The sequence below is a fragment of the Cibotium barometz genome, chromosome 9, assembly GCF_041138505.1.
Source record: "Cibotium barometz isolate CiBa-2024 chromosome 9, ASM4113850v1, whole genome shotgun sequence".
In the NCBI taxonomy this organism is placed as follows: Eukaryota; Viridiplantae; Streptophyta; class Polypodiopsida; order Cyatheales; family Cibotiaceae; genus Cibotium; species Cibotium barometz.
The window spans coordinates 25,411,280-25,483,368 of record NC_141054.1 but is presented as its reverse complement, the minus strand read 5'-3'; the positions used below and the strand labels follow the sequence as shown (position 1 = coordinate 25,483,368).

The 72,089-nt window shown below is 40.5% G+C and overlaps 2 protein-coding genes across 6 annotated transcripts; one reads left to right on the top strand and one right to left on the bottom strand.

Moving 5' to 3' along the window:
• The first annotated feature begins 23,865 nt into the window (after window positions 1-23,865).
• Window positions 23,866-51,993, top strand: LOC147635377 (uncharacterized). 5 transcript variants are annotated; one of them, XM_086802648.1, is made up of 11 exons: window positions 23,867-24,549; window positions 24,662-24,844; window positions 47,781-47,918; window positions 48,006-48,089; window positions 48,649-48,728; window positions 49,337-49,403; window positions 49,830-49,898; window positions 50,005-50,112; window positions 50,211-50,273; window positions 50,372-50,446; window positions 50,610-51,993. In XM_086802648.1, the coding sequence occupies exons 3-11, from the start codon at window positions 47,781-47,783 to the stop codon at window positions 51,801-51,803; spliced, it is 1,878 nt and encodes a 625-aa protein (XP_086658774.1). In that variant the 5' UTR covers window positions 23,867-24,549; window positions 24,662-24,844; the 3' UTR covers window positions 51,804-51,993. The 5 variants fall into 5 exon arrangements, with proteins under 5 accessions (XP_086658775.1, XP_086658776.1, XP_086658774.1 ...); XM_086802649.1 differs by having other exon boundaries at window positions 23,866-24,844; window positions 47,733-47,918; XM_086802650.1 differs by having other exon boundaries at window positions 23,866-24,844; window positions 47,719-47,918.
• A 17,305-nt stretch (window positions 51,994-69,298) lies between these two features.
• Window positions 69,299-71,793, bottom strand: LOC147635376 (ATP-dependent 6-phosphofructokinase 2-like). The gene is given in 3 exon segments (XM_086802647.1): window positions 69,299-70,028; window positions 70,031-70,347; window positions 70,638-71,793. Coding segments are annotated over 3 exon segments (1,773 nt in total). The 5' UTR covers window positions 71,687-71,793; the 3' UTR covers window positions 69,299-69,621.
• Between the last annotated feature and the right edge of the window lie 296 nt (window positions 71,794-72,089).

Sequence of the window (72,089 nt, the reverse complement as noted above, 5' to 3'; positions counted from 1 at the left end):
TTGTAATCGTATAAAGAAGCAAAACTATGAAGAAGACATACCATGGTACACACGATTCATTACACAAAGAGGTGCGCTAATTCTATTCCTAGGGATAAAGCGGCTAAGAAGTCTAAAAAATAGGCATGAAGTTCTGAAGTTCCTGGGTGAATGATCACAGAGTTGAACATGCTGAACAAGCCCTAGTCTTATCAGAATCATGGCCAAGGAAATATTTTGCCTGAGCCTCTGACACTGACTGGTACTGATGTTAATACACCGTCCTCCATTGAACCACATATATCGACGTCGCTCAAGAGGATCAAGAAAGTAAAGACTCTCAAAATGGCGAGCAGTCTCACTCTGCTCATTCGGGTCGTAGTAGAGTTGATGAGGTGCTCAAATGCAAAAGCTATCATATCCTGACTCTGAGAGAGTCCAGGAATTCCAGATAGGTTCGGGGTGTCCATCTATAAAAATTCAATTTATAAGTTCTCAATTTTTGAAGTTCATTCACATAGTATTAATAAGTGAAAAACATTTCTTTCCCAGATTTCTATTAAAAATTTAGGCAATTTCTACTGATGTTACTTAAATTTACAATAGCGCTCTGATACCAACTGTGGGATCCCTCTGCCCCCTCCGCGCACCGGAACTCCCGGTAGTAGTTGACAGTGGAAGCAGCCCCCTCATGCGTAGGGCAGGGTTTCTCACTCGTCGGGGCCTCATCCACGAATGTCCGGGTATGAGACTAGGCTGGTGGTCACTCCGAAAACCAAAACCGAGAAAATTTTCCATGCCCAGAAAGCAGGGACGATTCCACCTTTTTGAATTTTCTTAACAAATTTTTCTAACGAGATCAAATCTAAACTATCCTTCACCTGAATAAACCAGATAGAAGGAAACTATCACTGATATAATTTGACCATCTGAGCGATTTCAACGCTTTTGCCCTAATCAAGATCAGGCAAGCACAGCCGTTGATCCACTCAATTGAGAAAATTATCAGGGAATTAACTAACTACTCGAATCCTAGCGTAATCCTAAGATTTTTCAATTTGATTATTAAAACTCCACTGATTCTAGAGCCTACCCCATCAAGCCCATGGGTTAGCCACCACCCTGCCCACTGGAATCGGTAGAACCAAACAAGTACTCACCCACCCATAATTGAAATGCCTTTCTTAACTTTAGCTTTAGAAAACAGATACGCACACACTCCTCTTTAAAACTTTAATATAAAAAAAATCCATTGACAAAACAGATATGATCACAGATTTCATAATTCAAAATTTTCATTTAATCCCTTGTTTCACAAAAACAGTACCACTTTGGACTCTCCGTTGGGACCAGTTGGTCAGCACAACGAGATCCAGTAACAGATTACAATAATCATTTCGTCAACATACATATATATATCTTTCTCGACATACGTATGGGTGTCCTAAGCACCGCGAGCCCGTGCATCGCCTGGTCAGAATCCTCCAGGATCCTCCTTAGGTGTCCTGGTACTTCACTCAGGGACCGCTTCGTTGGCCCTCGCCCATCGTACCGAAAGCACACCATTTTTCACTATACCCAGGCTGGTCAAGACCTAGGCAGGTTTTTGCCGCGTGAGTTGTCCCTTGAACACTCCCCGCCAACTATTGCAACCGAACTTCCCTTAGATAAACATTTATGCCAAATGCTCCCTCCAGCATTCTGGCGTAAGACAGTCCTTTAAGAAAACAGGGTTTCTATGCAAGTTTTCAGTTTTGATTTTGTTTGAATACCATGAATAAATCTTAAATCCGTATCCCAATACTTCTAGATCCAGGTCTGAATTCCAAACAAAATTGCTCGAATTCTATTAACTTGATCCTCACATCAAAATCAAGTCTTAACTTAGTTTCAGATTTGGTGGGGGATTTGAGTGCATTTTTCCTGAACTAGGCACATCGTCATTGATTGAAACTAATGAAGGAATTAGGTCTTGGTCAATAGTCTGAATCAGAGTTTGGGTCTGGAAAGGTTCTTCCTAAACTTTCTCGAAAGGTAATATTTCAATTTCTCTTTTTCTAAATTTTATTCGTCAAATATTTGCTTACAAATTTCTAAACTAAACATGAATTTTCTATGTGAGGAATAAAATAATCATTTATCTCGATCTCCGACTTCGATAGTTTAATTGAATTTTCTCATTACCATCTTAGTGGATATGAAATGGTAGCATTTCTTCTCACAAATTATCTACTTATTTGTTTTTCTAATTTTTGTAGAAATTAAACAGAGGATTAAGAGAACCCTTATTTAAATATATAAATTCTATATGCATCTATTTATGCATAAAATCTAATTCTGATGAAAGTCACACTTTTATCATCATAAAAATCATTTATGATGAAAATCACTCTTTTAATATGAAAGAATTTCTTTTATGCATCTATTTATGCATAAAATCTAATTCTGATGAAAGTCACATTTTTATCATCATAAAAATCATTTATGATCACTCTTTTAATATGAAAGAATTTCTTTTACGCATCCATTTATGCATAAAAATCATTTATGATGAAAATCACATTTTTAATATTAAAAAATATCTTTTATGCATATGTTTATGCATACAAATCATTTATGATGAAAATCACTCTTTTAATATAAAAGAATTTATTTTATGCATTCATTTATGCATAAAAATCATTTATGATGAAAATCACACTTTTAATATAAAAAAATATCTTTTATGCATATGTTTATGCATACAAATCATTTATGATGAAAATCACTCTTTTAATATAAAAGAATTTCTTCTATGCATAAAAATCATTTATGATGAAAATCACACTTTCAATATAAAAAATATATATCTTTTATGCATATGTTTATGCATACAAATCATTTATGATGAAAATCACACTTTTAATATAAAAGAATTTCTTTTATGCATCCATTTATGCATAAAAATCATTTATGATGAAAATCACACTTTTAATATAAAAAAATATCTTTTATGCATATGTTTATGCATACAAATCATTTATGATGAAAATCACACTTGTAATATAAAAGAATTTCTTTTATGCATCCATTTATGCATAAAAATCATTTATGATGAAAATCACACTTTTAATATTAAAAAAATATCTTTTATGCATACAAATCATTTATGATGAAAATCACACTTTTAATATAAAATAATTTCTTTTATGCATCTATTTATGCATAAAAATCATTTATGATGAAAATCACACTTTTAATATAAAAAAATATCTTTTATGCGTACAAATCATTTATGATAAAAATCACACTTTTAATATAAAAGAATTTCTATTATGCATCCATTTATGCATAAAAATCATTTATGATAAAAATCACATTTTTAATATTAAAAAAATATCTTTTATGCATATGTTTATGCATACAAATCATTTATGATGAAAATCACATTTTTATAATCAAAATAAAAATTTCAATATACTTCCTTCTATACATAGAATTTAATTCTAAAGAAAGTAATATTTTTTTAAATAAAATATTTTTAGTATGCATTTTTCTATACCTACCATTGTGCTCTACAAGGTTTTTTATGTCCAAACACCCAAAATTGAAGGGGCAAGACATACTTGCTACACCACCTTAGACCCATAATGTGGTGTTCATGCTTTTCTTCTACTATTTTTGCATTGCTTCACCCCATTGCTACTATGTTGAGACCTTCAAGGTTCCAAATCCTATAGGCCTAGGGTTCAAGTTCCGAACCCTTTAGCTCTTTCCATAACTATCTCTCTTACTCATAAAAGCACAAAGGGACACAAAACCAAAGCGTATATATTTTTCTTCCAAAAAACCTATTCACAATAATAATGATGAAAAAGACTCCTTATTGCAACCAACAACCTCCCTCATGTAGGTAGAATATGGCTAAGCTTTTAAAAGCTCTCCTTCCTAAGCTAAAAAAAAAAGAAGGTACTCCTTCTATTAATATTATGCTAAAACTATATTAGGGAGTTTGGAAAAATCCCATTACTTTGGGATTTTTCTTTTCAATCTAATTTTTAGTGTATCTTAAGCATACCAATTTCAAAGTTGTCGACGAATGTGGAGTTAGAACAACTCTTCAAGAGATTTCCTACAACATGTCACATGAGGGGGTTTTAACAAAATCTCAAAAGGGTTTTCCGTGCCCCCCATTTTTTTATCTTGCAAAATGGGAATTGGGATTTTCCCAAACTTCCTAATATGGTCTTTGCTCCTAAATAATGAATTTCTACCATTTGACTCAAGCAACCAAGATTATATGGAACTGGGCATGAACAACTATAGATCATACATCCTTCAATGATAAAATTCTTAATAAAAAGATATGAATCAATGGCTATAAAATATAAAAAGGTTAAAAAAGATAACTTAATATTATTTTAAGTAAAATTATATATAAATAACCTAATATTTAGCAATATCTGCTTTAGAACACTCTCTAACCTCGATCTCTTCGTCCACCACTTATATTGAGTTACACATGAGATAGAATGGCTCATTGAAGCCAAAAAATATTTTTTAAACTCTTGAGCCACAGATTTAAGAACTAGCAAGAAATCTTGATGAGAATGGTTAATGAATACCTTTCTCTTTATAGCATCATATATTCTATAACTTTTATAGTAATGACCATTGAATATAATATGTACATGGTGAAAGCCTACAATTTTTTGAGCTTGCAAAAAGGGAAACAAATAACTATCAATGCAACTTGCACTACAATAATTAGGCCCAACTTTCAACACATATTTCACACTTATATAAGCACTAATATGGGTGCTTTGTGTGACGCATTATAGTGTGAGCTCTATATTTGAGCACTTATATCGACGTTTACCCAAAACTGGTATAAGAGCCACACCTACAACACTTAGAAAACTTTTTAAAAAAATATGTAGATTTGTGAAAATACTAATATCTATCCCAAACCTAAATGAAGTGTCAAATTCATAATTGGGACATAATGTCATCCTTTATTACAAAATAGCAAAAAGGCAAGTATAAAAATGGCCATCTAGCCTAATACACAAACTCAATTAAGCAAAATCCACCATATATGTACAATAATTCCGTAGCCTATGTGAAGAAAAGGAAGATGCTACAACCAACCTAGTCTTCTTCTTCCTCACCTTCATCACCTTATTGGGATCACCTTGCTGGGACCCTTGCTCCCATTCCACATGCTCATTATCATCATTGGCTCCCTTAATTTAAAGAATAAATCAATACCATAGCAACTAGATGCCTAAGCTAGCTATTACCATAACCATATATGTTTGTGTGTATGCATGCATCAATGGCATTATAGTTAATGGGGATTCCTTGTTGGAGATGCAAGCTATTTGAAGGTATGGGAGATCATGTGAGCATACCCATAATACTCCTCTCAAGTTGGCAAGCATCGAGAAATTGTTTCTACACAATTTTCAAGATTACCAAAGATTAAGAAGCATATAAAAAGAAAAAGCATGAAAAAAAAATATAGAAGCTGTAGAAGACATAATTGAATATATGTTAAATACAGAAGCTGTAGAATACATAATTGAACATGTTAAATAGGTGAGCATTTTTTAGGTTTTTAAAAGTGGCAAGATTTTAAAAGTCTCTCTCTCTCTCTCTAGATATATGTGTACACACACACACATATGTATATGTGTGTGTGTGTGTGTATATATATATATATACACACACACACACATATATATATATACACACACATATGTATATGTATATATGTATATATACATATGTATATATATACACACACATATGTATATGTATATATATATACATACATATATACATATACATACATACATACATATATATGTATGTATGTATGTATGTATGTATGTATGTATGTATATGTATGTATGTATGTATGTATGTATGTATGTATACACATATTAATCTAGAAAGACATACACTCTATATAAAGATATAAAAGGAAAACTATATTTTAAATTTATATAGGTATTTATTAATGTATATAAATATATACATATATATTATATTATATTATATATATATATACATTCTTCTCAAATTATATATAGTAAGAGTCCAATTACATACACTAATCAATAACAATGTGCATACTCATTTAAATGTTGCCAATTTATTAAAATGATAAAAATAATTTAAATCATTAAAATGATCCAAAAAGTGTAAAAATATGGCATGCCACATAGGATGCAATACCACCGTGTGGATAAAATTATATTCCAATGTTGACGTGATCATCTCACGAGCGCACAAATGTCTTTCCTAGGATTTACAATCTCTACTCTATGTTGAGGTGGACGAGACAAGGCCTACGGTGAGCCATTGGATCTTTTCATTTCTCCCTCTTCTAGTTATCACCTAGAAGTTCTAGAACCAAATTAACTAGGGTGAGGATAACACCACAAACCTAGTTACTCCCTACCTACTCCTACTATTCTCCTTCTCACTCCTATCCTACCTACACTAATTGTGATCGTTTTACATTCCATCCACTTGGAGTCTTTTGAAGAAAGTGCTCACTACCGAAGGATGAATCCATCATCAATCCATGATCCCAAGCTTTGTAGACTACTTTTGCAACTTAGTGAATAAGTGTGCACAAGTGAGGGTGTAAGTGTAAGGTGGGTGTAAGCACGAGTGTGGGAGTGCGAGTGTGGGAGGTGATTACATATACAAGGTGGTTGCAAGCATGCATGAAATGGAAAGTGCAAGTGGCAAGGTGGTTGTGAGTGCGAGTGCAAGGTGGTTGTGAGTGAGAGTGCAAGAACAAGGTAAAATTGTTTGTGTAGTGATGTTATGTTTATTCAAACTTGGGGAGCCAAGTCTTCTCTATGCCACTCTACGTCTTCCTTCTCCTTTAAGGGCTATGCCTCCTTTTGCCTTATCCTTATCCAAACTTGTTGGGGAACCAAGTCTTCTCTACTCCGCTCTACTCCTTCCTTCTCCCTCCTTATGCCTGTTCCTTCTCCACACAAGGTAAGATGAAATAAAGCACAAGGTGAAATGGTTTACATAGTGATGTTATGTTTATACAAGCTTTGGGGGCCAAGTCTACTCCACTCTACACCTTCCTTCCCCCTCAAGGGTTATTCCTCCTTGTGCCTACTCCTTATCCAATGTTGGAGAGCCAAGACTTATCTACTCCACTCTACTCCTTCCTTCTCCCTAAAGGGCTAGGTCTCCTTCCTTCTCCCTAAAGGGCTAGGTCTCCTTGTGCCTTCTCCTTCTCCACACAAGGTAAGATACAATAAAGATTTGTCTACTATTGAGCTTTCATAAGCCTTTCTATAATCTCACTCTTCACAAGCCCTCTCTTCACACTTTGCAACCACCTTAAATTCACTCTTGCAAGGTAGTTACAAGTGTTAGTGCAAGGGTGAGGGTGAGTGTGAGTGTGAGTGTGAGGATAAGATGGTTGTAAGCACAAGTGTGAGTGTGAGAGTGAGGTGGTAGCATGAGTGCAAGGGTGAGTGTGAGTATGAGGGCACGTGCGAGGTGAAATGGTGTGTGTGTCTAGTGTGATTTCAATTACCTTGCACTAAAGCTTACAGGTGGTTTCAAGCATGAGCATAAAGGTGATCACGAGTGTGAGCACAAGGTGATTGCAAGCATGACTATGAGTGGAAGTGAGCATAAGGTGAAATGGTGTGCCTAGTGAATGTTGTGTTTATTCATCCAAGCTTGGGGAAACTAGTCTTCTTTACTCTATTCTCCTCCTTCCTTCTCCCTCAAAAGGGATATGCTTCCTTGTGTCTACTCCTGCTCCAAACAATGCCAAGCTTTTCTACAAGTCCACTCTCTTTAGCCCCTCACTTTCTATAAGTCCACACTTCACAAGCCTTTCTATAAGCTCACTCTTCAGCCCCACACTTTCTACAAGTCCACTCTTCAAGCCCCACACTTCCTCTTGCTACCTTCTCTTATGCTTTCATACACATCTCATTCTCATCTTCCAATCTCTAATCCCTTCCCCCCATACCATCCTTTTACTCCACCCTAGTTTTGCGATTTTACTCCAAGGTTTTCTCCTTCACTTAAGAGAAGTCAATGCAAGCTTCTCCTACTCACGCACACATCAACAAAGGGAGAAGTCAATGTGCCAGCTTATCCTACTCACACACATGTCAAACCTTAAGCAAATCTATAAACTTAAGCTAAAACTAGGAAGATCATATCTTATATATGAGAGCTGGAATAATCATGAGTATTCATACAAGACCTTGAACACACAAGTTCTCATACAAGATCTAGAACACTCACAAGTACTCATATTAAAACCACTAAGAAAAGAGCTCATATGAGAGTTAGAACCTCACGAGTACTCTTCACTTAAGCGAAGTCAATGTGCAAGTTTCTCCTACTCACACACACCTCAAATCTCAAGCAAATCCACTAACTTAAGCTAAAACTAACAAGCTAACACCTCATATAAGAGCTAGAACACTCACAAGTACCATAAAATCTAGAAATTCCAAGAACGCATCATACATTAAGAGAACAACCACTTAGGAGGGAAAGAGGTCGAGGACATCCCAAATCATGTGAAAGTGTATTAAGATTTGAGATTGTGAGCAACAACCATTCTCAAGAGGGAAAGAGGGTGGGGAGCTCCCAAAGTATGTGAAAGTGCATTGAGATTTGATATTGTTACTTATATATAACTTAATTTATGGTTGTTCTCACAATTGTCCATTCTCTAAAACTCACTTATTTCATAGTCTAGTCTCTAGCTCCTTATTCTCCTAGCTTCTAATTCAACAAGATGGCCTAGGCACATACTTGGTCATACCCTGATTCCATAATGGGTGCCTAATAGTGCATTTAGTCATTGTAATGAATCTCCAAGCTAATAATAATTTTTTATATTATTCAATTGGGTTCAAGTCTTTTAGCATTGGGGAAACTACCTTTAGTCAATGTAGCCATCAATCCATCTCTAATCACCATATTAGGCCTTCATATTTGCATCTTTCACCATGTGTTCGAGCATGCCTTAGGTTCACTTGTGAGTTTAATCCTTTTGATAAGACTTTCATCTTGCACACATCCATCCCTTAGCTAGTCCTTACATCCATGGTATATCCGCTCCTTTTGTTAGCACTTAACTTTGTTATCCCCCCTCATTGACTCAATCAACTCATTGATTGGATTAACATAAAATTTTGTTTAGCCGATCGTTGTGGGTATAAAAATGTCCTTGCTGTGCCAAGGTTTATAGTCACTAGATACATGGATGACTACTCTATTGAGGTGGAGTAGACAAGGTCCAAGATGACCCATTAAATGTTTCTTTCTCTTCTTACTATCACCACCTAGAAGAGCTAGTGGTATACTAGCTAAGGTGGTGACAACACCATGAACTGACCTACACCAGATCCAATTATTCTCCTCCTCGCTCCTAATTGTACCTATGCTTACTAACGCCTAATCCATCAACTTGGAGTCTTGTCAAAGCATGTTCTCCCTATTCGAGGATGAATCAAGGATCTAAGTCCATGCAATAACTTGCCTTTACTTGTAACTTGATTGAGCAAATGTGTGAGCACAAGTGGAAGGTAGGGCATAAGGACAAGTGTGAACATAAGTGCAACATGGTCATGAGTGAGCACATGAGGTGGTTACAAGTGTAAGTGCAAGTAACAGTGCAAGTGGGAGTGCAAACATGAGCTGAAATGGTGTGTAGTGAATGTTGTGTTTGCTTAGCCAAGCTTGGGGAGCCAAGTTTCTCTACTTTGCTTAATGCCTCCTTGTGCCTAATCCTCCTCTAAGAAACATAAGGAAAATGCAATGGAGATTTCTCTACCATTGGACTCTCACCAGCATTTATATAGGTTCACCCTTCATCATCCCACACTTCCTCTTACTATCTTCTCTTCCTCTTCTCTATGCACATCTCCCTCTTATCTCCCTAGATCCATTACCTTCCCATGTTCACGCTTCTCTCCACCCTAATCTTATGATTTCAGCATAAGATTTACTCCACTCAAGCGACATCAATGCAAGCTTCTCCTAATAGCACACACCTTAAATCTCAAGCAAATCCATATGAAAATTAGCAAGATAAGAGCTCACATGAGAGCTAGAACTCTCACAAGTACCATGAAATCTAGAAATGGAAAGTACCACATAGAGAATAATGACAAACACCGAGAAAGAGGATTTTTGAGCTACCAAAGTCAAAATGTAAAAGTGCATTAAGATTTAAAATTTTGACTTATATACAACTTAAGTTATGGGCTTTCACACTTGATCGTTGCCCAAAACTCACTTATTCCATAGTCCAGTCTCTAGCATCTTATTTTCTTAACTAATTTAACAATATGGCCTAGGAGCATCCTTAGGCATACCCTAATTCCATCAAGGGCACCGCATAGTACATTTACCCATTTTAATGAAACTCTAACCCAAAAATGGTTTTTCATCATGCCATTTGGGTGCTAAAAACATACCTTTGGTCGATGTAGACCATTAATCCATCTCTAATAGTATTTGGCCCTAGTTTTTTCCACTATATTGACTGTCAAGTTTCCAGATGTTGACTAGACATTGATTAGTGTGCCTTGAATAAAATTTAGCTAGCCCTTGCATCCTTGGGATCACTCACATCCACTTCCTTTTTGTTGACAATGTTTTTCAATGCTATTAAGAAATGTAAATTGAAATATACAATGCTAACTTACCAGTAATTGGCAAGCTAACATGGCATCCCAAATACATATCATCATATGTTTATAAATTTTTTGATATTTTTATCTTTTTAATTATTTAATCAATTTTCATGTTCTATACAAATTAAAATAACACTAAGCTCATGAATATGCAAAATACTAAGCTTAAACGATGCCACTTTTTAACATAGAGGTAAAAACTTAAAAGGAAATAGGAAGCAACTCTACTAAGGGTACAAGGAGCTCACAATTTCCATAGCAAAAAAAAGGTCAAATTCCTTATGTGAAATAAATCTTTGTGTCAAGATTAGATCAGAGAAAAACATTCTTAAAAGGTGTTACACATAAACAGTGTAGTCCCCAAGTAACACCAAGAACAAGGAAAGTCTTGCTTTTAACACTAAATTGACAACTCTTTAAAGATAAGAAATGATCATATCTTGATATCCTTGATAAGACCTAGAGGAAATTGAAATAAGGCTAAGGTTACAAATCCTTAGAATGAAAAAAACTTCAAAGGAAAGGGTTAATATAAAAAGGTGCCCTTGGCATAGCTCAAGGGTGCACATTTTGTTGTTGCAAGCAGCAGCGCAAGGGTGCACATTTTTGTAAAACTAACAGCTTGCAAAGGTCATAACTCTTTATACAAGCATCAAATTAACCCACTGTAAAAAAGAACAATTATAGCTCTTAATGTTATCTACAACTTCTCTTTAAATCTCATATGCAAATTTTTCTTATTTTGAGCACTATATATCTTCAACAAGCAATAGAGAGGTCACTATGCCCTCTCTTACATTTTTCACTTATGGACTATTCAAAAACATACACTTGAATGAGCACTTTCCTCTCTCCCAAATGGGCTTCCACAAGCATGCTCTGCCTTTTAATTCATATTCTCTTTTTTTTTTGAGGAGTTGGGAACCCTTCTGACTCGAAATACAACAAACCAAAATGGGAAAAAGTGCAAATAGTACTATGAAAAGGATCATGACACCAAAAATTGTCAATTCCATATTTGTGGGTATTTCTTGTACCAAGGCCACCACACCAAGTATTGTCTGTTTGTCTGACTTGGAAAGAGGATAAGTTTAGTGATATTTCAAAGGTGATATTACTCAAGTGTGGTAATTGTGCACGTGGTAAGATGATAAAATTCATTAAGTCATTGTATAAAGCTCGTGATTGGTATCAAAATCATGATAGAAGGGATCACATGTCTCTTGAAAATGTGCATCGTTTGGAAATATTAATATCAAAAATACATAGATAATCAATGTAATAGAAATAAAAATGATGGAGGAAATGGAACATGATGATCACTCAGAATCTAACAAGGAAGTATTAAATAAACTTTGAGGTTGAGGTAGCATGGGAAGACAAGGAAGGCCAAGAGAGCCTAGTGGAGTCTTCCAATGCACCTAACTAATCTGACATGCAGTGATTTCAGATTTGTGTATCTCTGGCTTATATGGTAATATTTTGCAAGTTGAGACTAATGATGCCTATAATGCCATGTTCCTCATGAAAAGTATGTTTCATGCAATATGTTGATTATGGATCCAATGCATATAGTCATACAGTTAATGATGCCACCTTGTGTTATGATGATGCTATAGTATATGATGCCCATATGGATGATAGCATGCCTTAGTCGGATAGATAATCCAGGTTTGGTGCCCATATGAATAATAGCATGCCACAGTTGGATGTTTCAACTAATGATCCAGGTTTGGAGACTCCCATTGATAAGCATCCACTACTCTTATCAAGATGCTATGTATGATGATGCTAATAACAATATGGTTACTCATATGAGAGTGCTCTATGTGATGATGATTTGGAAAATGCATTAACCATGGATGATAGTTCCATATGTGATAATGGCATTGCCCACGACATTGATCTTGCTTATGAGGATGAAACAGTTGTGCACATTCATGGTCAGATTTGTGATGACTTGCCACTTGATTCTATTTCATTAAATCCGACTATGTTGCATGATCCAGACAATTCGACTATAGATGATCTTATGATTTATGATCAAGTTTCATGCATTTCTATAAAAGCTATGAAACATGATTTTGGTTTTGACGATGATATGGACCCTACTAATGATCCAACAATCCATCCCCACCATCTACCAACATTTGGTTTGATAGCTGACATCCAAGATTATCCAACATTAGACTTTCATCTAACATTTGGCTATCCATCGACATACGATTAGGCGACATCCGACATCTAACTATCCAATATTCCAACCATCCAAGCATCTGATAGTCTAACAATGTGGCACCGACCATGTGACTTTTGCATTGTAGTAGTTCTTAATGTTGTTTTACCCCTACCACTGGAGAGCCAGAACTTTTACATGATTGTCCTTTGGTGGTGGATCATGCCCTTCACTTTGATTATTTTTAAATCACCCTTCATGATAATCTAGATATATATGCTTACATGTAGTAGTTATTTTACTATTAGGAGACTTATACACATGATTTTTTTTTATGGACCCAACGGCATGCTCATCGCCTTTTCTGCTATATGATGCATTCCATGGCACTTACCTCAGCATCAAATTTTCAAGTAAAGTCAGACCTTCCTCACAGAGATTCCCAGGTTGGCGGATACTTTTTCCACACTGATACTTTAGAGACTTTGGAGTCCATCTCTCATTGAGAGCAATGGTTTTTTCATGGTTATCTTGTATGATTTGCATTGGTATAGCTTATACTCGTAGGAGTATTGTTTTACTATCACGTGCGTTCGAATGAATTCACATCATCCTATTCTCTCAGGCATGCTAAGTTTTGCCTTGGTATTTGTCTACCCATAGCCTATGGTCATATTTCTCTAAGGTTAACACATAGATTACTTGCATAACAAAGCATGGGATTCTGTCATTAGCCATAGGAGTCACAGATGTCATATCAAGAAGTAGCTAGGAGTTACACACATGGGAGTTACATGAGAGTGAGATGTAGGGCAAGAAGCGGTTATGGAAGCTAAAAGGTTACATGGACGTGGCTATTTAAACCACCTTTATATGGAATGTAATGAGAGAGAGAGAGAGAGAGAGAGAGAGAATAGAATGAACACAATATAACTAGGGGGAGAGAGAGAGAGAGAAAGAGAAGAGAGAATGGAATATAATGCTTTTGCTATTACCCCTACATGTGTGTTTTGCAAAGAGAGTTCCTTCATTATGTGTTAAGAATAATAAAATTGACTATTTATCTTGGGTGACCCAAGTGTGATTAAAGAATTAATTGTAAGAGTGTATCTGATGAATTCTTGAGAGAGTGACCCAAGTGTGGTATAAGAATTAAGAGCGAATCTGATTAATTATTTAGAGGGTGACCCAAGTTGGTTGTGAGTGAATCCAACCAGCTGCCCTGTGACATGTGTGACATATGTAAGGAATGTATGAGTTTGATTATGAGTGAATCTGATCACCTCTGCGATACGTGCAATGTGTATGAAGACATTGTGACTGAATCCAATGTGAGTGAATCCAATTAATTATGTGTGATGCATGGTTTATGTGTGAAGCATTGTAGTAAATTTAGATAATGATTTCCACTTGTCAGTATTATTTTTGTAAGTGATTCCAAAGTAATTGTGGACTATTTTTTAGTATAGATCATAAGTTTGGGACAACAAAGGTGGACATTGGACGGCTTTATCTAGTTGTGCACATGTGTGCAAAATTAATTAATTTTGTATGGTTTGGCCCATTGTACATATGTTGGGCAAGGTTTATTTTTTATGAGATACTTTAAAAGTATTGAACTATGGTTCAATTTTGTAAAAGCCCAATTTTGGAAAAAGCTATGCTATTTATAGCTCCAAGGGCTAAATGTATGAAATATGATTTAAATATCGTGTGTTGGAGTGAAGCCACACATGTCGGGGGAGGGGGGGGAAGATTGCACCCAATCTTGCGTTCTCTAATTTTTTTCTCTTGAGTTATGCTATGGTGTTTATGGTTTATTTTCTCTATTGTTCAATTTGTGGAATATTCAAATCTCCATGCACCTTGGTCCTACAATAGTGGTATCAGAGTGCAGCAAATTCAAGTATTGAATTTGGGTGATGGAGACTTGAAGAAAAATCAAGAAATTGATTTTTTCTCAAAGGTTATTGGCTTGGAGAAAATTTGGAGACTTTCAAACAAATTCAAAATACTTGCACGAGAAGAGGAGAATCTCCAAAAAGCTTACAAAGCAAGGGTACAAGGACTTTGCAAAACAAGGGTACAAGGGCTTTGGACAAAGACAGAGATTCATTCAAAAATCCAAAGGGCAAATGAGGCAAAAGCAAAGAGACCTTTGGGCAAATATTCAATGGTTTATGGAAAATTTTTGGGTCGTCCAATCAAGATTTAGATCAAGGGTTAAGGTCTAAAGCCACCTTCATGTATAAAACCACTTTTCTTAAAGTGAAACCGCCCTTATTCTCCCAAAACCACCTTCCTCAACTCTAATCCTCTCCATAATCCATCTGTATAGATGAAATCGGTTCATTGAGGTGATATTTAATCTAACTTCAAAATTGCTAACCTTACACTCATCTCAATTTGTATAAAGGAGGGCTCATATTAATCCTACAAATCAAGGATTTTCTAATTATCCTCAAGGGAAGAAAAACGAACTGCACCAATTTCAAGAGAGGGAGAAGAGTAAAGTTTTAGACTTTCTTTTTTTTAAGGCAATAAATATAAATTTTCTCTCCTCTCCCTCCAATTGGACCCGACGGTGGCCAGAATTCACGCTATGCGCTTGGTAGGTTTTCTTCAACACGTAGTCTACAAGCAGCAGGCCGTGGTGGGCGATTTCCTTTTAAAGCTTTTTACAAAGCTTAGTAAATCTTTAATTAAAGCTTAGACTTAAAAGCTTTAAAACTTAAAGCTTTAATCGTTTTAAAAAGCTTAACATTAGAAAGCTTATAATATTGATAAGCTTATATAAGCTTAATTTCAAAGGTTTTCAAGTATTTCAAAGGAGAAAGGGCCCCACAACTCAAGGAAATTTCAGATTTTCCAACCTTGAAGAAAATCTACATAAAAATTCTAGAAAAGATTTTATCTCTCTTTCGAAAAATTAGAAGGCTTCTTCAACCAAAAAAAAGGGCATCAAAGTGCTTTAAAAATTCAAATTTTCCTTGGTCAAAGAAGGAGATAGAGGGAGTTTCCATGCCATAAAATTTTCTTCATCCTCGAATCTCCAATTTTTGAATTTTGGTACAAAAACAAGTGTTCTAGGCTTCTTTTCGAATTGTCGACATCAAGGCAATAATTGGATTATTATTTTGATTTTTCGTTGGGGGACACCATCGACTTCGAGCACTTCAATAAGTCGTCTTTCAAAATACACGGGAGTCAAATAAGCTTGTTACTTTTTCTATTTTATTTATGCACTTCCATATTATTTTGCTTGGTTCTTCTACAATGGCAACCTGTCCTCTACCACCAACTATCCAAGATCAATTAAATGCACTTCAACCTCAACTTGTCAGTGAGAATGAGTGTAATCAAAGAGAAGAACTTGAGATAATAGTTTCATACAAGAAAAGAAGGTCATCTTCCGAATCCAATTCTTTAGATTCTGAGCGGGTTTGCATATACAAGACAATATAGGATACTCTTCAAGCACAAGAAACGAAGAAGGGAAGCAAGATCAATAGACAAGCTTTTACTTTTCAGGATAATGATGGCAAAAAGGATGCACATGTCATAATCGCATGGTTGAGCCAGCTTGATGATTATTTTTCTGGAGATAAATTTTCTAAGAAAGATAAGGTTAAATGTGCTACTAATAATTTGGTAGGTAGTGCAGCTCTTTGGTGGAATGTTATTAGATAGGGCAAACGCAAACCAAAGTCATGGAAAGAATTCTATAAGCTAATCAAGAAACCTCCGTCATATAAGAGTAAAGCTGGACAACAATGGGATATTTTTAGACATGTCATCTTATCTTGACATATTTTGGCAAACTTTATTACAACTTCAAGATATAGAGAAAGTGCGTGAAAAAAGGGAAAAGGAGAAAGTTCATAGCTAGATTAAAGTCATTCATTAGAGCAGAAGTGAACATGTTCTATCCTCATTCTCTTAGCAATGCCATCTCTCTAGCCTTAAACTGTGAGAAGAAAAATGGATATTTCAGAGACACTATAGTAGCGGATTCCCACATTCCTCTGTTTCCTCGATCTAACCATCTTTCCAAACCTTTTGAGAAATTTCAACATAAAGGTGAAGCAACGAAGGACAATGGAGACGAAGGCAACGGTGACCAACCAAATCAACAGGGTACTCCAAATCATGACTTCTACGACTAACAAGGTAAGCCTAAAACTCGTTCTTATACATTGTTCAATATATATATATATATAATAGAGTCCATAAGTGACCTTTTTGCCAAGCAAGAGGGGAATAATTATTATGGATATGTTTATTGATTTTCTAAATAGAGACAAAGAATAGTGCTTAGTTAAATTCAAATTATTAGTCATAATAGCCTCAATGATTGATATGTACTTTTTAAATGCGGAAGAAAATACATATTAGATCATTCATTATTAAGACTTCAATGAAATAACAATGATACACATATGTTTTTCGATTGATCCCCGAGGGATATATGTTACTTATTGTCATTTTACAATGAACCCATAGACCTTAATATATGTATAAATATATTTCAACTCCACAAGTTATTTTCTTTTTAATTTCAAAAGAAGGTTGATGAGTTGTCTGTGAGTGACAAATACTTAGTGATATTTATTTGTGATGGATAACAATCAAGTGTTGAGAGGGATTCTATATGCTCAATATTCTATCCTGACTCTTTTCACTTGCTAATTAAATATTCTATCCTGACTCTTTTCACTTGCTAATTAAATATGCAACTGAGGTCAGTGCAACCTAAGCAGTGCAACCTAAGCAAGAGGGAATGTTATGAATAATAAAATTGACTATTTATCTTGGGTGACCCAAGTGTGATTAAAGAATTAATTGTAAGAGTGAATCTGATGAATTATTGAGAGGGTGAACCAAGTGTGGTATAAGAATTAAGAGCGAATCTAATTAATTCTTTAGAGGATGACCGAAAAGTGGTTGTGAGTGAATCCAACCAGCTGTGACATGTGTGACCCATGTAAGGAATGTGTGAGTTTGATTATGAGTGAGTCTAATCAACTCTGCTACGTGTGCAATGCGTGTGAAGACATTGTGAGTGAATCCAATGTGAGACTGAATCCAATTAATTATGTGTGATGCATGGTTTATGTGTGAAGCATTGTAGTAAATTTAGATAATGATTTCCACTTGTTAGTATTATTTTTGTGAGTGATTCCAAAGTAATTGTGATCAAACATTGTGGACTATTTTTTAGTATAGATCATAAGTTCAGGACAACAAAGGTGGAAATTGGATATATTTATCTAGTTGTGCACATGTGTGCAAAATTAATTAATTTTGTATGGTTTGGCCCATTGTACATATGTTGGGCAAGGTTTATTTTTTATGAGATACTTTAAAAACATTGGACTATGGTTCAATTTTGTAAAAGCCCAATTTTGGAAAAAGCTATGCTATTTATGGCTCCAAGGGCTAAATTTATGAAATATGATTTAAATACCATGTGGTGGGAGTGGAGTCACACCCGTCGAGGGAGGGGGGGAAGATTGCACCCAATCTTGTGTTCTCTGATTTTTTGCTCTTGAGTTATGCTATGGTGTTTGTGGTTTATTTCCTATATTATTCAATTTGTGGAATATTCAAATCTCCATGTACCTTGGTCCTATAACATTGTGTTTCATTTAGCTCTTTAGCACCTTGTTTATGGGATTAGACAGTAAGCCATAAACAGATGCCATGAATAAAGAGATGGCTATATCATATACCAATGAGATATGGGATTTGGTGTCTTTACCTAAGGAAATGAAGGTAGTTAGATGTAAGTGCGTCTACAAAAAGTGAACCATGATTCAGATTTTTATGTTAGTAGGTACAAGGCACGAAGGGATATCCATAGACATTTGGCATTACCTATGAGGAGACATTCAGGCCGGTTCCTAGGATGGAAATAGTGAGAATATGACTATAACTCAAGTATGGTCTTTATATCGGTGGATGTAGAGAATACATTTTTATATGGTGACCTATAGGAGGAAGTTTACATGGTGTAACTCCACCAAGATATGAGGACCATGCACACACAGATTTTGTTTACAAGTTGCACAAAGGCTTGTACGGCTTGAAGGAGAACAAGATAGGGGAGTACCTTATCACTATTGGATTTCAGATATCCAATGTTGATTTCTCAATTTATTTGAGAAAGACTGACAAGGGGATTATGGCAGTGGTCATCTATATTGATGATAACATTCAAAAGGTGAAGATGTTTCTTACAAAGAAGTTTAAAATGAAAGATTTCAGTGAGCTACAATACTTCCTAGGTATAAAGGTGATTAGATCACGTGATTAGATCACGTGTGGTTTAGCTTTTATAGAGGTAGTACACTTTGGACATGTTGTCCAAGTATGAGATGACAGGATGTAAGTTGATCTCCGTGCCATTGGAGAGGAAAACATGAGGTTATCTATACAAATAAGTGTGATCTCTTGGAGGAATCTACTGCGTAGAGGTGCATAGTAAGTAGTTTGATTTGCATAACTATCACACTTAAGTATTTGCCTTCCATAAATATTTCTTACACTGCTCCACTTCCTTATTGGAAAGGTTACATAAAAAGACTAAAGAAGACTGAGTAGAGAATGTGGCAAGATAACCCATATATTTAAGGCTCCAAATTGTGGTCAACCTTGCTCACATCCATTTTAACATGTCGAGGAGAAAGCAAAGGGAAACAGGTAGCAAAGCCTTTAAGCTCTTTAATATCCAACACTTTAGGAGGTTAGATATATAAGAGAATTGGGAAAAAACTCCAAATAGCTTTTTTCCTAAGGAGCCAAGAGGTTGAGATCAATGAAACTGTGAATTGAGTCATTGCTAGGAGCTAAGCTGGGATAGCCAAAGATCTAACATTATTAAAGAATTAAAATGTTATTTAATAGACTAGGCAATAAGGACATGAAGTCATTAAAGGTTGATCTATAAAAGGACTCAATTGCCATGAGATTAGTAGAAACTCTATTATAAGTATAGACAACCCATCAAAGCTATTAGACTTTGAGAATTTCCATAACTTGACCCAATCATTAAAGGATAAGGTTTTAAGGAGAAGAGGAGAGGCCTTAAAATCATGAGATAAAATGAAGGTATGGAAGTCCGAGTTTAAAATGCAAGCTAATACTACTTGGGAGGCCACCGAGGAGAGGAAGGGTGAGCTTTTTAGAACCCAAATCCCAAGTAAGAGTTTGTTCGAAGGTAAAGTTTGAGAATAAATGAGGTCACAAAATATTATATCTAAGAGAGAGGTAGGCCACCCATATACACATAAAAGTATATATAGGAGAGAGGTAGGCCACCCATATACACATAAAAGTATATATAGGAGAGAGGTAGGCCACCCATAATTGGTGTTGAATAGTGATGATTAGATGAAGAATGTGGAACATAGGTGGAAAGTATGGCATACATTAGGAGAGGTTAAATGGTGTGATTTAGGAAGTTGGTACATTAGTGGGAAGTTTTAAGTAAAGGTAACATTTAAGGAAAGGACCTATAAACCTCAGAGAATAAATTATAGAACCTTAGCAAACTTATGACAAAAGTTCCTAAGGTTTCTTAAGCCATATAAAAATGAAAAAGAAACCTAATTGAAGAAAAAACACACAACACTGAGAATAATAATGAAATGGTATACAAAGAAGGGGCAAGAGAGAGAATTAGTCATCCATGATGTTTAAAAAAAAAACCTAACAAGGGAAGAGACTATGGTTGAAATAGCAATGGCAAGCACTTGCATGTGTGTGTGTGTGTGTGTGTGTGTGTGTGTGTGTGTGTGTGTGTGTGTGTGTGTGTGTACCAATCCTTTAGGTTAAGAGAGAGTTATAAACACCATATGAACTTAAAAAATGAAGGGATAATAAAAAAATAGCCAAACAAGGGGGTTGTTTGTTTGTTTGTTTGTGTGTGTGTGTGTGTGTGTGTGCACGCATGCACACATGTGTGTGTGCTTGTGCATATGTGCATGTGCATGTGTGTGTGTGCATGCATCTGTGCACGTGTCATTTTGTGGAGGTAATAGAGAAGAGTTTTTCCAAGCGATGGGTGCTTATGATTGTGCATATTGGGAAGCCATGATTACTTTATGAAAATATCAACAAATGGGAAAGTAGAGATTGTACAAGATGATAGCCAAGGTCAAAGTGGGTGTATTACAAGAAGCAAGATGTTATATTATAGCCTAGTTTTTGTTCACAAAATCAAGAGTCTAATTGTACCTACAAAGAAAGACTAAGAGCATTGCATTAAAAAAACACAAAATAATTGAGGAGACTAAGAGCATTGCATTAAAAAAACACAAAATAATTGAGGAGCGATAACTGCAATCACACTTTATATTTGAACTTGGGACCTCCCCCCTTCCTCCTCCCGAACACAAACCTACACCAATAGGCTACAGTTATCACTCCTCAATTATTTTGTGTTTTTTTAATGCAATGCTCTTAGTCTTTCACAAAATCAAGAGTCTAATTGTACCTACAAAGAAAGACTAAGAGCATTGCATTAAAAGAACACAAAATAATTGAGGAGCGATAATTGCAATCACACTTTATATTTGAACTTGGGACCTCCCCCCTTCCCGAACACAAACCTACACCAATAGGCTACACACCCCATTTACAAAAAAGAAGTGCCACTATTTTTAACATATCATATACATGATAAGGCAATATAAAGGGCAATAAATCGTAAATAGAATATTAGCAGTTTGATTTGATGATGATGATTATCCATTAGTTTGACACCATAGCGGGTCATTGTAATGTCACAATAGTGGTATGTTATAAAGCTTAAGGTAGTGGTGTAGCATTAAAATATCATTGATTACACAAGTGTGTGTGTGTGTGTGTGTGTGTGTGTGTGTGTGTGAGAGAGAGAGAGAGAGAGAGAGAGAGAGAGAGAGAGAGAAGATGTACTACGAGTTGGAGAAGTTGATGATGATAAGCAATAAACTTTCTTTACAAACTAAGGGAAAGATTATACATGCCACTATGCCAAAAATACTATACATACCACTAACCAAAAATAACACAAGAGAAATTTAAACTATTTAAGGGGGGAAGGTAAGGGTCGCCACCTCATCCCCACATGCTGTAAATTGTTTAAGGGGAAGGTAAGTGTCAGCACCTCATCCCCACATGCTAAAGAATTCAAAACCAAAGAATCATAAAACAAATTCTTGTCACTCAACCAACTTTTCTTATTAATAGTCTTGATTCTAAGGGGTGTAATATCCTAAAAGTTGATGTGAAAGGTAAGTAAAAAGAAGACATGTTGAAATGACTAAGCTAAAAAGAAGACATTTTGAAAGCACATAATGACTAAGCTAAAAATTTATTAAAATAATTGATTATGATGATTAATGCAATAAGTCTAAGTTGGTTACGAAAAGAAGTGGCAACAATATCATATGCTCAAGTTTAGCAAAATTGGCCAAGCATATGCAAACAAGCTATTGTAACTTTGGCAACAAATGGCTTTGAAGAGAGAATAATAACCACGTGGGAAGGCATACACTATACACACCACATAATTTTAGAGAAACAAGTTTATCTTGTTGTGTTCGGATTAAGGAAATTTGAAATTTCTCTTTGTTGGCATTTCTTTCTCTAGTTCCGTACTTTAGGTGATTTATACAGTCAACCTGATGGTTTACGGATGGACATATGTGACTCATCGAGATGTTAATGACTCTCTATGTTGATATGGGTAACTCGGGATGCCGATAATTCCATGAGCAGATGTGGGTACATCGGGTCGCCAATGGATACCTGGTTCCTGCTATTATAATGCCATGTTTTCCTACTTTATTCCGAATGGTTTATAATAACGAGGAAATTACTTTGAGTATAAATTCCTCTGATCATTCGCTGTCTAATGGGCAAACAGAGCGTATGAATCAGATTGTAGAGGATATGCTTCGTGCATATGACTCTGGAAAATCATCAAATTGGGAAAAATATCTTCCAATGATAGAATTTGCCTATAATAGTTTTAAACATATGGCTATTGGTTTTAGTCCGTTCATGCTTATGTATGGGTATTAACCCAAGGCACCTATTGATGTCGGTCTTAAGGACATCGAGCTTGATACATCAAGGGATTTGTTACGTGATATGCAGGAAATGCTGATCGAAGCTCAAGATTCTATCAGGAGTGCTCAGGATAGGGCATAGTTCTATGCTGATAGAGGACGCTTAACTTGGTCTTTTGAACCAGGAGCGTTGGTTTATTTAAATGTTATTTAAGGGCTTAGGCTATGGTCTCTTGATGTTATCTTGAGGCTAGGTTATGTTATGTTCTCTTGTGTAGATGATCATAATTACTCACCTACCATTTCATACTATAGCTACATGTTGATAGATTGGAGTTATACCTCTTGATGGTATGGGACATTAAGGTAAAGGTATGATGTACTTCATTATAATTTATGTGTGCATTCCTTGGGCTCGGGGGTGGCCGGGTGGATGAGTTTATGCCTGATTTATGCATGTTTATGCATAACAATTATCTAGAGAGATCTTAGGATTTTAACATGAGGGGAGAGAGAGAGAGAGAGAGAGAGAGAGAGGTTCTTACCATTGTACTCTTTGCGCATTAGAAACGAGTACGTGGTAGGTGACGTTTCATCGGTCTCATAATTTTAGATTAAAGTTTAACCTTAATAGAATAAGGTTTAGATTAAAGTTCGTCCTTAATAGGGACCCAAAGTTTGCGCAAAAGAAAAATCAATTAATTAATTAGTTGATGGTGACCTGGTATTAAGGTTTAAAACCTTAGAAAAGTGAGAATTAATAAAATGGAACCACTTCGCATTGCAGTGTCGTTTCATGACGTCTCTTCTGATGAATGCCTGTATGTTGCATGCCTCTTCAATGCCCATCAATGCCCACGTCTCCTCTCTCTCACTCGACATAGAAAGAAGCTCGCTCTGTCCCCGCCAACTCACCTTGCTGCTACACTTGGGCTTGGGCTTGGGCAAGCTTGCACAGTCTCAATCTCTCAGACTCTTTGCCGAGCAGGAGGCATTCTTGCCTATAGTGCACGTCGGGCTTGCTTGTACTCCTCTCTCTCTCTCTATCTTGAGGGTATACCATGCTGGCTAGTGCCCATCTCTCTCTGTCTGGGCTCCCTAGTGTATGTGATGGATAGGGTGCACTGGTCATTACCTTGTTACCATCTATGTGCGTACCAGACCTTATGATGGAGGGAGATGAAAGGGGTGCATGCAAGGTGTTGAGAGAGGTGGTAGTGGGCTGTAGGTTGATTGTAGGCAGAGGAAGGAGGGTGAAGGGCAGCAGAGGCTCGCTGAGAGGGCACGACAAGCTGAGATGAGGAGGGTGCATGGCACGAGGATAAGCCTTTGGTTGGAGCAAGGGAGATGCACCTCACGCTATACAAATAAGGTTTTACACGATGTCTCTTGCTTGGTTAATTAACCACACACAATTTTTGAATCCCCAAGCGGAGCCCAACTCCATAGTTTTTGAAATGGCATCGAACGGTTACTGTGGTCTTTTGCAAAACACTCTTCGTCTCACAACAATCTCTCTCTTCGTCTTGCAACGACGATCTCTCTCTAAGGGTTGTCCCTGCAGCCGCCACGCCTACGCCCTCCGCTTGCCCCAGGTCCCTGAAGCCGCGTACGCCCAACGCAGGCTGATTTCTTCTGAGAGGAGGCACGCCTCTTGAATTGAGATTTTCCAAATAAATTTTGACATTAACTCACTGGTATCCAAATGGGGGTACAGCGCCATGTCCCCTCACGCCTACGCCCTCCTCTTGCTGCAGGTCCTTGAAGCCGCCTCCTCCCTCCCGCCTACGCCCAACGCCGCCTGATTCTTTCTGAGAATCTTGAATTGACATTAACTGGCATCCAAATGGGGGTACAGTCGGCTTCGCAGATGTACGTTGCTCCCCCTTTTGAACCCACAAAGACAACTTTCTCCACACGTTCTCGTCTACACATTGCTGGTACGTATTTTCTCTTCTTTTAGGGCATGTCAGTTACCTTTTAGTCAAAGTACCCCGTTAATTATTCTTATTTGTGAGAGGAAGCATGGAATATAAAACAATCCACTGCATCATTGAAAATTTTGGAATTTTTCATATATAAAATCGTTCAGAGTCAAAATTTTGTTCTTTTTGAAAACTATTCAATCTAGAGCATCTGAGCCTTAATTTCCTTTATCCCAAGCTACACATGAGAATACCAGAACAGGCACCATGCTTCACTACCCTATTATAGACTTCACAGATTTGGACCACCCCCCGAGCATGGGAGAGTCATTAGATTAGGTGAAACACCTGAGTATAAGTCCTCCAGAGCATTGGCTCATCGGTGACTTACTAGATGCATCCCATAGCAAACTTGCCAACCACCATGGGGTTGGCAGTCCACTATCCACCTCAAGGATTATACTGGATCCAGACCCATACACTTTTGGTTCAACACTACACTCACTAAATTAAATAGGCTTGAGGTGCAGTCATGTGCTATTATTATCCCAGCTTTTATGGGATTCCCGATATAGGCTATTGCTAACCCATGCTACGCCTTGCATGACCTATGGAGTAATAGCCGCATCCATGCAAGAGTGTAACATTAGGGACCTGGGGGAGTTGGAGGAGTCTAGATAGTTGATGACATCCAAAGAATAAGTATGCGTGCAATGCAAGTTGAGGTGCCTTTTAAATATGACGGTTAATCCAAATTAGGTTTTGCAAGCTCATCCTCAGGTCACAACCCAACCATAGATCCAGTACATTGGATCTGCCCCGAGCATAGGGGTCAAGGCTCTTGTCCATACAGACTCACACTAGTTAGCCTTGGTGTCCCATACCACCAAGACTTGCCCAGAGGGGCCATCACATTACTATGGACTGGCAAAAGTGGATTAGGATTCATGGCCCAGCTACCAACAATCATAGCACAAGGCTACTCCTCTTTTTTTTAAGTATTGGATAATCCCCCATTCTCATTTGCTTTGACTTATACATTGGTCCAAACACAAGTACCAATAACCATGGATTGATCCCATAAAATCCTACTAGAAGACCATAACCATGGAGCTTATGTTATACCTGGTGACAGAGTATATCTTGGATGTGGAATTGACGAGAGGATGGCATGGATCTTGAAGGGTAGGGTGTCTCACTTTTTGAAAGGAGTGAGAAGCTAGTGAGTCTTAGGTCCAGGGCATTGGGCTCCATGTGAACAACCGTCATACCCCATGGACAGCCATGCATAGAGTGGGCAAGGCCTAGTTCAGCCAAGTGGTACACATGCTTCTGATGCCTTGGGTAATAGGCATAATACATATGCATACAGGTTATGTGGAGGAGCAAACACATGTGGGACAGCACTCTAAAAGCCAATAGTGGATGCATGAAAATGACCCAACTTTGTTGAAGGCGGAGATGGAACATCTAAAGAGGCAGTTGAATGCCAAGGAGGAAGAGCTGAAGGTGTTTCATGAGAACCCACAAGTTCAAAAGCTTATGTAGGCCACAAAGGCTGAGTTTATGATTGCACATACTATGGACTCTATGGCTAGAGAATTGGGTGTGAACCCTTGTGAGGTAGCTCTCAACTACCTTATGCGCTTGGGAATTTGGTGAAGGGCCAAACAAGTGAACTTTGTGTCAAAGAATCCCTGTGTGTGGAGACAGGTAATGCTATGTCTTGAAGGATAAAGTCTTATGTGCACAAGGACGAGGCTTCAATGACTTCCAAGCAAGCCTCCACCCTGCATGGTCGGGAAAGGAAAGAGATGTACATGGCAAAGAGAGTGGCAAACAGGATGTAAATGTATACGTGATGCATGATTCCCGTGGGGAAAGTGTCGGGCGTGTTAGCTGCTGTACTTTACCTATGGAATTGGCCAGAGAAGAGCTCCATCATGGGCTGAAAATTATGCATAATGTGGGGACAGCCAAAGCTGATCACGTGTCACCCGCTACTCATGCCACGAGTATGCCCATGGAGATCGACCCCGTCATGGGCTGAAAATTATGCATAATGTGGGGACAGCCAAAGCTGATTATGTGTCACCCGCTACTCATGCCGCGAGTTTCATGCAAGGATCCTTTTGTGCGTGTAAGTGCCGGTAGGCTACCTTTGCACCATCTTTGCATAGGGCAGATGCCTCCATGTTGTATGTTTCTCACCATGGTCATGTGCATGCCCTTACTGCTGCCCTGTTGGATAAGGGGAACAGGAAGAATGATAAGGTGGGTCACCATGCCAAGAGACTTAAAGAATTCAAGGTAGGTGATAAATTTGTAAAGTTGGAAACTTATCATGGTGATTATGATGCGAGTAAGGCAATGGTTTTCATAGCCCAGTTTGATATTGCCTTCAGTGACGAGTTGTTCTCCGAGAAGTCGAAGATTCGCCATGCGAGCATATTTCTGAAGGGATCGGCTGCCCATTGGTGGATCATTGAAAAGATTTCTAGGAGCCCAATTCAAACATGGGAGGTCTTCAGAGAGAGGTTTTATGCACAATTCTTGCCTCTCAATGCAATGGAGAAGATCATGAGCAAGTGGAACAAGATAGAGCAGAAAGATAATGAGTCTATGCAAACATATGTGAACAAATTTGGAATATCTATTTGGAGGTCTCTCCATTTTTGTTCATGGGAGAACTTGAGAAGAAGAGGAAGTTCAAGTCTGGAATTCAACCGGTTTACAAATCCAGTCTTGATACGCATCACAGTGCTACTTTATAGGACTACATAGCAGATTGCTCTTGCCACTGAGCAATTGGAGCATAAATTGCAGCGTTTTGTCAAAGGAGACCATGCTTTCAAGGGCAAAGAGAGGGCTGGTCATACATGCAAAAGGGTGGACAACATTCTAAACCCTTTGTCAAAGATGTAAAGAGTGGAGGGAAGGCTGAAAATACGCAGCCCAAGAACGCCTCTCAGAAAAAAGCACAAATTTAGCCTAACCCATGAGCAAAGGGAGCAATATGCTAAAGAGGGGAAATGCTTCTCATGTGGCAGCTAAGAGCACATGTTTCGTGAATGTCCTAAACGGAAGGATAATGACAATAAGAAGCAACAAAAAGCAAATGTGCATGCCATTCCTAATGTGCAAGGGAATACATGAAATAATGACAAAGAGAGGATGGTTTGCAAAGCTTGGGGACAGCTCAAGGATCAGCCTGCACTCTTTATGTTTGATGATTGTGCCACAAATAACTTCATTTCTGTGGAGATGGCATTCGCATTGAACAAGACATGGCGACAAGACATGGCGGGATGGATGTATAAGATGCGGAAGCTTCATGATCGAATCAGTAATTGTCATGGCCCTGTGAAAATGGAGCAGGACAAGTGTGGGCATGGTGGTTGCAGAGTCAGAATATTTTATGATTCACATGGGGGGTGCCCGGACAGAGTTTAAGATGTGTGGACATCCCTAGGTGTGAAGGGGGGAACTAGAAACATTAAGTTTTAATGTTTATTGGAGTTTGCCCCTAGGCCTTAGTGGCCCTAGGAACTTATTAAAGTTTGGGGCCCTAGGGATTAATTTGGGGAGGAGTTTTCTCTCTCTTCTCTCTCTCTCTCTCTTCCCTTTTTGGGAGTCGTGGAGTAAAAGAGGAGGAGTTTCTTCATGCGCATGATACACAAGCGTGGAAAAGCTGAGGAAGCTCTAGGCGGCTGCAAAAGACTGGTCTAGCTGCTGTTTTTCTGTGAACTGTGTGTAGAAGAAGCTGTACAACAGCCGTACAGTACTGTACGACTGCAGGGATTGCTGTGGACAGAGAAGCGCAGGTCTGAGGGGCTGGTACAGGCGCCTGCAACTGCAGGATACAGGCTGTACAGTGCTGTACGACTGCAAGTACAGCCCTGTACTTTCTGCAGGTACACTGTACGGCCAGTTCTAGGGCAAGTACAGGTGCTGGACAGTGCTGTAGCAGGACGGCGCAGGCAACCAGTAGCAGAATCCAGCAGGCGGCTACCTCTGATTCTCTGCAGAAAGACCGTACCGTCAAGTACAGGCAAGTACAATCAAGTACAATCAAGTACAGTGCTGATTTTCAGATCTGTACTTTCAAGGACAGCATAAGAGTGAACATCAGGAGGAGGATACAGGCAAGAATAAGCACATGTGTGAAGCAGGGTTGTGGATACAAGTGCCTGCAAGTACAGATTGGTGCTGTTGCTTCCTCCAGTGTTGTTTCACGAGCTGAACTTGGTAAGCTCTGTTTCTGTTCATCTATCTCTCTTTCTACTGCTTGATGTCTGTTGCAGATATGTGTTATCTGGCCCCTTGTGAGAGGAGGGGTATGGCAGATTGACAAGGGTTGAGACAGAGACTGGACAGCACATGTATGTTTGAGCTGAGAAGATGTATCATGCACTTGAGTTATGCCAGATGTATGCCCATGGCTGGCCTGCTTAGTGATCTTGGTTGATCAGAGGGAGACACAGTGTGTTGTTTGAAGACACAGATCTGTGTGCATAGATCCTCTGTGCTGAGAAGGATTTGTGGGCCGTCAGATTGGACTTACAGGTGTAAACTCTTGGCTGGTCTTTGTGTACTCAGCCATTCATTTTATTATAATTGAATAAAGAAATACCGCAAGGGGCGCCAAGCTTTGGGGCCAACAGGTGTCGTTGTGTTTTCAGATTTGGGCACTTTAGCTCCAATCTGTGTTTTGTTTCTCATCTAGACTACAAGTGGACGGGTGATTGCTTCTACCGCACTCTGGTTTTCTATCAGAGGCCGGTTTCAGTAATGCTCAGAATTCAGCAATCTTTCACGACGAATATAACGCACAAAACTGAAGTAGATGTGCAAAGAGAGAGAGAGAGAGAGAGAGAGAGAGAGAGAGAGAGAGAGAGAGAGGGAGGGAGCGAGAAGAGGACATAGTTTTGGGTGCCAAATACCCTCTGTAGAGCCCCTACCATGAATGGTGTATTTGCTTTATTAGAATGATGTAAATCAGATTGACAAGGGTTGAGACAGAGACTGGACAGCACATGTATGTTTGAGCTGAGAAGATGTATCATGCACTTGAGTTATGCCAGATGTATGCCCATGGCTGGCCTGCTTAGTGATCTTGGTTGATCAGAGGGAGGCACAGTGTGTTGTTTGAAGACACAGATCTGTGTGCATAGATCCTCTGTGCTGAGAAGGATTTGTGGGCCGTCAGATTGGACTTACAGGTGTAAACTCTTGGCTGGTCTTTGTGTTGTACTCAGCCATTCATTTTATTATAATTGAATAAAGAAATACCGCAAGGGGCTCAATTTGTTGTGATATCTCACTTATTAAGGCTATGTTACGGAAGCACCGTGACCTTGAATCCAAAGCTTTGGGGCCAACAGGTGTCGTTGTGTTTTCAGATTTGGGCACTTTAGCTCCAATCTGTGTTTTGTTTCTCATCTAGACTACAAGTGGACGGGTGATTGCTTCTACCGCACTCTGGTTTTCTATCAGAGGCCGGTTTCAAGGTTCCGTTGCCGGGACCAATCATCAACTTTTTGAAGGGGGTGAGCTCGTGGTTGCTTTGAAGAAAGCCATCGCTGAAAATTCAGCAATCATGTCTGATACAGAGGAAGAGTACTTCTATCATGAAGAAGAAGAGCAAGAGACTTCTCCTGAAAGAGATGTATCTGAGGATATTTTTGCAGGAGAACAGGCTGCAGATGTTGAGCCTTATGAGGATGTAACACAGCCAGAAGATGTGCATGGTAAAGAGGATGATGATGCTGGGTTCAAAGATCGCTTGGCTAGTGTTATGGATACTTTTATGCAGCTCACTCAAAGTGAGAGATTTGCTGAATTTTTGAGATCTCGCACAGAGCCCCGCACAGAGTCCCAGAAAAAGAAGAAGAAGGTTCGTTCGAAGAATCTTCCTCAGGGTCATAGTGGTGCCATCCCACAGGAACCATCTTTTGGCCAGTTTCCGAATATGCAGCATGCTTATGGAGCAAACTCTCAGAGTTCCTTCTATGGACAGCCACCTATTCCTCAACAGAATATGCATCCAGGTTATTTTGGTGGTGGCTCGGTATTCCAATCCATGACTGGGGGTTATCCTCAGGGAGGCATGGGTATGTATGGGTCTTTTGGAGCCAATTTTCAGCCTGGCATGCAAGGGAATATGTATGGTGGTATGCAGTCCGGTATGGCTGGAAATATGTTTGCAGGCATGCAACCTGGGATGCAAGGCAATATGTTTGGTGGCATGCAGCCAGGTATGCATAGTGGAATGTATGGAAACATGGCTGGAATGTATGGTATGCCTGGCATGGGAATGGGAAATGTTGACCCAATGATGGGTATGAATGTTGGGGGCAGCAATCTCACGAAACCACTTCCATATGATAATCTAACGCTTATGGAAAAGGCGAAGGATTACAAGGAAGGGGGAGCTGCAGTGAAGTTTGACACTTTCAGTGGGGCCAAGGATAAATTGAAGGCACTTACCTTTTTACAGCAGTTTGATGCTGCTTTTTCTGGTGGGAATTACACAGAGTCCTCTAAGGTGAGGAAAGCTGCCACTTTTCTCAAGGGCAATGCTTTGTAGTGGTGGTCTACTCTTCTTTTGCAGGGCATAGCACCCACCACATGGGTCCAATTCAAACAGGTTTTCTCTTCCGTATGGCTCACATCTACATTTGAGGTGGATGTTATGAGTCATGACCGCATGGCACAAATTGGATGCTTCAAAGTGTGATAGTTTGGAGGATTATAACAAGAAGTTTTAGGAAGCTTTACTCCCAGTGACTTCTTATCGTGCCGTGCCATTATCTGAGCAGGTTGAGAAGTATTGTTGTGGGCTGCCCAAGGAGGTACGAGATTATTGTATAAAGACAAGAGTAACGAACATGTCACAGATGATTGAAAATGCTATGACAGCTAATGCGTTACTCATAGGTGGTTCATCTGGGTTTAAAGGCAGTAAGAAATTGGGCAAGAAAGCTGAAAAATTTGGGCATGCTTCTCGTGATGCTAAAGGGTCTATAGAGACAAAGTATAAGAAGTTGCCAATGCCCAAAAGGACTTCTGAGGAAAGACAGGCTTTGAGAGATGCTCAAAAGTGTTTTTACTGTACTGAAGAGGGGCATATGTCATTCAATTGTCCCAAGAGAACGTCCAAAAAGGATCCTGACAATAAAGGAGAGCCCAAGCCAAAGAAACCAAAGCCTTCTGCAGGCTTAGTTCCTGATCTTGTGGGGGAGCAGCTAGGTGGTGAAGCTACAGAGTTGTGCAGGGCATGGGGCAAAGTGAGAGATCAGAATGCTTTGATCTTCTTTGACACAGGTGCTAGAGCCAACTTCATTTCACCAGATTTGGCTAGCCGATTGGGGATTCGCGCAGAGGAGATGGGGCCGTTACATGAGACAAATATGGCTTGTCCAGGGTATGCAGAACCCGTTACTCCTATCATTGGGAAGCTTCGGCTTCATTTGCAGGGTTGTGTGGACAGCGAGGAGTTCTTCATCATGCCTTTGGATGGATGCGATGTTTTGTTGGGGATGCCATGGTGCCACAGGGTACATGCGGTGGTGGATACTTACAATAGGAAAATTACTCTGACTCATAGAGGGAAAGAGCATGTATTGGATGTAAAACTCAAAGGGGAATCTGTTCCTATTGTATCCGCTTCGGCGATTTCATCAGTAATGAAAAAGCATCTTTCCGCGTACTTGATTTATGTAAAGGATGCACAGGATGATGAGTCTAAGTCTAATTTGTCAATGTTAGATAAGGACAGGGCTGATTTCTTAAGTGGGTTTCAAGATTGTTTTTCCGAGTCATTGCCAGGAGAATTACCTCCTGAGAGGCCAGAAGATCATGCCATAGATCTGATTCCTGGTAGTACTCCACCGAATAGACCGCCGTATCGTGTTAGTGCAGCCCAACAAGAAGAGATTATGAGTCAGGTGCAGGAGCTTTTGAATAAAGGGTTGATTCAGCCTAGCTCATCACCCTTTTGCTCACCTGTGCTCTTGTTGCAGAAGAAGGATGGTTCTTGGCGCATGTGTATTGATTACAGGGCGCTGAATAAGAATACCATCAAGAATCGATTCCCCATACCGAGGATCGATGACATATTGGACCGCTTACAGGGCTCCACAGTTTTTAGTCGTATTGACTTGAAAAGCGGGTATCATCAGATACGCATTAGACCCGAGGATGTGCATAAGACAGCATTCCGAACCACGTTTGGATTGTATGAGTTCTTGGTTATGCCCTTTGGTTTGACGAATGCGCCTGCCACATTTAACAGAATGATGGACAGGATTTTCAGGTCTCATAGAGAGTTTCTGGGCACATTCTTTGATGATATGATTGTGCATTCACGAACTGAGGAAGAGCATAGAAGGCATTTGGCCATTGTGTTTGCAGAACTCAGAAACCATAGATTGGTGGTTAATGGCAAGAAGAGTGAGTTTTTCTTGCAGAAGATACATTTCTTGGGGCATATTGTGTCTGGTCATGGAGTCCGTATGGATCCAGCAAAGGTGGAAGCAATACTTAATTGGCCAGCTTTGAGGACCGTGCATGATGTACGCAGTTTTCTAGGATTGTGTTCCTATTACAGGCGTTACATACGGCACTTTGCTGAAATTGCTTCGCCTCTTCATGCTTTGACGAAGAAAGCAACTCCGTTTAGATGGGCTGATCGGGAAATTACAGCATTCAAAAAGCTCAAGGAAAAGCTTACTTCGGACCCAGTATTGGTGTTACCGGACCTCCGAAAGGCTTTTGTTGTCCAGTGTGATGCATGTGGAAGTAGCATTGGTGCAGTTCTCATGCAAGAGGGACATGTTATAGCCTATGAGAGTAGAGTTTTGCAAGATGCTGAGAAGCATTTACAGGTGTATGAGAAAGAGATGTTGGCTGTAATTCACGCTCTTTCTACATGGAAACACTACTTGCTTGGGGCTGATTTCACTGTGCAGACAGATCATCAGACCTTGCGTTATTTCCTCACGCAGACTAAGCTTTCAGAGAAGCATATGCGTTGGGCAAACTTTTTGTCAATGTTTCACTTCCAGATTGTGCATGTGGAAGGCAAAAAGAATGTAGTGGCAGATGCTTTGTCACGCAAGCCACAGGTCTCTGCAGTTTCACTTGCTTATCATCATGAGCTTGATGAAATGAAAGAGCAGTATGCCCATGATGAGGATTTTGAAAGGTTGTATGATCAGATGTCTGAGGGTCAGCGGCATGAGCATTACACTCTCAGAGATGGGTTTTTATTGATGCATGGCAGACTGTGTGTTACCAGGCCATTGCGACTCAAGGTTATGATTGAAAGTCATGCTCCACCGTATGCAGGTCATAGAGGTATTGACGCCACGGTCAAAGCAGTGGAGACTTTCTTTTATTGGCCAACCTTGAGAAGAGATGTTGATGCCTTTGTGAGGCAATGCATCGTATGTCAGAAGGTAAAGTTTGACCGTCAGAAGACACCAGGGTTATTACAGCCTTTACCTATTCCGGATAGACCTTGGGAGAGCATTGCCATGGATTTTGTATTTGATCTTCCACGGACACAAACGGGAAATGATGGCATCCATAGTAACCAGAAACGGCGTTTCCGCCCCCTGGAAACGGTTCGGCCGTTTCCGGAAATGGCAGACCGGCGGAAACGCCGTTTCCGTACTTTTTTTTTTTTTTTTTTTTTTTTTTTGCAGGCTAATTGTTCACCCTCTTCTGTGAACCCTGCGCCTATCACCACAAGGGCCCAAGGCTCAAGGCCAAGGCCCTAAGGCTCAAGCCTTTGCCCCCACAAGGCCCCAAGGCTTGTACTCTGCAGCAGCCTGCTCTCCAGTCTCACAGGTGGCTGCCGGGCAGCCCATTCTTCAAGGCTTCAAGGCTCAAGCCCAAGCCTCCAAGGGCAAGTGTTCTCGAGGGCAAGTGCTTTCAAGTCTCACTATGCCTACAGATCCCTATTGGCAGTATGCAACAAAAGGGGATGGATATGTCGGAGGTGGGGGTTCCCGCAAGTGGAAATGTTTTTTGCATCTCTATGCATGTTTTTTTGCATCTCTTGACATAAGTTTATTTAATAGGATGTCTCTATGCATGTTTTTTACATGTCTAAAATAAATTCAAAAGAAACTCCGTTTCTTGCCGTTTCCGACCTAGCGGAAACTCGGAAACACCGTTTCCAACCCGGTCCGAACCGACCGTTTCTGCCGGTCCAGGTTACTATGATGGCATCTGGACTATCATATGCAGGTTCAGTAAGCAGGCACATTTCATTCCCGTGAGGAAGACAATTAAAGTGGATCATATGGTGAAGTTGTTCATGGCGAACATCTTCAAGTATCATGGCTTGCCTACGTCTATCATTAGTGATCGTGATCCATGGATGACGAGTTTGTTTTGGAGAGGGTTGTTTGACAACATGGGTACAACTCTCAAGTTTTCATCGTCATTTCATCCACAGACAGATGGTCAGTCAGAAGAGGCTAACTCTACAGTGTTGAATCTTCTCAAGTGTTATGTGTCAGAGCACAAGCAACAATGGGAAAAGTATCTTCCTTTGGTGGAGTTTGCATATAACAACACTGTACATAGCTCGACAGGCAAGGCGCTTTTTGAGATTGTAGAAGGAGGGAAGAAGGTTCCACCCATTTTGCATACAAAGGATAAGATCTTTGAGGTTGATCAGTATGTGGAGAGCTTGGATGAAGCTTATCGGAGCGTTAAGTTGGCTCTCCAGAAAACTCAGCAGAAGCAAAAGAAAGCCGCAGACCGTCACAGACGTGATTTACAGTTTGCATTGGGTGATTGGGTTCTTTTGCGCTTTGAAAAGGCTAGACTCAAGAAGATGAAGGGTAAAGAGCGCTTATTCCCTAAGTTGAGCATGCGATATTATGGGCCTTTTCAGGTTTTGGAAAAGATTGGTGAGGTAACCTATCGTTTGAAGTTACCAGATCACTGGAGGATTCACAATGCTTTTCACGTGAGTCTTCTTAGACCTTTCCGTGGGGATGTGCCTGAGGATGTATCAGATGAGGCTCAGCCGGAAGTTGAGGAACTTGATGAGGTTCTGATTCCAGAGCAGATACTGGCACATAAAGAAAGGAAGGTACGAGGTAAAGTTTCCCGTCGCTATCTTGTGAAGTTCAAGAACTATTCACCGATGGATGCGAAGTGGATGGAGGAAGGTGACTTAACAGATTCACCTCAGGTTTTGCAGCTTTATCTCGATGCCTTTGAGTTAGAGCCGACTCTTATTGTGGCTCATTCAGGTTCAGCAGAGCATGGGTCTGGAGCATTACCTGATGCTCAAGAGGGGGGGTAGCACCTCCACTCCCTTGATACAGACAGGCTCAGATGACATCTAGAGGTCGCTTGGTGCAGATCTTATCTCACCCGAAGGTACTGAGGCTGACAGTACATCTGTTTATGGGACTTCTATGATATATGTGTACTAGTCACATGGAGATTTTTGTGGATATGTATGGTTCACAGTGGTATACAACTTGGACTAATACTATGCCATTGGTTTGCAGTGAATATTGATACATGTGTATGGCTCAGAGAGATTGGGACGCTGATCTTGCCATATTGTATATTTCACTTTGGATATTTTGATGCATCACCAGAATGCAATCGAGGACGCTTGCCATTTTTCAAGAGGGGGGTATGTCATGGCCCTGTGAAAATGGAGCAGGACAAGTGTGGGCATGGTGGTTGCAGAGTCAGAATATTTTATGATTCACATGGGGGGTGCCCGGACAGAGTTTAAGATGTGTGGACATCCCTAGGTGTGAAGGGGGGAACTAGAAACATTAAGTTTTAATGTTTATTGGAGTTTGCCCCTAGGCCTTAGTGGCCCTAGGAACTTATTAAAGTTTGGGGCCCTAGGGATTAATTTGGGGAGGAGTTTTCTCTCTCTTCTCTCTCTCTCTCTTCCCTTTTTGGGAGTCGTGGAGTAAAAGAGGAGGAGTTTCTTCATGCGCATGATACACAAGCGTGGAAAAGCTGAGGAAGCTCTAGGCGGTTGCAAAAGACTGGTCTAGCTGCTGTTTTTCTGTGAACTGTGTGTAGAAGAAGCTGTACAACAGCCGTACAGTACTGTACGACTACAAGGATTGCTGTGGACAGAGAAGCGCAGGTCTGAGGGGCTGGTACAGGCGCCTGCAACTGCAGGATACAGGCTGTACAGTGCTGTACGACTGCAAGTACAGCCCTGTACTTTCTGCAGGTACACTGTACGGCCAGTTCTAGGGCAAGTACAGGTGCTGGACAGTGCTGTAGCAGGACGGCGCAGGCAACCAGTAGCAGAATCCAGCAGGCGGCTACCTCTGATTCTCTGCAGAAAGACCGTACCGTCAAGTACAGGCAAGTACAGTCAAGTACAATCAAGTACAGTGCTGATTTTCAGATCTGTACTTTCAAGGACAGCATAAGAGTGAACATCAGGAGGAGGATACAGGCAAGAATAAGCACATGTGTGAAGCAGGGTTGTGGATACAAGTGCCTGCAAGTACAGATTGGTGCTGTTGCTTCCTCCAGTGTTGTTTCACGAGGTGAACTTGGTAAGCTCTGTTTCTGTTCATCTATCTCTCTTTCTACTGCTTGATGTCTGTTGCAGATATGTGTTATCTGGCCCCTTGTGAGAGGAGGGGTATGGCAGATTGACAAGGGTTGAGACAGAGACTGGACAGCACATGTATGTTTGAGCTGAGAAGATGTATCATGCACTTGAGTTATGCCAGATGTATGCCCATGGCTGGCCTGCTTAGTGATCTTGGTTGATCAGAGGGAGACACAGTGTGTTGTTTGAAGACACAGATCTGTGTGCATAGATCCTCTGTGCTGAGAAGGATTTGTGGGCCGTCAGATTGGACTTACAGGTGTAAACTCTTGGCTGGTCTTTGTGTACTCAGCCATTCATTTTATTATAATTGAATAAAGAAATACCGCAAGGGGCGCCAAGCTTTGGGGCCAACAGGTGTCGTTGTGTTTTCAGATTTGGGCACTTTAGCTCCAATCTGTGTTTTGTTTCTCATCTAGACTACAAGTGGACGGGTGATTGCTTCTACCGCACTCTGGTTTTCTATCAGAGGCCGGTTTCAGTAATGCTCAGAATTCAGCAATCTTTCACGACGAATATAACGCACAAAACTGAAGTAGATGTGCAAAAAGAGAGAGAGAGAGAGAGAGAGGGAGGGAGCGAGAAGAGGACATAGTTTTGGGTGCCAAATACCCTCTGTAGAGCCCCTACCATGAATGGTGTATTTGCTTTATTAGAATGATGTAAATCAGAAAATAAAGATAGAATCTTGACCTGCACTTTTCACCTTGATTGAAGCTTTCCCCTTGGCTGTCTTGGTCCTTGGAAGGCAACAATCCCTTGTGAATTATGAGATAGCAAACCTAAATATTGGCTGGGCTTTAAATACCCTTCGGTTGCTGCAATTGTTAGCCGGGAGCTCAAAGATAAGCAGAAGGGCGCCTATGACTAGGAGTATGAGCGCAACGAATTGCTCAAGACCTTTGGCTACATAGGTGGCCAGAGAGTTGTTGTCTTGTTTGACAGTGGTAGCACAGAGGATGTGGTCACGGAACAAGCCGCTCGGCGAGCCCGTTTCGTCTCGACTTCGGTGGACAAGAAAGTGGAGGGATTTAGCATAGGCATGACGACGAGCATCAAGTTTGAAGCTCAAAGTGCTAAGTTAGTCATTCAGGGCATAGAGTTTGTGCGTGATTTTATGGTTTCCCCTCTTGTAGGAGCAGATATAATTTTGGGAATTTAGTGGTTTCACAAGTTCCAGCCAGATATCGATTGGGACAAGCACACTTTCGAGATTACTCAGAATGTGTCTAAAGCCCCAGTGACAATTAAGTGTGAGCCAGGAATTCCGAACTTTTCTCTCATAAGCCATTTACAAGCTAAACGAGAAATTAGGAAAGGCGCACAATGTGCGACGATTTATATCCAGACTGCCCAGACGGTGCCTAAAACCGGCCTTCAGAAACTTGACGGGCGGTGAGCACACTTAATCACACTTAAAACTCTTTACGAACTGGAATAATAAACTTGGAAGAAGAAGAAAAAGAATAAGTGGAGCTAGAGTGCTCCTACACAAAAGATCAATTGGCCCCAAAGCGTGGTGCCCCCGCAGGTATTTTTTATCACTTGAAGTCGGCGTAGCCCTTGTACAATTCTTGAGTAGATGCCTCCTTGCTTCACATGGAGGAGATCTCCTTCAAAACTTTCACCCATTTTGTGTTATGGGATACAAGAGCCTTGGTCCCCTTTTTATACAAGATTGTGGTTGAAAAGCTATGCTTTCCCCCCTTAGAGAAAAAAAAAGTACTGCAAATGCTTTCCAAAAGAAAACTCTTTGCATTGTCTCTCTCTCTCTTTTTTTTTTAAATTAAAAAAAATTATACATGGCGCTTAGCGTCTTCTTTTTTCTTTTTTCGAAAATCCACGCTTGCGCGTTCTGGGCTACTCAACGCTTTTCTCTTTGGCGCTTTTCCTTGTTGCCCGACGCCTTTTCCTTGCGTTGAGTGCGTCAGCTTGCCCACGTGGTAGCACCTATGCCTGTGCAGCTATCCACCACCTGCAGTCCAGCCACACGTGCGCTTCTCATCGCCTGCAACCAGCCACACATCAGCGCCTGTCATCGCCTACAGCCAATCGCCTGTGCAGTCAACCACACGTCAGCTGTCTGCCACCTGTGCCACGTCAGTTGCCTGTACCTGTGCTACAGTGCCACTTGTCATCTGCTTGTACCAGTGCCACAGTGCCACGTGTCAACTGCTGAACTGGCTATGCTTGCAGGGTTGACCCACAAGTAGCCTCAGTTGTTGCTGCTCTTGCAACAAGGTACGAGAAAGACCAAAAATACATGCACATGAACAAACATATGAGCATGCACACACATGTACACACACACACCAAACATGTATCTGCATCCACACACGTGTACAAACTTACACATGCACATATAGAATAAAACATGATCAGTGAATGTTAGACATGCTTAAACATAATCACAGTGCTTAAGAAAAGAGGTGAGTATAGTGCTTAAGAAAAGAGGTAAAAATACTCAGTCCTGTAATAACAGACATCAAAGAGAATGATTGGGTATTGCTAAAATTTGAGAAAGCAAGACTCCATAAGAGGCCAGGAAAGTAGGGAGCATCCCTAGGCTTTCTATGAGGTATTACAGACCTTTTAAGGTGATCAAGCAGATCAATGGGGTTGCTTTCCAGCTTGCATTGCCTGATCATTGGTGGATTCCTTATGCCTTTCGTGTGAGTCTATTGCAGAGGTATGTGGGGCTAGGGCCAGAAGAGCCTGTCATAGAAGGGCCACCACAAATTGATGTGGTAGAGGAAGTTCTTCAACTATTGCTTGTAAGCTTTCCAGGCGATACCTTGTGAAGTTCAAGAACTATTTGCCTATCGACACAAAATGGGTTGAAACTTGATAAAGACTACTTCAAAGATTACCCACTGCTTCTTCAGGCGTATTTAGAGGCTTTTCAGTTGAGGTCAACTGTTTAGAAGCCGGGAGGGATGTCACCATTTGGCCGCCCAAGTGGTCTTCCCCTACTTTGTGCCAAGGTACGGGAGGCTAGGGAGCTTCATGTCACCCGTACTGAGGTTAGGACTCATGTTACCTATAGGAGGCCAAGCCTTGTGTCACCTGTAGTGTGACCAAAACATGGAACCTACTATCAGGGATCCCAGTTTGAGGCTTCCCATTGAGCCTGTTCCGTGCTCAAGAAGACTTGCTATCTCCAGGTTTCAAAAACGGGAGATATATCCATTGCATAATGCATGTGCACGCATCTCTGCTTGGTTGAAATTGATTTTGCGTGACTTGTTTTCATGTGATTGCTTGCTATGACGTGTCCATTTCACAAGCAGGGGACGCCCACTCGTGAACCGTGTGACTGCCTTGTATTTTGACATGGTTTGAGGCATGTGAACAGGTGGTAAGTATTCATTTAAACCGTTGTTTCTTATTGTTAAGGTTTTATAACCTTTGCTGTTCACAAAGGGACATTGTTTGAGGTGGGCTGTGCCACATGGCACATAGGGATTGGACCCCTTCCACCTCTAACCCACCAACCTCTCTCAACTCCCTCTCTCTCTCTCTCTCTCTCTCACACACACACACACACACATTTTTGTTAAGGCGCATCTCTCCCTGAAAAAAAGTGTTTGCAAATCGACATGTACTGAAGAGTTCCCATTGCTGCCGCACAGCTGCACCTTCTGTACCTGCTGTACGTGACAACACCCTTCTGTACCTGCTGTTGTACTTGCTGCAGTACTGTTGTACTTTACTGCTGAACTGTATTGTATCTGCTGTACCTGACTGTAGTACTGTACCCAACTGTTGAACTGAACTGCACTGGTGGTGTACCTGCTATACCCAACTGCATCTTCTGTACTTGACTGCTGTACTTTTCTGGAAACCCTGCTGTACCTACTGTACAGTCCATTGTACCAGGTGTACTTGCTGGAAACCTTGTTGTACTTGCTGTACAGGCAGTGTTGCCAGGTGTTTTTGAAACGGCAGGTGTGAAACGGGTTTCGTACATTTTGAAACCGTTCCTAAAAGGTAAGAAATGGGTCCAAAAAGGTTTCAAACAAAATAGAAAAATATGTATATTTTTAACTTGGAATATACCAAAAAAAATATGTATTTAGCCCTATGACATAACTTATAAGAGAACTAGCTCTTCCAAATCAGGGATATCCTTAAGGGGGATGTCTAGTTGCATTTCCACTTTTAGGAGCCCGAGCCACCATATCTTGACTCGAAGGTGACATTGTTCCAAAGAGAATCACCTATTTGAGGCATCCTACAAGGTGGGGATAAATGTAGATCCTTAGCCCTGCAAGTGCGACACATAAGTTAAAGAAATCTCATTTTTTGAATATCAGAGTAGTCTTGGCCCTTGTAAAAACGTTCCAAATTCACCCTTTATTGCCCAAGGCAGGTAGCCTTAGGCCTCAATAGAGCAAAGGGAGGAAGATATGCAAGAAATATTGAGCACATGCCACAAAGTAAAAAACGCGCTTCTCTATGGAGCTCTGCAAAGAAAACATACATAAAGCACAAAAGAAAATTACTCCTCGAGTAGACCTCCACAGGGCCCAAGGACAAAAAGGAGCACACGGGGCTGTCAGGCGCACTATCACTGGCCAGCTGGTACACATACCGTTGAGAAACGTGCAACAAACCGCCTCTGGAAAACGCGCAACGGAAAAAATGTACGAAGCGATAGTGATGTGGTCTAGGGCATTATTAAAATCAGGTTGGAAAAAAATGCATTTCATACGTTTCGTACGTTTCCACCCGGTATGAAACGCGTTTCTATGTAACACTGTGTATAGTCCATTGTACTAGTCGTACTTGGTGAAAAACCCACTGTACCTGCTGGGCTTACAGTGGTGCTTGCTGTGAACTGGCTCTACGTGTACATGTTTGAGTACCTGCTATTAGAAACCGCGTACTAGTACCTGTTTGTGTACAAGTACTTGTACCTTTTCGTGTGCATGTACTTGTTTGTGTACTTGCACCAAGGAGGCTTGAGCCACAGTCTCTACGAGGGTGTGAGCCAGGTAGAGCGCTTGTTCGTGCATGGTCTCGAAACAACAATTTCACGTTCACTCCCCTCCAGGTGTATGAGACTGGTGGCGAGTTTATTTTGACTCTTTCAACAAGTCCAGCTTCAACAACCTACTTCGACACACTCTTGTTTGGGTAACTCGTCTTCATATTTGCATTTGCATTAGATTATCAAGATGGAAAGCCCTTGGAATTTGGAAATTTGTACATAGATTAAAATACCCCAATAATATAGTTCAAGGGGGGAGGTCAGCCCATTTTGCACGGCCCTAGTGGTGGTGTACTGTGCAACGCTTGTCTCTTGCAAATTATCTTGTGCAGTGATGTACCTTTCAGTTGTTTTGGGCTTTGTGGCTGTTACATTTTAAGTGTTGATGCACATATTGTTCACGAGACGGTGCCCAAGGACGTTCACACCTAGCCGGTGTAGAGGGAATGATGGAGCATTACAAAAAAGAAAACACACACGAAATACTCAATTTAGATTTTGAGAGACTTCCTTGAGACTTCCTTGAGACAACCCATGATTTTGAGAGACTTCCTTGAGACAACCCATGATTCAAATTTTGGGAGACTTCCCTTGCAGGGAACCCATGACTCAAACATAATAGGAAAAAAAAGATAATTTTTGAAGTTTAAAAACTTCCCCTTTGTAGATTGGTTGTGAAGCCTCTTGCTCTTGAGATCAATCATAACGTTTCGATGAAGAGTAGTCTCTTTCGGCGACATTTCCATGCTAGTGCTGATGCAAATTTTGTTGTGGAAGGCAATGATCCCCTAATGCAGACGCTCGGACCTTCCATGGCACTGCAGAAGCTCCAATTTGATGTAGGAGGCGTGATTTTGAAAAAAGCCCCAAATTTCTATGGATGTAGAAGCTTGAATTTCATGGTTTTCTCCTTATTTCAAAAAAACTCTTTGTCCCCTATTGTTGTAAATGAATGTAGCGAGTGACTTCAGGCGCTACAAACCTGATTACATAGTAACCAAGATGCATACAGAAGATGATGTGGAGGGCTGATTTGTAGGCCAACCTAGTGTCTTGTGCGTTTTTGCATAAACAACATAGTAACAGGAAACAACCGTTTTGATTTCTATTTCTCTGTTTCCTAATCTCCGATTAGAATATCATCCATTGATTTGTCTCATCTTATCACAAACGGTTATACAAAATTTAGTACTAAAATCACAAGATTATCATCCTTGATTATACAATGTGGAAGTACTAAAAAGAAAATGATATTGCACTAGGGACCTGAAGATGGGCTGGTCCCCGCCTCCCCCCCCCCCCCCCCCCTTGAAGGATAAGGGAGTAAGAATCTTACAACTACATAAAACGGATGGCTTGGCCCAGCCATACACCACCATTTCTTCCAAAATAATTGAACATGAAAACAACTTACAAAAACTATATTTGCCCACAAGTAGCCCAGCTACAAGGTAGCAATATAGTGCCCAACACTCTTTACCAAGATTGCCCAGCAATCCCGATTTTTGCAAATGTAGCTTAACTTCAATGAGATCAACCATCTAGTGGCTGAAAATCAGCCTTAGTAGAATGCCCAGCAATTCCCAAGGGTTCTCCCGCATAGAACTTGTAGCAACCGGAGCCAAGATGATTCTTCCACAGCTTCAATCTTTAGAAATAGTCTTCTTCTTCTTCTAGCTTGAATGGAGACTTCCAATTCTGAAAATCAGAATTCAGCCAGCTTCTAAGTGTTTTGGAGAGGTAAAAACACTATGGTATGGCTAAAAAAAATACACTATAATAAGTGCATTAGATTGAGCAATAAACAAAGGCCAAGAAGTGTCTTGAATGAAGCTGGAAATCTGAATTTATAGAGTACTATTCAGCCTAGAAGGAGGCGCCTTTATGAAGAGAAGGAGTGGAGGTTATTGCTTATGAAAAGATGTGGTAGGGAGAGGTTTGTGCAAGACTTTTGGATCAAAGAATGGCTATTAGCAAAGTAGCAACTTGTGTAGCTAAAAGAGGAGGAAAAGTTTACTTTTATCTTTTTCTTTTGAGTTAACTAGCTTGCATGACTCTTTTGGAGAAAAGTGAGCTTGCATGCTTTACTTTTAAGAAAAGTAAGCCAAGCATTGCATGTAGCTTAAAAAGCTTGCATGTCGCATGCATGGGGGTTTCTGGCCATGCATGTCACATGAATGAGGATTTCTGGCATGTCGCATGTATGGGGGTTTCTTACTATGCATGTCGCATGTATGGGGGGTTTCTAACTATGCTTGTCACATGTATGGAGGTTTCTCATCATGGAGACGAAGTTTATCAACCATACTTAGCTAGACTGTCATGCATGCATGGAGATAGAAAATCCGCATAAGAGTGGACTGCCTTCAAAATGTCAATTATTCCTGTACAAATCCATCAGTTAATTGAAGACAGGTTATGCAACATACTAACCCATGGGTGCAATCTAGGTGTCCCCAGATCCATGAGCTTCTCATGCAATAAAATCCAAGCATTGTCCAGGCAAACAAAACAATACACGCAAATAAAAAAATAGGCCATGCACACAAATGTATGCATTTAAACACATATTTTGGAAGAAACCCCATCTATTCATATGTACTTGATATTTACAAGGACTATGGTATTTGGCTCTCCAAGATCCATCAAATATCCATGGCATTATGTATTGCATTTGGTTCTCTAAGATCCATCAAATGCTTAACATGCTTCTATGCAGCCAGGATCTCGTAGATACAGCTAGCATACACATACATGGGAAGCTTAACTATAAACATTCCATGGCTACATGTAGTGTCCAACACCCATGTCCATGGATAATAGAGAATTTACAATATGAATCCCGAGAAATTATGGAGTAGTTACACATCTAGTGCTTGCTTAGGGATTTTCTACAAATTTTGATCACTATTTATTTCAAATTATGATGGTGTACTTCTCAAACTTTTCCCAAGTTAGTAATTTTCTCATTATTTTTATATTATGTATCATACATCCACCATTTCCTAGCCGTTTCCATTTCCTAGTTTTGTGCCAGTGTCACTATCTTATTGGTGCTAGTCTTTCATATCTTGGTTAATTGTGTGTTTAGTCTTGTTCTCTTTGAGATCCATGCTACCTTGTCACAACTGCATTGGTTTTGCATGTGCAAAAGGCTTCCAAGGCATCCCAACAGGAGAGTCATGCGTCATCATCATATACAAATTACATACTCTCTATGTCCCCTTCATATGGTAGAGTACTCCTATGCTGGAGCTGTCATAATGATGGCACCCAAGGTCTAAGTGGATGGGGGTTCCTGGCTCTTTGAAGCTGTTGCAATCTGTCTATGGTGACCTGTCAGGTGCAATGGGGGGCTTTCTTTGATGCCGAGTATACTACCCTGTGACGTGGTTTGGTGTGTCGATATGGCTCGCTGTGTTCCCTTTGTCAGAATGCGCAGCGAAAGACTAACGCACGTAGGAGATGCATCACCATCGAGCTCCACGAACACCCCCAATGGGCACTGCAGCATCCCTCCACCGGGCTCCCATCTCCCGGTGAGCTGCCTCCCAAAACACCGGCCAGAGGAGATGATTATGACAAGGTGCCACTCTAGCCTTATATATGGTTCTTCAACTTCCCATGCTTCCACTTATGGGATAATCCAAGGCACCTTCTAGCCATAGATCACAAGCTCGAAATCGCCAACCTTCCAACACCCTCCCTCGATTCGAGCTCCGCAAGCCACCGAGGCACGAGGGGGTTACCCAGGACCACACACGCTTGAGCCGCCCAGGACCACACACGCCCGGGCTCTGATACCATGTCAGAATGCGCAGCGGAAGACTAACACACGTAGAAGACGCATCACCATCGAGCTCCACGAACACCCCCAACGGGCACTGCAGCATCCCTCCCCTAGGCTCCCATCTCCCGGTGAGCTGCCTCCCAAAACCCGGCCGGAGGAGATGATTATGACAAGGTGCCACTCTAGCCTTATATATGGCTCTTCAACTTCCCATGCTTCCACTTATGGGATAATCCAAGGCACCTTCTAGCCATAGATCACAAGCTCAAAATCGCCAACCTTCCAACACCCTCGACACCGTCGTGAATAGGTAACCCTGTTTGTCATCTGGGAAGGATTAAGGAAATTTGTAATAGTTGTCTGAGAGAGATCATGCTGCTACTCTCGGTTTCGTGAGTGAGCCTGAAGGCGCTTGTAGAGGGTATCCCCATGGCATTGTAGCTCGAGAAGAAAGAGGCTTAAGCATCTTTGGTGTCAATAATCCATGGCTTTGGCAAGTGGACCAAAACCCTCTCGGAAGAGAATGGAATTTTAACATGCGGAAGCTTGATGGGTAGAATTGGTAACTTCAATGGACAGAATTTAGCGATCTTTCGTGATGAAGATAACGCATGAGGTAGAGAGACAAGTGCAGAGAGAGAGAGAGAGAGAGAGAGAGAGAGAGAGAGAGAGAGAGAGAGAGAGAGAGTTATACACAATATTGGGTTCCAAATACCCTCTGTAGGGCCCCGACCATGAATGGTGTATTTACTTTATTAGAATGATGTACAATAATGCAAATCTGTAGTTCAGATAATCTGCTCTTGACCTTTCACCTTCACCTTGGCGGAGAGTTTTCCCCTTGGCTGTCCTGGCCCTTGGAAAACAGCAACCCTTTGTGAATGCTTAGATAAATGAATGAATTCTATGCTTGGCTATTCATAGCCCCTACTGATGCTGGTCGGCTGGCAGATTTTTGGCAGTCCACCTGTTTTTCTTCTTTTAATCATGTGCTTGTTTCACACTGCTGCTAGTCACCCTACGAATGCTGTCCAGGCTGTTGCGCAGGACTGCGCTGGCCTGTCCAGACCACTTTGAGGCTGGCCGCGTGGCTGGGCTTGCCTCCAAGGCTGGTCGGCTGGCTGGCCAAGCCCACATGGGCTGGCCGACCAAACAAAACCTTGTATGGGACTTGTACACCTGACCTTGGACACTTAGAGTGGAACCCTGGCTGACTCTTCCCGGATTGGGGCTCACATGGGACTAGTTTCCACTCGAGGTCCTGCACCTACTGTAAAGAATATGTCAACGTGGCATCCAAGTGCGGGATGCATGTGACAGGAATCGGCCTCGTATCATGTAATATACCGGACATCTGAACAGATGTAGTTTTTTGAGAGATTTGTTTGCATGATCTTACCATGCTATGAATTTGCTTATAAGATATTTCATTACTTAATGCATGTCAGTAGTGAGCTTATAAACACCAACATTTGCAGTCATTTATGGACAGCTTATATGTTTTAACATTTGAAGACCACATTGGATTCGCTGGACTCAGATGTGTAAGATGCTTTCAAGATTCGGTGTTCCTCGTCTTAGCTATGCTCAACTATTTTCCTTCCAAGTTCTATACAGCAATAATGCAGATAGTCGAGGCTTTGCCAATTCAGGAACTTTTGGTCTTCTTGGAAGGAAGGTAAAGATAAACCTAATTAGGAACCTAGAGTCCCACCATGGTGCACTGTGTTATAGATAGCTTTGACAAAGGTGGGCTTGCTTACAGAAAGGAGAATGGAAGCGTGCAATTCTGGAGCTTGATTTCACTATGGGAACCTTATTTTTACAAGACAAGGACAGAATCATAGTGGTATGTCAGGCTGAAATAATTTGAAGAGAGCGTCTGAATCACACACATGTGCATGCACACATACACGCACACGCGCACAGAGATAGGCACAGAGGCACGCTTATAGCCACATACAAACCCATGCACACTCCCTCATGCACACGTGTAGCGAGTGCACACCCACATATGTGTGCATGCATGTGTGTATGTCCACACACATGCACACGTGTGCACATTGCACACTTACACACACACACACACTCAATGCAGGTTTGCTCACTCACTCACTTGCACACCTGCCCCCCCACCCCCCCCAAAAAAAAAAAAAAAACAACAGGAAGAATAAGAGGAAGAAGAAAAAAACATGAGCTCACTCACCCATACCACACATTTTACACACCTACGCAGTCAGCACACCCACACACACATCCAGCACTCACATACACCCACTAGTGATGTGTGCATGCCCGGCCATCCACACGCGTGCACACACACACAATATATTCAAAAGAAAATTGATTTACAATGACATAGTAAGAAGGATGTTGTCTAACCAAAAACAATTTATTTATATTTCCAGTCGGAAGCATTTGAAGAATACAAAAAACACAAAACACAAGAAGAATATACAGATGACATGCTTGTGTCTGTACGCTTCAAGTAAATTCTGACTCTCATCATAAAGTTAGAAGTCCTATTTGGTATAAGGAGCTTAACTAGAGAAAAGTGCTAAGTAAAGCATCCTTTCAAGCTTGTATGCAAAAGTATACAGAAACAATCTTAACAGCTTCACCAACCATGGTTGACAAAACATCCCAATGGAATGCAAACAGCAGCCCATGAAACGTTTTGAAAACATAAAAAATTGAAACCAAAAACGGATTCAAATCTATGTCATCATGCCACATCATAGGTTTGGTTGCGCTTCATTAAACTGCACAGAGTTTTTAACAAGTTTAGGCTTTGGAAAGGGTTGGCCGGCATGTTGGATGCAAACATCTTAGCACCATTGGCAACGGCTCCTCTTGGGGCAAAACTTAAGAATGGGGTTGACAGTTTGCCAACACCAAGTTTTGAGAACTATGTCACTGACAGATTTCTTCCAAGAAAGAATGTAAAAGGGAGATTTCAAACTGGCTGTTTGTATGGAAGCATTTGCATTTGAAGTCCGTTTCTGAAGCCTTTTGTATCAAAACAAGGTAGGAAGTGGTGGTGGGTGTGGGATAGTGATAGCTGTATGAATGCTCATGGTATTTTTGCATTTGCAGATCTGGCCAGTGGGAGATCATGGCACAAAATGTTGTGGAGAAGAAAACTCTTGAACATCTTCTTAAGGTAATTTTCTCCACAATGTTCTTTAGGAATGAGCAGCCTGAAATTCTTATCATTTATGTCAGAAAACTTTCTTTACATATAGTTCAGCAGCCTAGAACTGTTGTACGAAAGAAAATGATCTTCAGTTGGTCTCATTATGGTCTAGAAATGGGGGTGACAGAACCTGCAAGAGCCATCCTAATAGATTGTAGAGAAAGCTGAAGTTTAGTGGACTAAGGGCTAAAGCCATATGTGCAGTGTCCTTCAAGTATCCATTTGAGTTGTATATAAGTCAATTTCTCTACTTTCTACATGCACCATACACTCTTGAGTCTATGGTCCATTTCCTACTGCATTAACGAGGGAGGACAGCAGCAAGAGATGTAATATACTGGCTCTGCTAATTGTGTCTTGTGGGACTGCACTTACCTCCATTGTGGCATGCAGTGCATCGTACGTGATCTGGGCCCACAAGAAGCTGCCGAGTCGGGAATGGCAAAGGGCCTTGTTGGCGTGGTGACTTTCCATATTTTATCTTTTTTCTTTCAAGCACACAAATTTAGCTGTTAAATTTGTATAGGTGTTTACATGGAGAGGGCATAACACCCATGCTGTGTGTTAGGACAAAGATATCATGAAGTATGGGCTAGTACATCGCAGGGCAAAAACTGCCTACAAGAAAGATGAACGTTTTCTTGTTGTTGTTCCTGGAAAACTTCTCCTCTTCAAGGTTTTTTTTTTCTTGTGTGTGTGTGTGTGTGCAGCCTCAATTTTATTGCTTGTTAAATTGTATTGCAACATTTGTGATGCTGTATGTTATTCACGCAGGGTATGGATATAGTTGGCAAGCATGTGCGTTTTGTCACATCGCTTTTCAGCGCTACTACCCGTGTAAGTAGAAGAAGACTTACTGTTGATTTTCCCTGGCTACTACACGCAAACATTATACGATTCAGCTAATGTGATATAGTGGGGTCTGTACCTTGCAGCTGATCTATGGGCAGCTCGAGTTTGAAGTAATCGTACCCGATTCAAAGTCATTGAGCTTGCTCACCCTTTCAGCAGTAAGAGATTGTTACAAGCCTCTTTGTGACAACTTTTATGCTTTGAAAGTTATGTCCATGTGCAACATGCATGGTCAGTTTTTGGGCCACCAACATGGTAATGGAGGTTTTCTTAGAAGAAGATGTGATTATTGGTCTTAAAAGCATTAATTAATGCTTTCAGGAGGATCTGACTGATTGGATTGGGGCCATAGAGAAGTCTGCTCTTTTTGCTAATGAAGATGCTGGGGGCTCTACGAGCCAAAACATGCAAGGTGCAAGGGTGGACAGGAAAAAGGACCCCTCATATAGAAATGATCACGATTCAAGCTACACCGTAAGAAGAAGAAAGAGTGAACCCTCCCCTAGAGATACCAAAAGGAGAGACAACTATGGTGCCAGTTTGCAAGATGGACACTATCCTGATAGAAAGAAATATTATGAGAGTGGTGATAATAGACAAGGTAGTAAAGACAAAAACAGAGATGAAGAATACGAAGGGAGAGATTATTGGAATCGGGAAAAGGGTAGAGACCATAGAAACCAAGTCAGAGATGGATATGAAGGCAATAACATGGAATTCAAGGGATTTAGAGAGAATTTGAGAGGTTTTCCACAGGATACTGACAGGAGAGAGGTGGACAGATTCAATGATGGGCAGACTACTCAAGCGGACATGCAGCAGCCCCGAAAAAATTCACAACAATGTAGAGATAGGGATCAAGATAAAGTATTCAAATACCCTAAACAAAGTGATGAAAGGTTTGATGGTGTCAGTAACAGCTACCAGGAGCTTCCGGACACCTCAAACCAGTCTGTGAACCCTGCACAGTCCCAATGGAAACGGCATTCAAAACAAAGAAGCTTGGATAGCTCCCAATTAAATACAGCGTATCTACACAGCAAGGAAGAAGGGGGTGTAGTTTATGGAAGTGCTAAAGGCCAGAGCCTTCTTGAGGATCAGGAGAGAAGGGACACCCTTGGGATTTCTGAAGAGAGAAAAGAGGGCGGCAGTATTTACCTACCTAGAAACAATAGAGGAGATTACTTGCCCAGAAATGTGAGAGAGAACAAGACTTGGGAAGGTGATAATGACCCACTTAGTGGAGCAGGCAATGCAAACGAAATATGTGCTAATGATGACTTCAAGTTACAAAAGAACATGAGTAAAATCACAGATAAACCTGGTTTCAACAGGGCATCAGTGTTGCACCAGCTTAACCAACGGCTGGATCGACAGCTAAGCCTGAGGAACCCAATGGATTCAAATTCTAAAAAGAAGAGAGGTTCAAAGGAGGAGCATAGTGAGATGCTGGCATATTTGGATTTGTACAGGAGAGGATTGCATGATTCATCAACACAGACTAATGATGGATGATTTTGCTGAAGGCAGGGTAATCAATCATCTGATGGACCTTAGGTTCTCCAAGTTTCTTAAAAATTGGTGTCAGCTGAAGTGTGGATCATGGTATCAGAAGAATTATTCTTGTATACACTGATGATGTTTACTTACAAAAGCATGCCTTTTATTGACAAATATTATTATTTTTAGTACTAACGTTGAACCTTACTGGTTTGTCGGCTGGATACACACTTGCTGCCTGCCTGCCTACTGATGGGTTCCCTGCCCGGACATGGTCTAGCCTGGTCTGACATATACATCCGTGTCTGAAATGGTCCTGTCCCAGTGCAGCCCGTCAGCTATAGAGGACCACGTCAAGGTCTTAAGGCACTGTTTTAAGCCATTAATTTAAATAATGATTCTGAAGACTTGCCTAGGATGTGTATGTTTTTTCTACCATAAAATGAAGTATTTGTTAGCAGTCATCTCCTGTCTCTACTGTGTGTATGTTTTTTCTACCATAGAATGAAGTATTTGTTAGCAGGCCTCTGTCGTGGGTGTGCCCGCCTAGATAGGTGTTTTCTCCATTTTTCCTCATTGTCCATTTTTCCCTGTTTTTTCTGGCTATGGAGGTGTTCTTTTTCTGTTGTCGGCTGTAGTAGTGCTGGCCGACCTGGTGTGCCCCATTTGTGTGCTGGCCGACTTTTGTCTTTGCTAGCTGACTGGACCTTTTTCCAGTTGTGGGCAATTCTACTGCTGTCGGCCTGTTTTAGGCTGGCCAACTAGCAGCCCAAGGTGGTATAAATAGTCGTATAAATACCACCCTTGCCCCCACACCATTCATTGTACTGAATCTAGTGTATATAGTAGAGTTTATACAACTTCTCTCTCTCTACACTTCTGCGTTTTCTCTCTCACAGCTGTTTGTCTCATTTCCGCTGTGCATTTCGACATGGTATCAGAGCCCCAAGTGGCTTGAAGCTTGGAGACAGTGAGAGCTTCAAGGTTTGCTGTTTTTTTTTTTGGTGCTGATTGGAGAGTTTCTGGGCTGTTTAGGACGTGGAGAAACAAGTAGAAGGGGGCCATCATTGCTGGACAGCCACCTTGCATAGTGTTTGCAGCCTCTTCTTCATTTTTTTTTGCCACCCTCTCCCCCTTCACAAGACCTTGAGATTTGCTTGAGATGGCTGAGAAGCATGTGAAGATCCCCACCCTCCCGACATTCCCAATGGACCGATAGTTGGACAGGACCAATTATGGCGTCTGGAAAGTAATGATGGATTTTGTCCTAGAGTCTTATGATTTGGTTGATTTCATTGTGGTTGGAGTTCCACGGCCAGAGTTGGAGGAGTGTGAGCTTTTACCTTCTATACTAGGAAAGAGCTGGAGGCTCAGGCACAGTTGTGGGATCGTGTCAATTGCCCGTGTGGGATTGTGTCAATTGCCCGTGTGCGTTCTTTCATCTTCCTTAATTGTATTCCCTAAGTGATCAATCACATCAAACACCTGATGTTGGCCCGAGGGATTTGGCAACACTTGGCTTTTTTGTATAACAGGGTCTCATCCATGAAGCGGATTTCCTTGGAAGTGGAGATGCGAGTGATGAATCCTCCAAAGTCTTTGACAATGTGAGAGCATATCAACAAACTCTAGGTTCTTTAGCAGGAGGTTCTTCAAGTTGGGAAGGAGATATCTTCAGAGGATATGGCCGTCACTTTGTTGTTTCATCACCCCTCAGTATTTAGCTTTCTATTCTTCTTTGATCACCTATGGGAGAGTCGGCACCATCACATAGGAGGAGCATGTGCCGATGGTTTTGGATCAGGAAGAGCGGTTTACGTACCCTCCACAAGGCAGAGGTTCTGAGGCTTTGACTGGCCAGCGGTTGAAAGGCTGCAACAACAACAACAACAAGGGCAAAGGGAAGTCTTCACCGGCGAAGTCTTCTGAGAAGAAGCCTGACTCGGAGCATGATGCTTTGAAGGCCAAGTGGACCTATAACCATTGTGGCGAGAAGAGTCACGATTGAAGGAAGTGTCCTCAACAGAGTACCGAGAAAAGTGCTAATTCTTTCGTTGCAGCTGCAAAGACTCTAGCTTTTGTACACTTGGAGATTATGGAGACAGATGCTTCATCTTCTTCGAGGAGCAGGGGGATAGTTGGTCTCACCGCCAGGGATGCTTAGGAGTGGATTCTCAACAGTGGTGCTTCTAGGCACACAACTCTTTCCCGAGAGTTATTACAGGATCTTTGACGGCAGACAGGTCACATCTTCATTGGTGACAAATCCACTATCCCGATTCACAGTGAGAGCAAGTTGGAGATTATTCCCGATGGCAAAGGGGAGAAGCATTCCTCCCAGGTTCTTTATATCCCATCTCTTGGTTTTCATCTTTTGTGAGTGCACAAGGTTTGCAAGGCTAGCATACGGATAAAGTTTGATGAGCATTTTGTTGCTCTCTGGGAAAAGCAACAGGCCAGGTTGTTTGGGAAGGCAGAGTGGAGAATGGGATCTACAAACTCTTAGCACTCTCTTCTCTGACAAGTACTCAGCTTAGTGATTTGTGGCATTTCCGTTTTGGCCACTTAAATGTGGATGCGTTGCAGCGGGCTTTCCGAGACCAAATGGTGGATGGCTTGCTAGATGTTGGCACTTTGTAGTTCTTCCATTCGTGGTAAGCAGCACAGGGGGTCTTTTCCGAATTAGGCTACTAGGTGGGCTTCGAAACCTTTGGAGTTGGTACACACTGACTTGTGTGGATCTATGCAGACCCCATCTTTGGGAGGTTCCTTGTACTTTATGCTGCTTGTGGATGATTGTAGTAGGTTTACATGGGTTTATTTTCTTTCCCAAAAGGACCAGGCCTTTGCTTGGTTCAAGGAGTGGCATGTTATGGTGGAAAAGGAGTCTCGATTGCAAGTGAAGACTCTTCGGGCTGATAAAGGAGGGGAGTTTTCTTCTAATGCTTTTGTGCGGTTTTGTGCGGACCATGGCATCAACCAGAAGCTGGCCAATGCAGAATCACCTTCAGAGAATGGAGTAGTTGAACGTAAGAACCGGGCTGTGGTGGAGATGGCGAGGACGATGCTGGAGCATCGTGATCTTCCTCGCCACTTTGGGGAGAGGTTGTGGCTACGGTTGTCCATACCTTGAATTGATCTCCGACAACTTTAGTACCTAAGATTACTCCATATGTGGCTTATTTTGGCAGGAAACCAGATGTCTCCCATTTTCGTGTTTTTGGGAGTGATGCCTATGTTCACATTCCAAAGAAGCAGAGGGGGAAGCTTGATTTGAAGTCCCAGAAGCTTGTATTTGTGGGATATAACTCTCTTTCCAAAGGCTACAGGTTGTATGACCCAGAATGGAACGAGGTTGTTGTCAGCAGAGATGTTGTCTTTTATGAGCATGTTCTAGCTTCTACTATTGAGTAGCCACCACTTCTTGGAGTGTTCCTTAATAGTGACTTGCAAGAGGAGGTGTATGTTGAGCAACCTCGAGGCTTTTAAGTTCCGGGGTCAAAGGGGATGGTTTACAGGTTACAGAAGGCCTTGTATGGTCTTAAGTAGGCTCCCAGGGCTTGGAATCAGAAGGGTGATTCCTTCTTTCTACGGAAGGGTTTTCAGAGATCAGTTGCACATCCGAACTTGTATCTCTTTCGAGAATGCGGTATGGTCACCTTGATTATCCTTTATGTGGATGACCTTACTCTCACTGGCGGTCATGTGGAGCACATAGCTGTAATGAAGGTTGCCTTGTCACATCTAAGGAGTTTGAGATGACGGATTTAGGCTTACTCCATATATTTTTTTGGATTGGAGATTTGGCAAACCCAGAGGGGGTTCTTTGTTTCTCATCAGCAATATGTTCATGAGTTGCTGGAGGCCTTTGGGATGGAGAATTGCAAGCCTATTTCATCTCCGATGGACCCGAATACCAAACTTATAGTTAATGATTTTTGTGAGCAGGATGATGCCTCCTTGTATCGAAAGCTTGTTGGTTCATTGATTTCAACATTTGGTGGTCTCATGTACGAGATGTTGATCTCAAGACCAGATATAGCAGCTACTGTGGGAGCATTTGCTGTCAGTCTTTCGGTGATTGATGCTGGCATAGCGCATGGGGGAGTTATGCAGGTATTGTGTACATACTTGCAGGACGTGTGTGGTATATCTGGTGGTGTATGGACTTACACGGGAGCAGGACAGCCGGATGCACACGATCATAGACCATCTGTGGGCATTGGATGAGTGTGGTCCTCACTCATCAGTCTTGTACATTCGTCATTAGACTATGTTCTCTTATTCAAAGGCACATTCGCCTCTGAGTGGGAGGTTGTTGGGGTCAGAGGCGCATTGCCTTTGTCTGACCGCCCACGGCTTGGGCGGGCGCCCACTGATGATTGTACCTTATATATACTATAGTGTGTATAGGGGGTTGCCAGACTTTGTGGTCTCCCCATCCACATCTGTGTGTGTTCTTCTTCTCCTTCATCTCTTCTCACACTCTACACACAACATATGGGTCTTCCCTTATCGCTAGAGTAGCTGCTGCAAGCTGTTTACATCCCTTAAAAAGTTTGGAGAATTGCCTCCAAACAGTGAGAGTAAGATGGGCATGTGAGTACCGCATGTTCTTCGGCCTCCGTGACACAATGGCTTAGAGTACACATGAATATTTGCCAATTGCTCTCACTAGGATTTTGCCCCAATTTGTGTGATAGTGCACACCCTCCACTCCTGTGAGCATGGGTGTGGATGTGCTGTTGAGTGCTACCATGTTCCTAAGCCTGCAGTAGTAGTAAAATCTAGACAGTTGCTATGCTATCCTTCATCTCTAGTTGTAAAGCATTTAGTAGATTTAGTTGAATGTATGCCTTCTTCATCTCTTTCAAAGAAAGGTCTAGTGTCCATGGTGTGATTCATGGTCCCACCCTGGTGTTGACGTGAAGCTAGTGTCCATTCTAGATAAGTGACATAGGTTTGGTTTACTTCCCAAGCCCACTTGGGTAGTCTATCACTCTGCATGTCCTTGGCTTGGTCACGTACCAAAGACCCTCTCTAGAGCTATCAATTCTAGTGGCCTACTATGTGTGTCTAATAGCGTGATTGAGTATGGTGTGGGAGATTGCACCCAATGTTTTGCTTGTGTTATTTTCTTCGTGCTTTTATGTACTTTCTTATGCTTTTGCCATGGTTATGTTTGCACATGTCGTTCAATTCTAGTTTGAAAGGTGAGTGAGTGGTGAGAGATTTCTCCTTGTATCAAGATCTTGTCGATGGTATCAAAACCAAGGTATTAATAAAGGAGAATTCAAAAGCTTGCAAACGGGAAGCTAAAGTTCAAAGGAAGGCTTATTGAGGACCCTTGGAAAAAGCAAGAAGCAAAGGCAAGGATACCTGGGCAAACTTCAAATTACATGCTTGAAACCTTAAAACAAAGACTATGTAATTCAAGGACTTTAAGAAAACGGTGAATTCTCACATATATCAATGCATATCATTCTCCATAATAGAATTTGTTATAGGGCATGTCTTCAAGATCTCGTTACACATGGTGTTTAGGAATGTCTTGGAGATCCCATATACACAAAAACATGGCTATGTTGTGTGGAGAGATCAAGCGTTGACTCCCTAAGCATAATGGGCCATATTTGTGAGCTTCACCTAGGCTACTCACGTTTTCTTACTAAAAATTTTGATGATTAAGCTTGCTAAACAATCCTTGTACTTACAAGGCTTTTAAAAATAGACTTTCTACATTGTTTTGGGCCTAAAGCTCGTCTTCTTTTTGCAATTGGGGGCCGATCAACGAGAGGTTTTTTTTGCACATAATTTCTACATAGTCTCGGTGTGTCTAGCAAATAAGGAAAACATCTCAAGATAGCTACAAAATCATCTTGGCCTCCAATAGTGGTTTGAAGGGGCTAATTTCTTACATTGTTGCGTCTTGAAAAAATTTCCATCTTTCCTAGCACTCGAATCACATTGCTTAGTTTACACTCATCTTACCTTAAACAAAGAGCAAAACTCAACTTTTTATGGGTAAATCAACTCAAGGTGGGGCGACAACTCTTTCTTTCATCCTTCGAGTGAATTATTCGCTTTATTTTTATTTTCACAAAATATAATTATATATATAATTATCTTCTAATGTTCCTTAAATTGTCTATATCATTGGAGAAAATCCCTATTTAAGAGCAACTTTGTACAATCAAATAGCTATTGAGAGGGAGTTGAGGAGGGAGCTAGAAGATAGATTATCCTGAAGGAAGAGGAGTAGAGGAGCAGAGTTATCATATTTTGAAGACTCTAGAATCCGCAAGACTATTGAGGCCACCTTACATTCTCATGATTCTAGAAAGGGCTGTAAAGCTTTTACTTTTCAAAATTATGATGGTGGTAAGGAGAATGCATGTGTTGTACTTTCTTGTCTTAGTCATCTTGATGATTACTTGGGGAAATATTTTCTGAACGAGATAAAATCAAGTGTGCTAGTAAAGAGTTTCTTTACGGTGGATGTCACCAAGAATAGACAAACCCCAAGCTTGGAACTCTTTTAAGTAGTTGATTAAAAAATATTTCTTCCATCGCAATCTAGGCTAAGGCTAGGCTTAGGTAATAGTGAGACATCTTACACCAACTAGAGAAAGAGTTTATGTCTATCTATGTTGATAGATTCTTCTACAATTGCAAGTCATAGAAAAGGTCCATGACAAGGAGCAAAAGAGGAAATTTATAGCAAGACTTAGACCCACTAATAGAGCCAAAGTAAATATGTTTCATCCACAGTCCCTTGGTTCTACCATTTCTTTAGTCATGAATTGTGTGAGCGAAAAATGGATAAGAAGTGAAGAATTTCAAACATCAAGTGACAACCTCAAAAAGCAACATTCTTTTTTAAGAAGAAGTTTGACAAACCCAAGGGCAAAAATAATGACACTAATGCCAAGAGGGTTGACACTTCTAGTAATGCCTAATAAAGAGGACTCCAAGCCTTGATATTACAAGTGCAACAAAGAAGTCCATATTGCAACGTATTGTCCAAAGAAGAAGAAGAGAAAAGTGGCAACTACATGAGCGAGGAGGAGGACGAGGACGAGGACAGTTCATTGAAGCAAGAGGGTAACAATGATCATGATTATTCTGACTATGAAGGTAAAATCAAATCTCATTGGCTTTTGAGGATAAAAGAAACTATTAATGGAAAAGAAGTTACTATTTTGCATGATGATGGTAGTACACATGACTTTATTTACAAAAGAACTATGATATTACTTAATCTAAAATTTGTTACCTTACATTATAAGATTAAAGTTGCTTTCACTAGCACAAAGTATAATTACACTAAGGTCATAAAAGATGTAGGACTATGCATCAAACCTTATGAGGAGAAAAGGGATTTTTGAGTAGCACCCTTGCAAGGGCATATCATATTAGGTATGTCTTAGAGACATCAATATAATCCATAGATTGATTATGATACACATACTATGTGGAATATCAAAGATGTGTCTAGGGGGTCAAATGATGGTAAGCGTTTGTGTCTAAGAGGTCGAATGAAAGAAGAGCTTAGCCACACCCATGCTAAGAGAGGATTCCAGTAAAGAATAGGTAACCCATCCTCAAAGTTAATGACTTACTAGATAAATTGAGAGGGGCTACAGTATTTAGCAAAATTGATCTTAAGTTCGGCTTTCATCAAGTAAGAATACCCAAGGAGGATGTGTGAAGACCACATTCAGGACTCAGTCTGGTCTTTATGAGTCTTTGGTAATGCATTTCGACTTACCAATGAGATTTTGGTAATGCCTTTTGGACTTACCAATGTTCCTACCACTTTTAGTTGTATGATGAATCACATATTCCTCAAATATCAAGATTTTGTGGCTGTAATATTTAACAACTAACTTTATCTCAACCCTAAGAAGAGAAGTTTCTTTTAGGATAAAATTGAGTTCTTGGACCACATAGTCTCATATGGCAGAGCGAAGGTTATCCAAGTCCATCATCACTTGGACTAGATCTCGTGATATACTTAATCTATGTTCATTCTTAGAACAATGCAACTATTATAGGAAAATTGTCAAGAACTTTGTGTACATTGCACATATGCTAAAACAGATCTCCTATAGAAAATTTGTTGACTTTGTGTACATTGCACATCTGCTAACAAATATCCTACAGAAGGCTAAACAATTATATTGAATTGATCGATATGATAAATCCTTGCAAGCTTTGAAATAAGCCCTTACTCATGCCCATGTGTTACAACTTCATGGCCTTTCTAAACCATTCTTTCAAGTTGACCAATGCCATTGGCAATGGGATTGGGGTAGTCCTTATGCAATCACCTCTTAGCTTATGGGATTGGGGCAATCCTTATGCAGTCATCCCTTATATGAGAGCCACAAGTTGAGACCAATAGTGTAATTATAGTATGTATGACAAGGAGTTGACAACTATAGTGCATGCTCTTAGGATTTGAAAACTATCTTATGGGTTCTGAATTCCTAATCAAGATTGATCATCAATAGATTATTAAACACTTGCTCTCAACCCTTTATTTCAAATAGATACATCAAATGTTCAAGGTTTTTAGCCAATGATACAATATCAACATGATAAGGAAACGTAGTGGTTGATGCTCTCAGTAGAAAACCAAGCATCAATTATATCTCTTCCATAGAGAGTTCACCCTGCCAGGAAGAACTTCCTATAAGTAGGATCCGATTTTTCGGGGCCTTGGAACTCTATAAAAGATAACAATTGAATTCCTAATGGTGAATGCTTATATAATGAAGGAAATATTTTCTTCCAGAAAATATTGTCACACGACCATTTAGACAAATTATTTAGAGGAGATGCATTAGTATCTTTAGATAGATTATTTAGAGGAGATGCATCAGTCTCTTTAGACATATTATTTAGAGGAGATGCATCAGTCTCTTTAGATAGATTATTTAGAGGAGATGCATCAGTCTCTTCAGACATATTATTTAGAGGAGATGCAAACGTCTCTATAATCTTTTCTTCCAAAAAAGATTATGTATCATATGACCATTTAAATAGATTACTTAGACGAGATGCATCAGCCTCCATACATGGGTCATACTTATATAATGAATGAAATATTTTCTTCCTCCAGAAAAGATTGTGTCACACGACCATTTAGACAAATTATTTAGAGGAGATGCATTAGTCTCTTTAGACAGATTATTTAGAGGAGATGCATCAGTCTCTTTAGAGAGATTATTTAGAGGAGATGCATACGTCTCTATAATCTTTTCTTCCAAAAAATATTATGTATCATATGACCATTTAAATAGATTATTTAGACGAGATGCATCAACCTCCATACATGGGTCATAGAGGGGTATCATCTACGTAACATGTGGTGCTAGAGAGTTTTATTAGCCTACAATGAAAAAGAATGTAGCTAGATTTTTTGCCACGTGCATGACTTGTCAAAATATCAAGAGCTACAAAGGCAAGACTCAAGGCCTATTGATGCCATTACTCACCTCCAATGGGAGTAGATATCAACAAACTTCATTAGGGGCTTTCCGGTGTGCGAGTCATAATGATATATTTAGACCTTAATGAAATATTGTAGTATTTTGTTCCATGTAAAAATACATTATAATCTCAATAAGCCACACATTTAGTTATCAAGCAAATCTTTGGACATCATGGCTTACCCCAAGTCATTGTCAGCCGCACATTTGGTTATCAAGAAAATCTTTATACATCATGGCTTTCTCCAAGTGATTGTGTCTGATCATGATTTTTTTTGTAGTCCTTTTCAAACTAATCTTTAAGAATTTAAGCACTAAGCTAGATTTCATGATTGTGGTTTCTAAGTTTTGCAGTCGTTTTTTGGACTACTCTGAGAGAATTCGTGCACTAAATTTGATTACATGATCTCATTTCATCCAGAATCTAATGGAAAGAGAAGTTACTAATAGTATGATTATGGACTTACTTAGAGCCTTTGTTTCATCCCAACCTAGACTTTGGAACAAATACATTCACCTTCTTCAATTTGCTTACAAGAATACACCTCATTCAGATTTTGGGCCATGGATCATTTGACATTATTTGCTTTAGCCATTTCTACCTCTTGTCTTTCTCATAAAGTGGAGGCTGTTGATCACTTTACTTGAGATTTTGAGAACACAATTCAACAAGGTTAAAGAAGGGATTATGTTCTCTTAAGGATTGAAAAAGAGACATCTCAAGAGTGTTGAGAAGAATCAATAGTAAAATTGGAACCAAGGTTCATTCACGACGGTCACCAAAAAGATTAATGACCTTGTATATTGATTAGATACGTCATAATCACACTGGCTTATTCACAACTCTTTCCATATTAGTTTGTTAGCTAGTTTGGGGTCATGCTAGTGTTATTAGTATTGTGAGTGATTCCATGCTATGTACTTAGCTAGTGTTATTGGTGTTGAGGGAGTGGATCCAAAATCCTTCTAAAGATGGAATAAGAACTCATACTAAGAATCTCATTGCCTCTCAATTGCAAAAGCTCATCAAGAAAGTTCTCTCAACTCACAAACAAGCCCAATTATAACCATTGAATATTAGTCTAATTAGGTATAAATTATGGATTAAGCTTTTTTAAGAGAGAGGATTGCATTCAAAGACTCTTAGTTGAACTCATAGGAAACTATGCAAAGAACTCCTCCCACAACTAGAGAGGAGAGTTAAAAGCCATGCTAAGAATGAGCGTTGAGCTTCACTAAGGGAGGATTAGATCATCTAATATAAAGAAATGGGCCTCCTTACATAGCATCATGGGCCCACAAGTATATGCCATAGCAAGAAGTGGGGTAGAGTGTGAATGGGATAACTGCCAAGTTAATAGCTCCACACCTCTTTATTTCAAGAGGACACACAATATTAAAATGAGATTCTTGCTCAAATCCCACTTTAATAGTCAAAGATGTTATTATGTTTAATCTAATAATATGCACCAATATAAGCAACCTCTTAGCTAGAGGTTGGTCACATGCTCCTTATTTCCATATATATTTACATGGATTTTGTTTTATTTATGATCATTCCCCCCTCAAGTCAATGAAATTGACTTGAAGTTGAATGGACTTATTCATTAAGGGTGCTATCTTCCTTGAAGTTCATTATTGCTCTGGTTGGGAGAGGCTTTAGATATATTGAATTATATGCCTTTGCTAGTTGCCTTCCCTGTAACCTCTTTAGTACCGCTGCTCCACGGTCTAGCACTTCAATTACCTCATATGGTCCTTTCCAATGGGTTAAGAACTTCTTATCAAAAGTTTTATCCTAGCGGCATCAAATACCAACAATAAATGCTCTTTCATATAGGTCCTAGGTTTTTTCTTTAACTTCATCAAGCCTCTATAAATGAAACCTTCCTCTTGACCTGCATTTCTTCCATGTTTTGTCTTGCTATCCGATGAATTTCCTCTGACTTTCCTAGTGAGCGAATCCTGAGTTCTTTCATTCTATGCTGCCATTAGCACCTTCAAGGTAGGGATTTCATATTCTAAGGGAATGATGGCTTTGGTTCCATACACTAACTTGAAGGGTGTGTATTATTAGAAAATATGGTGTCATCAACTATGTGATTGAGGGGGAGTGTTGAGAGAGAAAATACATGTTTGGTGCAATGCAAAATTATAAGGATAACATGTTGATGATAAAGTCAAATGGAAAGTGGAGAGTGTAGAGTGTAGAGTGTGGACACATGGTGTGCAAGGTGGCAACTTATAGAGGGATAAGGATGCCACATGTCAAAGAGTCTTAGCGACTAAAGGCTATCTATATTAGAATCATCTCCTCTTATTATATGGCTGCAAGAAGATATTGCAATACATTTGGTTGAGTGTGCTTATTGGTGTCCATATCTTTTAATCATGGATTATCCTGATTATTTTGAGCCTCCCTAATCTAATCTCTCTCATTATGTGTAAAACTCTACCAAGCCTATCCCTAGCACCTTAGATTATTAACATAACATGGTATCACAACTATGCTAAGTTCTTAGGATTTGGTAGAGAGTTTAGAGTAGATTTGCACATTGATTCATTTGATTAGGGTTTTATGCATTTTGTTCTTTGATTTTGAAAAATCATCACACTAATTATTTTAGAGAGATATTATTTACATTGTGAAATGGTTCAATGGAAAAACTAGAGGGTTCTTTAAGCTGCCCATGGAATAAGCAAGTGAGGATTTCAACAATATGAAATTTTTTGGAATCAACATCCTCAAAGAAGCTACGCCTCAAGAAAAGGTTAGTTTTTGGTTCTTGCATCATTAAGTGTTGGTTTGGGCATAGATTATGCTCGATAGTGAAGAAGGGTTAATATGATGGGATGTGTGATTCCCATGATTCTTGTATCCAAGGAAAAGAATAATTGTAGAAGTGCAAGTATGGTTCTCTTCCTCTATTGCCCATGAGAGGCACATGTAGACCTTGTGAATCATGAGGGATAACTAGAGATTCCTTATGTGAGTGGAGTGTGGCACCAAGGGGGAGTATTAGAAAATATGGTGTCACCAAATATGTGAATGAGGGGGAGTGTTGAGAGAGAAAATATACATTTGGTGCAATGCAAAATTGTAAGGATAAACATGATGATAAAGTCAAATGGAAAATAGAAAGTGTATTGGCAACTTATAGAGGGATAAGAATGCTACATGTCAAAGAGTCTTGGCTATAGGCTATCTATATTAGAATCCTCTCATTGTATGGTTGTAATATTGTAATACATTTGGTTGAGTGTGCTCATTGGTGTCCATATCTTTTAATCATGGATTATCTTGATTATTTTGAGCCTCCCTAATCTAATCTCTCTCATTATGTGCAACACTCTACCAAGTCTATCCCTAGCACCTTAGATTCTCAACATGTATTTGGTGGTTACCTTATGACTGTTGTGTAAGCCCAAACTGTCGGTACCTTATGACTATGTAAGCCCAAAGTTTTGGTACTAAGAGTTTATCCTAGTTTCTTCTTTTTCTAATAGACATTTTTCCAAGATGTCACAGAGAATATGACATTAGTCTTCTCGGTCTACTCGTTAGCCTGTGGGGATAGCAAGATCTACTTCTCTAATGTTTCACCGAGACTTTAAGACTTTTGTCATCTCCCGTGAAATGTGTTCCTTGATCAAACATTGCTTCTACAGGGCATCCAAACCACATATGTTGCTAATGATAAAGTCTAACATTGTAATAGCATCACACTTTGTGGCGAAGGCTTTGGCCCATTAAATGAAGTAGTATGTGGCCACCAAGATGTAGCTTTTCCCCCTACAGTGATTGGCACTAGATCTACGAAGGCTATTCCCCATCTCTAAAATCCATGAGAGGGAAAGTAGGATACAAAAGATTTCCCTTGAGATCCTTCTTGCCAAAGAATCGATAGCTGTCACAAGACTTGTAATAATTCTCTAACACATACTTATGCATACTCTGCCAGTAATACACTACCCTTCATTACTTCTTGGTTATGTAATCAGCTGCAAAATGTTCTCCATAGATACCTTCATGGCACTTTTATGTGATGACCCATCCCTACTTCCTAGTGATAGCCCTTCAGATGATCCTATCCTTTCCTATCCTATATGGCTCTTCGGATGATCCCATCCTTCCCTACCCTATATAGCACATTATCCATGAGAGAAAAGCACCTCTATGGATTTTTCTTTTCTCTATGCGTCACTTCCACATATGCATCCTCATCCAAACCAAAGGCAAGCATAGCCAAGATGCTGCGTAACCCTTCCTCGAAGTCTAATAATGCATTTAAGGCAACAACTCCACGTCTTACCACTTTGACATCAAAATCAAACTCTATAAAGATTTGGCTCCATTTTACAAACCTTTCACAAGGGAACCCCCTCTAGAATTCTCCTTTTCAAAGCACCATTTTCTACAAGTACATTGAATGTTCTTCCCAATAAATAGTGCCCAAAATGCTTTAGGCCAAAGACTAATGAAAGGCCTAGCTTTTCTTCCTCCTCATGCTTAGTTTCTATGGTTAGCATATCAACCTAGAGGTAAAGGAAATGGGAAACATTATATTGTCCTCTCCTTTGTGTAAGAGAGTGCAAGCGTTGTGCAACCTACATTCAAAAAGAATCTTTTATGCCACTTTGGATTCCTTAAAATTGGTGCTCTAGTTAATGCTTCTTTTAAGGATTCAAATCTAGACTTCATTTTTCTAATATAATAATATATTGTTTTGGTGAAGGAGTAAGGGGTGAGGTCTAGAGATCTCTACAAAGTCGAAAATAAATCTATGGTAGGATCTTATGAATCCAAGAAAGACTCTTACCCAACCGCACATTGTGAGGTGGACTCTACTGCTGTTGGATCTTTGGAAGCTTCTCTAGATCAATCTTTATCACTTTTTAAGATGATGACCAATCATTTTACCTTCCTCTATAGTAATCCAGCATTTTTGGATTCAAGCACCCCCCTACCTCATTCATCTTGGTAAAGGTAGCTTTAACTCTTTCTAAGTGTTTCTTTTGGAACTATAAATTACAAAGTCATCCATATAAACTTGCATAAAGATATCCAAGTATGGTGCAAACGTATGGTCCATCGAAATTTGAAAGGTAGCAAGTGCATTAAAAAAGCCAAAAGATGTAACTTTGACAGGCGAAAGTACCCCAAGGAGTGATAAAGATGGGTAGAATCTTGAATATTCATCACAAAAGGTGTACTTTTCATTACCTGCTATTTTATCCAAGATCACATCCTAAAAATGAATATAATGTAATTATCCTTCTTCGTTACCTTATTCAACTTCTTGTAGCCTATGTAGACCCTCCACTTACTGTTTTGGTCTTACCACTATTACGGGAGATACCCATTGGGGGAACACAATGAATCCTGCCAAGTTTTCACCTCCTTGTATAACACTTGAGTTCAAAGAGGCCCCAACCATCTTGGATTTTGAAAGAGTACTTTGCAATCCTCTTTTAATTCTACCTTGTGTTGTAAACCATGAATTTGCCTTACTTCTTAATAAAAAGTGGCAAACATTTGTGGAAACCATGCTAGCATATCCTCACACTCACATGGTTCTTTCTTGGTTAAAGTTTCGTCAAGCATAAGGTAAATCCTCTCCCACCTTCACCAAGCAACCTTATGCTTGACAAAAAACCTTATGCTTAACGAAACTTTAACCAAGAAAGAGCCATGTGAGTATGAGGATATGGTGAAGGTGAAGGTGAAGGTAGCAGAAGATTTACATTTTCATGACTAATTGGATCCTCCATACCAATTGTGTGTATCACCGAAATCACTTTCTTGAGACGTGTCCTAAAAATCTTCCTCCTCACCCGAAGAAGTCATGACTTCCTCCCTTGCTTCTCTAGCTCCTAGTTGCACTGGAACTTTTACTTAGGAATCACCCAGGGCCATGTGCCCAATTCCTCATTAACTTACCGCATTGATCTTCGTGAGCTCACGGTCTTCGCAAGATCAATGGATAATCATATGCTCTCTTCTAGATGAATAACATGAAAATCCACAAGTGTACACAAAACACTATTACTTGAGCTTCTTCAACTGGAGGAATCCGACGACCATCAATCACTTTGATCCTTACTGGTATTTTTCTAGTGCATTTCAAATCCATTTTATCAGATAGGCATAGGTAGGCATTACATTGCACAAAGCTCCACCATCCACACAAGCACCCTTAGTCCTTATCCCTTCAATTTCAACATCTACTAGGTGAGAAAAATTGTTCACATCTAATGAGAGCATCTTAACTTCTTGAATCAAGCCATGCAAGGCTTTGTTTTTCTTATGTGTCTTGAGTGAGACACAAACATTTCCTTCCTTATTTGTGGGTTGAGGGCTAGTAGCTGGGATAGGGTTATAGATACCATGCATTTTTTATGATTTTGCACAATGGAGTAATGTGTTTTCCCCTCCCCTATCACCAAATCATTAGGATGAACGTGCTTCCTAGGTTTTCTAGGCCTTTTACTAATTTTTCCCTTTTCAATTTCTTTGCCTTTAATCTTTTATTGTAATCTCTAGAGGTAAGACCACTAGCTCTAAAGGACTCCCTTTGCTAGGCTCCTTCCTTTCTAACTTCCTTGGCCTTCCCCTCATCCTAGGTGGTGAGGTTTCAGTACCCCTTGTCCTCTTGGCCCCAAATAATTCTAGATTTGACAAGGAATCATCAATGTTCAGATGTGGGTTCCTCTTTGTATACTACATCCTATGATACTCTTTTTTCCCACATTGATAACAAGTTATACTAGATCTTTCCCTTGGAGGGCCTATTCTTTCCTCCTCTTCCTCTTTGTTGTGTCTCACGGAGCCGGACAAATAGCTTATCAAATTTAGAAGTGAGCATAACTACTTGTTCTAGAGCAAAGGGTTGGGGTGCTTGAAGTATTCAAAAAAGTTACAGGGTTACAGGTTACTTGTGGAGGTTCATATACACCCTTGCTAGTATGTAAGGGTTGGGGTGGGATTTCATAGGTTGAAAAAGTATTTGGAAAAGTTATACTAGCTTGAAGGTTACTTGAGGAGGTAGGTATGCACCCTTGCTAGTATATGGCATCTTCAGACTCAAAGTCTACCTAGATCGCCAAAAAAAGTCCTTGTCGAAGCACACGAGTATGGCAAACACCATGATTTTATAATATGGAGAACAATTCAATATTATTCTCCATCTCTATTTTGCATTAAGTGCTGTCTTGTGAAAGGTGCTACTGTTTGTGTGAGAGCACAAGATGAGCCACCAACTCAAGCCTTACATTAATCAAAGGATCAATGAATTCAAGGAAGTGTTATTTAAAAACTAAGAATTTTAGATAATTTTTTTTCCCTTACAAATATTCCTTGAAAGAAGTATCATTTTTGGTTGTGTAGAGTTATCGATCGGGACTTGACCTCTGAAAAGAGCGTGTCCATATTCTAACTTGGAATTCTCTTACCCATCTTTAGGGCAACCACCTTGCTTAATGCCAGAGTGAGTTAAGAATAGTTTTTATTCTTTTTTAAGAGAGTCCTCTTAAAAATTCTATAGTCCTCCCTTGCTCGGTTCATTTCAATTCTGCTGCTCTATCATCTGCTGAAAACCCGAAAAGCACAACACCTTCCTGAACTTGAACTCCTCCAACAACCTACTTCTGCTGCTCTATCATCTGCTAAAACCCAAAAAGCACAACCCCTTCCTGAACTTGAACTTCAACTTGCACGCCTACTCAAGCTTGTTGCACTCTGCCTGTGTGTGTGTGTGTGTGTGTGTGTGTGTGTGTGAGAGAGAGAGAGAGAGAGAGAGAGAGAGAGAAGAACAGGTCCTCCTTATTATTGCATAGAGAGAGAGAGAGGTTTTTCTGCATATGGAAGTAACTGTCAAACATGCCCAGGAAGCACATTTAGTAAGAGAGAGTATGTGTCAGAGAGTCATGCATATGTAGAGGCATTTGTCAAACATGCCCAGAAGAAAAAAAAAATCTCCATTAACCAACCCAAAGACTCAGAAACCTTGCAATGATAACGAAAATATCTTAAGACATTATTAAATTATTAATGTCATGGGGTGCATATATATAAAGTCCCCCATTTGCTACCATTCTTTAATACAATGGCTTGATTCAGGACCAATAAGCTCTCAACTTCATAGCAACTCTAATACTAACATAACCTTACAATCCATGTTTTCCTCATGTGTAAGACACACTCATGTTGAATCCTATGCAAATAATAGACTTATTATACAGACTCTAAATGAGCAGTGTAAGGGAGGGTACCTAGAATCAAGGTAGTATAATCCAGGCCATAAGATAACAATCTTCGGAAAAAAAAAAAGAGAGAGTTAGTTGCTCTGCGTTGTCGCATTATCTTTCTCTTTGTTGTACTCCGATCTAATGAAATCTGGCTGGTTGTTGACACTCTTTACCCATGCCCATGTGTGATTGTTCACGTCCACAAGATGCTGGGTTTTGGCCACCAGATCAAGAGGAATATAACAAAAACTCCCATTGATGGGGCCTGCAACAAAGCCAGTGTAACCTGCCATAGCTCCATGCAAAGCCGAATGTGCTAGTAAGGTGCAATATGAGGTATCCGTTGCATTGCTGGGCACTGCCCGGATCATATAAGTAGGATCAATGTACTTCAAAGCAAACAAATCATCCGGATGCTTGCTTTTCCACCAGTCTTTCAACCTTTTCCCCAACCATAAACCGATATCCTGGAGCAATGCATTGCCAGACATATCTCTCTCTTTTGCTGTGCTCGCCGACTCCTCAGTTCTTGTCCAGCCCCTTCAGCCACCACAAGCACACAGTGCCCATTCTCCTTTAACCTCTGCTCGACAAAATCGAGTAGGCCCCCCAGGCCATCCATGAAAAAGGGGACCTCTGGTATCAGACAGCAATCAACATCTCGACTACCTAGAGATGCATGCACAGCAATGTGCCCCGCATTTCTACCCATGAGCTTGACAAGGCCCATCCCATTGGGTGTACTCTCGGCTTCAACATGAGCTGCGTTGACTGCTTCTCGTGCTTTTTCAACTGCTGTTTGGAAACCAAAGGACCTGAAAACAAAGGAAAAAGGCATGTATTATGACCACCTAGAATCAATGTCTACAAAGCTGATTGAAACATGGCATTAGGAAGGGTTGTATACTTGGTTTACCAAAACAATCACATGCAGGCACGCATGCATGTGCACATATGCATGTATATATGCACATATATACATATAGTCATACCTTACATACATAAATACATACGTAGATCAACAGATACATAGAGATATGCACAGCAGTATGTAAATAGAGAGCAAAAAAACTGAAAACCTTGAATGCAAATCAAAGCAAGATACCTGTCAATGATGCCAACATCATTGTCCACGGTCTTTGGAATGCCCACGACAGAGGCCTTGAGGCCCCTTCTTCTAACCTCCTCATAGATGGCCACAGCTCCTCTCATGGTACCGTCTCCCCCAATGATATAGATCTGGTTGAGCCCTTTATGCTCAATGGAGTCAACAATTTTGCCCAGATCGAACCCACCACGAGAAGTACCCAGCTTGGTGCCCCCACTCTTATGCCAACCATCCACCAGATGGGGATCTAATGGCAGGGTATTACAAGAGTAAAAACCTCTGTAACCACCTTGTATGCCATGGATCTGTCTAACACCATACTGATACCACAGTGCATCAACCAGTTCTCTAATGACTGTGTTAAGGCCGGGGCAGAGGCCGCCACATGTGACTATGGCAGCCTTGACCTCATCAGGGGTGAAGGCGACATGGTACCGAGGGCCTGCTCTGTGGAAATAGGTCTGTGTATGGGAGGAAGGGTCATTGATGTCCATGGCTGTGTTCTGGGCCACCATGTCTGAGTCTGAGAGCCAGAAACCCTGTGTCGGGTGAAAATAGTGGCTGTGCAGGAGGGGGTTGATGTGCTTGGAGGGGGGCTTGATGTAGTCTTGGAGACGGGACAAGTGAAGGATTTCCTGGTGGGATGGGAAGGGCACAGGCGGGCTGTTTTGGGTCTCTGATAGGCTGTTATGGGTACTTGCTTGTGTGCTCAGACGGCTGTTTTGGGTCTTTGATTGGGTGTTTTGGGCACTTGTTTCTGGGCTTAGAAAACTGTTTTGCTCATGATGGGCACTTGCCTGTAGGCTCAGAAGGCCCGTTTGGCCCTTGCTTCGAAGTGGGTTGTGTTGTCTGAGCTTCTTTGTTTCTTCATGCGGAGAGAAACCCACGTGGGTCTTTCTTCTGCTTACTGCGTTAGGGCATGAGAGAAAGCTGCTAGCGATGGTGAAATTTATGGTGAAGCCATTTGATACTGGTGAGGAAGACTGTTGTATTGTTGTTAACCCCCCTCTAAGTAATGAAGGAGGCGACACCGCAATAGCTTCCATGATCACTATTGCACCTGCGAAAGCCCTCTCTCTCTCTCTCTCTCTCTCTCTCTCTCTCACACGCGCGCGCGCGCGCACACACCACAGAAACTACTGGGAAGACAAAGTGGCCATAAATTTCAATAGAAAACAAAAATCCATAGCAAACCCTAAACCGGTTTCACTTGGTATTTTAGCAAAGTTCGTTCTGGAAGCCCGTGAGGCGTGTGATGCCAGGTTGGAAGAAACGGCAAAAACGTCGAAACGGCAAGTCGGGTTGAGTCCAAGTGTCGCGGCCACAAGCCGAAAACGGCACAAAAACTGCCGACTCAGATTTGAGCCTCAAAACGGTGGAATTTGCCCATGGTGACCTTTACCGATCTCGAGGAGCGGGATGCAAGGCAGGACATGGCGTGGTCGGCCG

Bases quoted from the DNA above. Each gene is read 5' to 3' on its own strand.
- LOC147635377 (XM_086802649.1), top strand. From the start codon at position 47,781: ATGTGTAAGATGCTTTCAAGATTCGGTGTTCCTCGTCTTAGCTATGCT. The intron at 47,919-48,005 runs GTAAAGATAAAC...GCTTGCTTACAG, and splicing joins TTGGTCTTCTTGGAAGGAAG to AAAGGAGAATGGAAGCGTGC. The intron at 49,899-50,004 runs GTGACTTTCCAT...GCTGTGTGTTAG, and splicing joins CAAAGGGCCTTGTTGGCGTG to GACAAAGATATCATGAAGTA.